This window comes from Lontra canadensis, unplaced genomic scaffold (assembly GCF_010015895.1).
Source record: "Lontra canadensis isolate GAN:19392208 unplaced genomic scaffold, GSC_riverotter_1.0 scaffold10, whole genome shotgun sequence".
Classification (NCBI taxonomy): Eukaryota; Metazoa; Chordata; class Mammalia; order Carnivora; family Mustelidae; genus Lontra; species Lontra canadensis.
In genome coordinates this window covers 17,885,779-17,946,830 of record NW_022631004.1, presented here as the reverse complement: position 1 = coordinate 17,946,830, position 61,052 = coordinate 17,885,779, and the positions used below count along the sequence as shown (strand labels likewise).

At 46.8% G+C, this 61,052-nt stretch overlaps 1 protein-coding gene across 2 annotated transcripts; it reads right to left on the bottom strand.

The window, feature by feature from the left end:
• Positions 1 to 340: 340 nt before the first annotated feature.
• Positions 341 to 49,876, bottom strand: GATA4 (GATA binding protein 4). 2 transcript variants are annotated; one of them, XM_032855746.1, is made up of 6 exons: positions 49,171 to 49,876; positions 10,059 to 10,228; positions 8,732 to 8,857; positions 4,868 to 4,955; positions 2,989 to 3,137; positions 341 to 1,560 (listed from the first exon to the last, which is right to left on the bottom strand). In XM_032855746.1, exons 1-6 carry the CDS (start codon positions 49,784 to 49,786, stop codon positions 1,378 to 1,380), a joined length of 1,332 nt encoding a protein of 443 aa, XP_032711637.1. In that variant the 5' UTR covers positions 49,787 to 49,876; the 3' UTR covers positions 341 to 1,377. The 2 variants fall into 2 exon arrangements, with proteins under 2 accessions (XP_032711637.1, XP_032711638.1); XM_032855747.1 differs by having other exon boundaries at positions 10,059 to 10,225.
• Between the last annotated feature and the right edge of the window lie 11,176 nt (positions 49,877 to 61,052).

Below are 61,052 nucleotides of genomic sequence, written 5' to 3'. Positions count from 1 at the left end.
CAGGAACATCAACATGAACAGAAGAAGGCCAATTCCAGAAGAGCACAGGGCCGGAGGCTCCCTCAGGGCCCACCCTCGGTGTCTTCTCTGTCATCGTCTTTCCATCTGAGTTCGGTTTTGTTGTGCTTGCTTTGATGTTGCAACATCCCAAGCTGTTTGATTCCCGGACAAGAGACTCAGACTTCCTGCTGAGGAAAGGAAGCGGGTGCGGGAGCTCCACACCCCTTGGATGAACTTGGCCTGCTGTCTGACCAAGAGGCACATCTCCACAGAACAAGAGCGGCATTGGCGAAATCCAAGTACAAGAAAGCCAGAATCCACGGAAAGCCCTCGCCCGGCCCCAGCCCCAGGGAGACAGTGTCTACCAGACATGCTCTCCGGAAGGACCTCAAGTCTTAGATGAGTGTTTGTCATACTTGCTTTAGCAGCAGAACCTTTTTGTACTTCCTCGGACCCTGACTGTGGGTGACAGGGTGGAAGAAGGATTTGGGGCACAGCCGAGGGGGAGGCTGCTGTGGCTAGACTGCTGAGCTCCTGCTCCGCAGAGCGAGACACCTGTTCAAGCTGAAGGCAGAGCTGAATCACTCAGCAGTGGAGGGATTTTTATTTTCAGAGGCCTTGGGGGGTGAGGAGAAGGGACTGGAGGTTTGAGCCGAGAGCCAGGGAAAGGAACTTGGGAGAGGCGAAGTTGCCAAGGTGTGATTTGACCAAGGCACACCTTGCAGTGGGTGAAGCGGCCCTCTCCTCCGTGTCCCCATGAAGCATTCAGTGGCATCGAGGCCACAACTGACACCTCCAGGGTCAAGATTCGGTACTGAGGAATGCAGGGGTGTGCCAAGCCTGAAAGGGGAGTGCTGGACAGAGGCAGCAGCTGTCTGGAGGGGCTTGTTGCATCCACACACATGTCAAACAGGTGCCCTGGTTCAGGCTGGACCAGAGGCCCCAGCGCCTAGCCCCCTCCACCCACCCTCAGAACCCCAGTGCTGGGAACACCATGGAAAAACCACCATCTCAGGCCACGGTGGTGGAAGGGTAGGGCAAAAGGATATTGAGTCTCTTACGGGGGAGGGGTGGGATGGAAAACAAGAGAGAAGTCTCTTAGTCCACAGAATGGGCTTAAATGTGCTCATAGTAAAGGGTGGGTTCTTCCAGGTCAGAGTCTGGGCTCTTTCCAGGAGCCCACCCTTGAAAAGGCATCTGATAAAATCCAAGACCCACTTCCCCTAACCAAACTGTCAATTTCAAGTTTCTTCCCAGTTGTTCTTCTGGAGTCATTCCCCAACAGAATGAGCTGGCTCCTGGGGCCCCAGAGCCTCATCTCTGCCGTCCTCCAAGTCCCAAGTCTGTGCAGGAATCTGAGGAGGGAAGGAGGTGACATTATGCAGTGATTATGTCCCCATGACTGTCAGCCAAGGCCAGACTGTTCCAAGGGTCCTGCTTGGAGCTGGGCTGCGGTGACTGGCTGACAGAAGATGCGTAGCCTTGTGGGGAGAGCTTCAGGGCCGAGAGGACCGGGTGGATGGAGGGCCCATGGCTGGACATCGCACTGACTGAGAACGTCTGTAAGCAAAAAGTATAAGATGAGCCCAATGGGATCATTCCTCAGGACTCAGGATGGGGAGGGTCTGGGCTGGGGCGGGGAGCCCCATGACATAGATGTCCCCAGGCTGGCTCCCCCGCCAGGAAAGGGATGAGGGGAGAGGGCCCAAGGACAAAGGCAGGATAAGAAACCAAGCAGCACATGTCTCGTTTTTCCAAACCCCTGTGCCATGGAATGTGAAGGGTCTGTGTGATTCATTTGCTGCTTCTGAGCACTGGGACCCAGTAGGGGTGTGGATATTGTGGTTTCTCAGAAGGCTCTGGTAGTTATATGAGACATTTTCCATGGTTTTGTCACCGTTGGATCTCCATGCCCAGAAGGGGCTCCTGGCTCTCCTGGTTCTATGAGACCAGCTTCTTTACCTTGACAATAAAAAGCTTTTTAGGATATAGCCTCCCTCAAGTGCACATAGAGAACAGATCAGGACTAACAGGAAACAGTAACCAAATGTGGGACTATCCTCATCCCAAACAGGGGAACCAAAGAGGGAAGGGGTTGGGGAGTAGGAATGCCATCATATTCGAAAGAGGGAAATGACAGTATTGCTGACCCATCTTCAGGACACACATTTGAGGCTGGAGCTGTAGCTGACCCTCATTAAATGGCACCCTGCCCATGACCTCCACACCAACCCTCCGTGCCCACCCACCCTGCCCCTTGTAGTTTCCACACCATTGCCCATGCCAGGAGGGTCATCTTCCTTCCCCTCCCCCTGTTAAAATCTATCCATCCTGAGGCCCCTGGGTGGCTTGGTCATTAAGCATCTGCCTTCCACTCAGGTCATGATCCCAGAGTCCTGGGATCGAGTCCCGCCATTGGCATTGGGATTCCTGCTCAGTGGGGAGTCTGCTTCTCCCTCTGCCCCTCCCCCAGACTTGTGCTCTCTCTTGAACTTGTTCTCTCTCTCTCAAATAAATAAATAAAATCTTAAAAAGACATCTATCCATCCTTCAAGGTGAAGGCCAAACCCCCTCTCACTTAGGAGACAGGCTTGCCCAGAAAGCCCATATGCCACCTTGTACAGCCCGCTACAGTCATACGGCCATCCCTCAAGGTACACAGCCTGACTCAGGTTGTGGGCTGTATCCCAATGTGTCCCTTCGCATTCCCTGTGTCCAAAGGTCCCAGCATGGAGGAGCTACTCAACATTTGTGTGTCACAGCTGTGTGCCCAAATCATCCTAACTTGACCAGATGTGTTAAAATAGACCCTCATGCAGACAACCCCTAGCCTCAGTGGGGCCCCAAGGCCACCAAGCAGCTCCTGCTGCCACCTGCTGGGGCCCAGCTACAGCTCCGGTGTTCCAGTGCTGACCCAGCCACCTGGTCCTTGGCGATGTACCACTGTCCCACCAGCGGTCCTATCCCCCCACCTGGGGAAGGGGATACCTGAGTCATGGAGCTGCTGTGCCCGTAGTGGGATGACAGCCCGGGCTCTGTCTTGATGGGACGCATCTCTTCGCTGCTGCTGGTGGCTGCGTTGCTGGAGTTGCTGGAGGCGCTGCTGGCGGGAGGAAGGCTCTCAGCACCTGAGGGACCTAGAATAAGGCAGTCAGGACACCCAGATCAGGGGCAGGGGCAAATGGATGGCAGTCCTTGGAGACAGCCAGGGTAGGTCCATGCTAATGGCGTTATTTATAGTTGCCGGGGAGGGAGGCAGGGACCTTCATGAGTGCTGGGCAGCAGTTCTCAAAATGGGACCCATGAAAATACCGGAATTTCAAGGGAACTTTCTCAAGGGACGGGCTCCCCACCCTGGATTCCAAACCCTTAAGACCACATGTGTCTCAGGATTCGAAAGTGTCTGGGGGCGCCTGGGTGGCTCAGTGGGTTAAGCCGCTGCCTTTGGCTCAGGTCATGATCTCAGGGTCCTGGGATCGAGCCCCACATCGGGCTCTCTGCTCAGCAGGGAGCCTGCTTCCTCCTCTCTCTCTCTGCCTGCCTCTCTGCCTGCTTTGTGATCTCTCTCTGTCAAATAAATAAATAAAATCTTTAAAAAAAAATAATTTAAAAAAAAAAAAAAAAAGAAAGTGTCTGGATTTTAATACTGTATGTTATAGAATACTTCCAGTGGTGCCGGAGGCAACACCCCTTAATAAAATACAATCATGGTTCTGCAGCAAAAGATGTGAATCTCCACACATGAGATAAATAAAGGCTATAAACAGTGGAATCTGTTTACATGAGGTGATGGGGAGATGGGGCTGTTCCCCTGAACTAAATGCTTGCTCTCCCTGTCCCTGCGGCATATAAGGTGATGATGTTCCCCAAGGCATGGTGCTGTACTTCTACAACAGTGTGGACACAGACAGAGAAGCAGAGGGCCACTGGGGTGAGACATGGAAAATTCTAGCAAGACTTACTGCTCGAAGGGGTAAGCACTGTGGAATTTGGGAAAGGAGAACTTTGGCTATGGTCTCAGCAGTGGAAAGGGGAAATCTATCTGTTTGTCATGCCTTAGATTAAAAGATAAATTTCCCATCGGATCAGCTGATTTATTTTCTGTGCAATGGCAGTATTTCCCATGAAATTTTTAATTGGCTAGCAGTGTTGAGGAGGGAGCACTCTTGATAGGAACATGAGTCGTCCTCACTCTTCACCTAGAAACTGAGACGGTAAAGTGGCACCTGCGATGGAATACAGACCCGGAAGTGTAAAAACTTGGGGTTTAATTCCAGGTCTACCCACTCACAGCTGTGTGACTCTAGCTAAGTTACTAACCTCTCTGTGCCTCAGTTTGCTCAGGAGTAAAATGGGGATAATGAGTCATATGGGGAGCTTTAAGGACCAATGAACTACTAACAGTAAAACAGTTTTCTAAAATGCTAGGTACTACATGATGTTAACTGTGCATTGGCTTACAAATCAAGGCTTACTAATGGGGTCCTGTCTTCCTAGATCCTAGTTATCTCAAGGAGAACATAAAGGAACTGAGCTCTTAAATGGCCAGCTGCAGCACAGAAGATGGAGGGGAAAGTAGTGTTCTTTTCTGTTTCTGGCCCCCAACCGGTCCAGCTGGACCACTAGTGCCTTTGCAACTGGCAGTCATCACGCGTCTTGAATTGAGCCTGCTTTAAAAGCTCCCCAGATATTGCATGGTGATGCTACTTCTCCCTGGGTTATCATTCTGTCCTGAATAGTGGGGGCTGCACAATGCTCTCATGACTCACTAGCCTGGGCTGGCCCACCCAGCCAAGAAAACCTGGTATTCACATATTCCGAGGGCCACGGAGTGAGTCATACAATTATACACAATTCTTTTCCTCACCTGCCGGTGTCTTAGATTTATTAAGGTTCTTGGGCTTCCGTTTTCTGGTCTGAATCCCCTCTTTCCGCATTGCAAGAGGCCTTGGGACCTAGAGGGTTACAAGTCAATATATATGGTTTTCCACTTATACATGATCTGCTACAGTATTTAAACATGCACACACACTATGAGAAGGCAACATCTAAGCAATTCCTCTACAAACCCTGGGGCTGGGACTAGGTGAGTCAGCCCCCGGCACACCTGGAGAAAGAAATCAAATATGTATTGAGCTCCTATACTACATGCTGTGTTACACTCACCCTAGAGAAATAGAGGCATAAAGACACCATTCCTTCCCTCCAGAGTTTCAGTTGACTGGGAAAGACAGACAAGCAGGAAACAACCAAACTCATAGGTGGTGTGGGAGAATGGAGAAGAAACACTAAACTGTGTTCCCAGCTGGGGAGGAGGGGAAGTGGTACATGACCATATTAATGAAGGCTTCACTCAGGAGGTGATGCCTAAGTTGTGGGAGGTCAGCAAGTAGACAAGGGGCAGGCATTTCAGGCAGCAGGAACAGTTTTTGCAAAAAACCTTTAGTTTATCAGCAAAATCAAGACACGATGAAAAGGACAAGGGGGTGCTATTAATAATTATGCCAAGAAAATAGGCAGACACTGGGCCAGCCCCCGTGAATTGAGAGCTCAAGTCACTCTACTTAGAGTAGTTCAGCACTGCATTAAGTCTGGTTGGAGCCAAATGTGGTCTTTCTGTGGGGGGTGGGGAGCAACAAGAGATCATGTTGGGGAGACTGCCCTGTGGCCAGGTCCTGAGATAAACTGTCCATGGACAACACTTTTATTGCACTGACTTCTCATAAACAAGCTGTGACTGTCAAGTGTCATGCTCTTGAACCACGCACAGGTGCCTAGACAACGGTCTGGAGAAGAGGCTTGTTAGATCAATCTTTCAAGTATTTTTAAGTAGCATGCCTTCCCCACATTTGGTTTCTTAGGCCAGTTCAACCAAATCTTTTAACTCCTGGTCTGTGCTTGTCTCCTGGATGGGACTCATAAAGGCTATGCCTGAAATACTGAAAGAAAAGTAATTACCCACTTCAGAGATTAAACATGGAATGGTTAAGGGGTGCCTGTGTGGCTCAGTGGGTTAAAGCCTCTGCCTTTGGCTCAGGTCATGATCCCAGGGTCCTGGGATGGAGCCTCACATCAGGCTCTCTGCTCAGTGGGGAGTCTGATTCCTCCTCTCTCTCTCTGCCTGCCTCTCTGCCTACTTGTGATCTCTGTCAAATAAATAAATAAAATCTTAAAACACACACACACACACACACACACACACACACACACACACAAACATGGAATGGTTAAGAGAAATGCAGCCAGTTAGGTGAACCTGAACCTGCCTTCTGGTCACCTGAGAGCTGGATCCAACAGTATTCCCACCTTTGGAGGAAAGTGTCCTCTCCTCTCTCTAGCCCCCCACCCTGACTTTGGCCCACTTGAAGCCCATCCTGACCTCAGAAGAATATAGCCCTCATGTTTATCCCCACCAACCTCAATACTTAAAAAAAAATTGTGTAAAATACACATAACATAAAATCTATCATCTCAACCCTTTGTAGTAGTGTTAAGGATATTCACAATGTCATGCAACCATCACCACCGTCTGTCTCCAGATCACTTCTCATCTTAAAAACTGAAAGTCTGTCCTCATTAAACACAAACTTGCTATTTCCCCGTCTGCCATCCCTTGGCAGCCCCTATTCTACTTTCTGTCTCGATGAGTTTGATTATTCTGAGTACCTTGTGTAAGTAGAATCACATGAAACTTGTCCATTTGTGACTGACTTTTTTTACTTAGCATGATAACTTCAAGGTTCATCCACCTGGTACTGTGTGTCCGGACATATGTCCTTTTAAAGGCTGACTGGTAAATCCATTGCATGGACAGACCACATTGTGCTTACCCAACCGTGGACACTTGGGTTGCTTTCACCTTTGGCTATTGTGAATAATGCTACTGTGGACATGAGGACACACATAGCTGTTCAAGGCTCTGCTTTCCATTCTTTTTGGATCTATACCCAGAAGTGGGACTGCAGGATCATATGCTAATTCTATTTTTTAATTTTTTAAGGACAAAATCTTTTTAATACCTGCATAATATTCCTTTCCCCATTTCTTCTACCATTCCCCTATTGAAGAACATGAGTTTCTTCAACCATTTCCCTACTGAGGGTTTTTTTTCCTCCATTCTCTCTATCACAGTGACTCAACAAACATCCTTGAAAAACTTTTCTGCAGAAAGAAGTATATTTTCTTATGACTGGTCTTAACTATATTTTGGCTATTTTTTTTTCTTTCTCACTAACAAGAAAACATGGTACACATCTCATGATGAGCACTATATTGAATAACATACAGAATTGTTGGATCACTGGGGCGTCTGGGTGGCAGACACTGGTTAAGTGTCTGACTCTTGGTTTTGGCTCAAGTCATGACCTCAGGGTTGTGAGATGGAGCCCTGTGTTGGCACAGGCTCCCTGCAAAGCACAGGGTCTGCTTAATACTCTCTCTCCCTTTCCCTCTACCCCTCCCCTCCCTCAAATAAACTAAAAACAAAACAAAACAAAACAAAACAAAAAACCTGTTGAATCACTATATTGCACACCTGAAACTAAAATAATACCATATGTTAACTACACTGGAATTAAAACTAAAAAACTAATTTAAAAAAAGAAAGAAAACATGAAAAGATTCATGAAGGCTAAGGTAGTAATGCCCCCTCCATCCCTCCGTTATCAATCCTGTCCTATGGGGCAACTGGAGGACCGGCCTCTTACATTTCTTACACTTGAAAACATCTGCCAACATGTACGCACACATACAAATCTACACATGTATGTACATGTGTGCTCATCCATCCATCCATCTGTATCTGTCTGTGTTTAACACACCCACACCCCCATAGTATGGGGGCATAGTATGTATATTACTTCGCAATGTGCTTTTTTGTTACTCCAAGTCAAGATACATGGCCCTAATTTGGTATTTCTTTAAATTTCTCCACAATATTCCCCATCATAGTATTGCCACAATTTAATCAAGCATTCCTTTATGAGGCTTTAGGATGGTTTCTAGTTTTTGCCAGTACAAATACTGCAGCAATAAACAGTTCAAACATCATTACATACTGATTCTTTTATTGTTTTACAGGCCAGTTTCCCAAAAGCAGAGCTGCTGGTCAAAAGATACGTGTGTTTTTTATCCTTAATAAGTACTGCCAGGGACACCTGCGTGGCTCAGTTCATGGGCATCAGAGTCCTGATTTCTGCTCAGGTCATGATCTCAGGGTCCCAGGATCAAGTGCCACATTGGGCTCCTTGCTCAGCAGGGGAGTCTGCTTCTCCCTCTCCCTCTGTCTGCCACTCCCCCTGCTTGAGTGTTCTGTGTGTGTGTGTGTGTGTGTGTGTGTGTCAAATAAACAAAATCTTTTAAAAAAAAAAAAAAAGGTACTGCGAGGGAAATTTCCCCAGGAATACTTGCAGTAAAAGTCACATGCCAATCAATACCATAAGAGAGCATTCCCCCAAATCTACACCAGCCTTTGACCACGCCGGCTCCAGAGCTCGGACTCCCAGCTTCTAGGAATGTGGGAATAAATGTCTGTTGTATACAAGCCACTGGGTCTGCAGTGCTTTATGGCAGCCCACACAGTCCAAGACAGCCTGTAAGTTTCCTTCCAAATCTCAGTGTCTTGGCAGAGAGGGCAACGATGACGTCAAGTCTGAAAGTGGGAGGACCAGTGAGAGCTAGGGGATGGGAACACCGGTGAGGCTGGGGGGCAGGGGTGGGGTGGGCTACTTACGCCATGGAGCTTCATGTAGAGGCCGCAGGCATTGCACACCGGCTCACCCTCGGCGTTGCGGCGCCACAGCGTGGTGGTGGTGGTCTGGCAGTTGGCACAGGACAGGCCCACCCGGCGGGAAGCTGACTGCAACAGAAAAGCAGACCCTTCATGTCCAAGCGGAAGGCCCACTGCCGCTTTTAGGTCAGGGGGAGTCCCGAGGGGCTGTCCTGCCCTGAGTGGGTGGCGAGGTCATCTGGGAGAGCCCTGAAGGAGAACCTCTGAGCAGCTGAAGGGCCAGATTCTCCCCTCATGGCTGGGAAGGGGGGAGAACAGAGACTTCAGCGGCAGGAGGACAGTGAATTCTAACCCTCACTGGCATTGGTGGCATATAAGTCATTCCTCAGACAGAGCCCTGGGGGCAGAAAAGCTTTCCTCAAAAGTAGAATAAATGTGAGGAAGAATTACTGCATTCAAGTGTCATCAGGGTCTGGACGGGCCTTGGGACCCCAAGAAAGTTAACTGTCAGGGCTTAACCCCTCTGTTCCTCCCTCCCTAATACACAGGAAGCCTAGCTTGTGTTGGCCCAAATCAAATTATACTAGAAAAGACCATAGAGCCAAGAACCAAAAACCCCATTACAAACGTTCCCAGCCATAGGGCCCAGCATAGCCTGCTTAATCTCCCCCTGGGCTTTGGGTTTTATTAACTCATCAGCTGAAAACAAGGTAAGGAAGAGCTCCCCTTCCTTGTGGGGTTGATGTGAAAACAGGAGATGTCCAAGGCAAGGCTGGACTGGGAACCGGGAAGCCCGGACTCTGGCTCCAGATGGGAGACTAGGTATCCCTGTGACCGTGGGCGAGGCTGTTGGCTGTGCTGAGCCTCATTTTTCACTTCTGCATAACGAAGGGCTTAAACTAGACGGTCTGGAACATCCTTGCTGCTGGAGCTAACTCTAAAGGTATCAGAAATTACTGCGTTGCCACCCACCCACACCTACTTTTTTAAAGATGACTTGAGGGGCGCCTGGGGGGCTCAGTCTGTTAAGTTTCTGCCTATGGCTCAGGTCATGATCCCGGAGTCCCAAGATGGAGCCCCGCCTTGTGGGGCTCCCTGATCAGCGGGGTGTCTGCTCCTCCCTCTCCCTCTGCCCCTCCCCCTGCTTGTGTTCAATCTCTCTCAAATAAATAAATAAAATCTTTTGTAAAAACATAAAAAAAAAAATTTTTTTAATGAACTGTAGTCCAAAATTCAGACCCTGGGAATTTCCCACCAAGCGTGAGCCCCAACGCCAGGTGCCGAGAGAGGGAATGACGGGCGGACTTGAGCAGTCGGGGTCCGTGCTTACCAGCCGGCGCTGGGGCTTGATCAGGGGCCGGTTGATGCCGTTCATCTTGTGGTAGAGGCCGCAGGCATTGCAGAGGTAATGCCCGGTCCCGTCGCGCCTCCAGAGCGGGGTGGACATGGCCCCACAGTTGACACACTCCCTGCCTTCCGAGAAGTCATCAAACATATCTACTGGGTGGAAAAGAAGATGGAGGATTAATTCTTCCTGTTTGTGCTCAGAAACCTTAATATCGGAGAATCCAGAGGCCGAGGACATGATGCCCTCTCCTTGCAAGGAGTACAAGGTAGATCAGCTCGGGGGGCCTCCCTTATCCAGGCTCGGACCTCAAGCACTGGAGGCTCAGCTCACAGGACTGTCAGGGGAAGTAGACAGTCGTACTCCTGGGCATCACAGGCAGTCGCAGCAAGGCTCTCCCTGGTCACGAGGAAAGGAAGACTCGGCCAGTGACCACCAGCAGCCTGCATTTTTGTCCCTCTCTCTCCCTCAGAGCCCCTGGCCCTGAGGTTCTCTGAATTCCACCCAGACCTTTCTCCTCTCTTTTTTCCCTTCAAAATTGAGATTCCTTTTTGCTTTCAATAAAAATATGAAAACAAACAAAAGATTTGCTCCAGAAAATTTAGAAAATAAAATGTGTAAAGAAAATACAAATGGGGGCGCCTGGGTGGCTCAAGCATTAAGCATCTGCCTTGGGCTCAGGTCATGATCCCAGGGTCCTGGGATCGAGCCCCACATCAGGCTCTCTGCTCAGCGGGAAGGCTGCTTCTCCCTCTCCCACTCCCCCTGCTTGTGTTCCCTCTCTTGCTGTGTTTCTCTCTGTCAGATAAAAAAAAAAAAGAAAATATAAATGATATGTAATCCTCTGATTCCAAGATCACCAGTGTTATTAACCTTTTGTTCTACTCTAACCTTTGCAATACTTCATGTCTTGACACATACTTTGCCTAGTTGAGGTCAAGCTACATAATTTTGAACCTATTTTTTTTTCACATGATACCAAGGCATTTTTCCCAAATTAGAAATTTTTCATCAACTCATTTTAGCATAGTACGGAATCCCATCATATCAATGTGCCATCCTTCATTATCATTAAACTTTTATTTAATCTCTACCCAGTTTCTGCTCATTTTGTGCACAATTCTTAGCATTTCTGCCTATTCCTTAGGATACTCCCCTAGGAGTAGAATTACTCCTAGGGGAGTATCCTAAGGAATTAACCAAAGGGACTACATTTTTGGAAAGTTTTCAAAATTTTCAAACTGCCCTGCAAAAAGGGCTGTGATTCATTTTCGCTCATTTCTGTCATTTCAGTGTATCTGTATGATATGCTGTATCAGAGTTTGACCGTTTTTCCTGCTTATTGGTCCATAAAATACAGGTCCATATTGCAAGCAACAGTGACTTATGGTCACTCACTTTCCTGGGCACACTGCCACCACTCTGTCTCCTACACTCACTCACCCCCCCCACCTCTATTGTCCAGGTCTATAGAATTTTACAATTGACAAATTTCACTCATTCCCATTGCAGTTGCCCTGCTGAGATAGGCTGGGCCAGGTTTCTTATTCCGTACGATCTGTATAAAGCCTGGCTCAGAGCTTCCAGAAATCTCCCTGACTCCATATACACCACTTCCTATTTTGAAGAATATTTTATATTCCACCCATATTTTCTGTCCCTAAATGTAGCTACCCTGGAATTTGGACCATTCTTGTCCTACCACCAGAGGCAAGAGTGGATTCCTCTCTCATAACAGGGCGGGGGATACTTGGAGAGGAGGGGTTTTAAAAGCTCTCCCTCCACCAGGACCTAGCACTGGATTTTAAGGTCACGCATTCTGCTAGTACTGTGACCCAGTTACTTGCTGTAAGGGAACGTGGGCTGAAGAAGAGGATGGTGGGGGGCCCTCCCTCAACTCTGGGTACACAAACAGTCATTTGCACCTGCAAACAAGTAGCTGTGTGTCCACAGCGAGTCAACAATGTGCAGGTGTGAGGGGCTATTTGCTCAGGCCAGGGAGCTAAGCACACACTGGTCACAAGAGAGGCTATTTTTGCAGCTGGGTCACACTGAGAACCCTCCAGCAAGGTCACCTGCTTTCAGAGCCACATACAAAACGACAACTCCTGTCCTAGTTTGCTTCTCTGAGCCAGGGTGAGGCAAGGAATGAGCCCGCACACCACCCTGGCCACCATCATAGCCACCTCCACCTCCAAACCCTCAAGTGCTGCCCTTGCCCGGAGCCAGTCAACCCTATTCACCGGGAGTTCACAGAAGGACCTTGAAGCAAGGAGAGGTGCTTTCAATGTCGTCCTTTGGGCGGGTGTTTGCAATGAACACTAGATGGCACTCCAGCCTCAAAATTGAACCAATACATGGTCTTCTGGCCTAAATTGTGCTTGGGGATGGAGGACTGTTTCAGATCATTTTCCCAGGCCAAAGCTAGTGCAACCCTCCTGTTCCGTTGGGTTTTTTGTTTGTTTGTTTTTGTTTCTGTTTTTTTAATTATGGAAAGGTTTAAACACACTCAAAAGTGGACAAGATGAACTCTTATTTAATCATCATCCAGTCTCCAACAATTTGTGGCCAGTCTTTTCCCATGGATCTCTCCACCCTCTTTCCTCCGTCCTGAATAACTGAAGGAAATCCCAGACACTCTACCACTTCATTCATAAATATTCCAGTATGTAGGTCTCACAGATAAAGAATCACACTCTCCTCCTTTTAAAGATAGCAAACCAGGGGTCGCTGGGTGGCTCAGCCAGTCACACATCTGCCTCTCCAGTTCCTGGAATCAAGTCCCGCATCAGGCTCCCTGCTCAGTGGGGAGTCTGCTTCTCCCTCTGCCCCTCCTCCCTGCTCATGCTCTCTCTTAAGACTCAAATAAATTAATAAAACCTTTTAGAAAATACCTTTAAAACAAAATAGACAAACCGGCTTCTTTCCCATGTTCTGGTTTATCTCAAGAAGACCCTAGAGACAAAAACCTCATAAACTGGTCCTCTTTTGGAGGGGAGATCTCCCCTTCTCTTCACACTTCTGGTTTTATATGCAGGGGCAGAATCTATTCGAAGAAGCCATCCTGGCAATTACAGGTTTCTCTGCTACTTACTGGCCTTATTGAAACCGCGACACAAAGGTTTGCCTTAGAAACTCCTTCACACTTGCCTCACAGAATAGGTTACATTCAAGGCAATTATTTTACTGGCCAGGAAAAGGCCCTGGAGGTTGGCAAATATGTATTTGTCGCTAACAAATATTTACTGAGCATCTGCTATTTAAGCACTCTGATAGATGTCCCAAAAGCTAAGAGGGAAACTTATTCTCAGAAGGCTAATAACCGAGTTGGGCAAATTGGGCCAAAATACCAATAATGAGTTAATATAATGCTCAACTCATTTTCAGAACCCACCTTAACCAAACTGGGATTTGTATAGCAGATATTTCTTGTCTAGGGTGGGAAGTGCAGAAGTCAGACCCATATTAAAGGATCTGGTGTTAATGACAGTAGCCAAAGGAAAAAACGGGATAGGAGGTCAAGGCCATGGTTCCTCAAGGCACCCTGTCAGATGTACCCAGTCTCTCTACAGTCAAGTACCCCTCCAAATCTACAGAAGTTTCCATGTTTTCTATCAGGAGGGCTTGCCATCCAACCTACTCAACAACATGTTACACAAGTTTAAATGATTATTACAAAGACACGGTAACAATCGAGGTAACAATCGAGGAAAATGTTTAGCCCTCACCTTAAATGAAAAGGGCAACACATGAACTGCTAGGCCCACCCTGATGGCAGCTAAGGCCCCCAGGGAGGAGGGAGTTTTTGGTAGACTAGCTATTATAAAGTGGACTTTTCTTTCTTAAAAATGTCATTCTGGAATGCCATAGTTGCCTCTTTAGAAAAAAAAAAAATCTGATAAAAAAATTAAAACAAAAACATAAAGACTTTTGATCACCTTAAGCAGCTCCCAGTCTGCTATGGGGGGACTATTTTCCTCTTTTGCATCACACACATACACCCCTACCCTGGACAGAAGAAAGGGGAGAGCGAAGTACAAACCCTGCTGCTTAGCAGCCAGGCTGCCAGAAATGGGAGGTGATAGGCAGTGAGCCCCAGCTGCAGGAACATCCCCCGGTGTGAACCCTGGTAACCATCATCTTTACGCCTTCATTAGAAACATGCTGGGTGGAACTTCCCAAAGGGCAAGTGGGCAGGGGCCCCAAAACCAGTTTCTCTGCCTGATTTCTAAGGGTGCAGCTGTGACCTTCACTTATGAAAGCCCTACCTCTCCAGTGCTGGGCATCATAGGAATGGGTCCAACCACTTAGAAGGCAGTGGGAATCCAACTCTCTCGGAAATGGGTCAGCATTACCCCACCTCCGAGGAAAGACTTGTAATAATAGTTGTAAAGTACTTTGCAAATAAGAGGAAAAACTCGCAACAATGGCTGTAAAGTGCTTTGTAAACACCAAATGAGATAACAGTGATGGATTATTGTTAGGTTTGGAGGGGTGGAGAGGGAGTTGGAAGACCCGGCACAAATCTTGATGCTGGGTTTTTGCAGGGGGAGGGGATAGATAAAAGAGCTAGGAGATTTGGGAATCTGACCTTTCCGCAAAGCAAAGCACAGGGGTGGGGGCCATGCGGGCTCAGAATTGTAAATTGTGTACCACTCTCAGACCTGGCCAACTTGGAGACTTGCCGGCAGAGAAGGAATGGCAGCACATGGCTGATGATGTATCCCTGTGAGGCCACAAGGCTGCTGCTCATGGGAAATTGTAATGTATGACATTTAGCGATCAGACACACAAAGTGAACTGGGCCCTAACCCCGAGAATGGGGATCAAATGCCTCACCTCCATCCATGACCCACTTAGGAAAACACTGTTTTTAAAGAGGGAAACAAACACAGCCTGATTTCTGAGGCATCCGATTTCGTAGGGACGTTCCTAAGAATTATGGCAGATTACTTCTACCCAAGTGTCTGAAAAGAAAAATGTGGGCCAGGAGGTGGAAGGATCCCACCCCTGACTTCCCCACAGAGAAGTGACGCAATCAAAGGCAAGACTCCGACCTCTCCCCTGACCTGCTCCATCCATCTTGGGGAACCCACCCATAGGCAGGGCTAACAAGCAAGTCAAGGCAGGGGAAGGAGGAGTTCAGCTGCCTCCATTTTGACCTCAAACTTTTCAGGTAGGTTCTTCTCTCCAGCCTGTCTCTGGGCTCAGACGGAAGACCTGAAGGGCAAAGCATCTCACGCTGGGAATCAAAACTATCCCCTTTCTTAAGGTGGACTACCCCGGGCCAGCAAGATCCTGCCCCTGACGGACGCTGGGACAGTGATGGCTTTGACTCTCACTGCCCACTTGCACGCACCCACCCATGCTTGCCCCCCTCCCCATTTTCCTTACCTAAACCTGGGAGTATTTTCTGAGCCTTTGAGACAGTCTTTGAGACGCTAGTCCACTGTTTCCTGCTGTCAGCCTCACCGAAATAAATGCCCTTCTGTTTCACCACCACACCATCTCTCTGCCTTTGGATTCTGTCTGTGGGGCGTGGCCGGACCTGGTCTGTGTGGGGGCCCCAGAGCAGGGGTACAAGAGCACCCCTGCACTCCGGCTACACTGGGAGAAGGAAAGGAGGAAGAGGGAGAAGAGAAAAGGAGGAGAAAGAAGGGAAAGGAGTCAGAGGCCAGGGTCATGCTTAGCAACATCTGCTGGGCACTGCCTGAAAGCTGGATTTGTCTCTCAACCGCTGGATCTTGCCAACGTGAGTGCCAATCCACCAGGTGGATGCCACAGAGCCCAGTTCTGCTTAGTCGTGGAGGCGCCCCTCGGGCCTTCTGTCTTCTGAGGGGCTTGCTCTCACTAGGGAAAGCTGGGTGTTGAGCTGGAGCCCATGTCGAGCCCTCTCCTCCACCTTCACCCTTCACCCTCCTGACACTACCTGACCTCAGGCCCTTCACTATTTCTGTGGGGGCACTGAAGCCCCAACATCTGTCATGTGTCTGCTCTCCTCGCCCCTACAGCAAGGGCTGGGCATAGAGATATAACAGACAAAACTGGAGCAAACATCCCTGCTCCAAGTTGTTTTGGTCTAGCTGGGGATACACAACTCAAAACAAAGAATTACATGAAATGTGACAGCAGCAATGGCTCCTGGGGTCTACCACGCACCCCCACTCCTCCACCCTTGGCTGCACATCTTCCGCTGTCCGAGACCATGCTAAGATCTGGGGAGAGAAGACACATAAACACAATGGAAACTGCCCATGCTCTGGGCAGCTATTCAAGGCTATGAAACAGAGGCCAAAGGGGATGCAAGGCCTGGGCAGTGAAAGGGGAGGTACCTGCCCAGAGACCTCCCCAGAGCCAAAGGGGCTTCAGGATCAAAGTCCCGAGCCCCACCCATATGTCCCTTGCTGAACCCCAGCCCCATGTCCCATCCAAAGTTCACCAGAGATTGTGCGTGGATTTCCTGACAATCCTGGCTCTGTCCTCGGGCCGGCGCCTGGGGCTGGGGCACAAGGAGCAAACAAATCCTGAGGTTTTTCTGGCAGCCTGAGCCTTTGGTCTTCTGGGCTTTGTCAGGCCTGGCCTGTGACAGGGGCTGCCAAGGGGAAGGCGGACACAGCTCAGGCAGCGTCTGGGCTGGCAAGGATCAGTGCACCTAATCTGAAAGCTCTTGCAGCCACTGAACATCAGCGGCTCCTGCCAGGCCTGGCCAGAGTGGCCCAGCCTGGAGCCCCGGGCCTCTGCTTCCGGGTGCTAAGGGACAAAATGGCAGTGCCTCATGGAGATTATCCATTCCATTCTGACCACGGTGCCATGAGATGCAGAACATTTTTAGCATCTTACAATCAAGAAACAGAGAATGATCTATATGAAACATGTAGCATGCTACATTTCTTAATAGTCACTGAATAATATGAGAGACCTTTAAACTTTTCTCCAGGTGAATATTGTCATTGTAATGGAAAAAAACTTTCACCTTTACACACACATTTGCACACACACACACACGCATGCACACAAACAAAAAATACTGGCATTCATCTAGGAGTCTGGCTTCAAGCTTGGAAGGAAAGTTAAAGCATGAGACTCAGGATAAAAAAAGAAAAGAAAAGAAAAGAAAAGAAAAGAAAAAAGAAAAGAAAAGAAAAGAAAAGAAAAACACCCACAAAGAAGCAAGAACAATCTGAGAGGAAGGAAAAAGCACCAAAACCAAGAAGAGAGGAAGAGAGAAAGAAAAAGAAAGCAAAAGGAGGAAGTAAAAGAACAAATGAGACTGGAGAGAAACATTTACAGCCCCTTGCCAAGAACTGATAGCCCCTAACACGCTAAAAGAACTGACAAATTACAAGGGAAAGATGAGATGAAGGCTCCAATCTGTGACTAGAGCCCCATCCCCGAAGGGACTATGGAAAGAGTCAACCATTTGTCTTTCGTTTCTGTGACCAACTGCCCCTCCCTTGCAGATCTACTAAGCCCCCGAATATCTGTCCCCAGTCCTACGTGGTCTACGCTCCTGGCAGGGGTAGAGTGGGAGGCTGGGCCAGAGAGCAGGCAATGAAGACCGTTAATGTGGTTAACGTGGCACAGAGAAGATCCTGCTGAATCAACAGCACAGCTGGGATTGCAAACCCACACTCACTGACCGGTCTCTTAACCGTGGGCCCAGAATCCCACAAGCTCCAGGTCCCATCCTATCGGGGACCCAATCCTTTTCCCCAGCAGCAGTGTCAACATGAACAGTCCAAAAATCAGAATGTGGAAGATAGTTAAAGGTCACAATATCACATGCTAGCAGCAGGGGCTCAAAAAGTCCAGGACCAGGTGCTCTGTTTTCCCAACTTATCTGATCACAGAAGCATCTGAAGGCACATCTGTTTCAATGCTCTTCAGCACACCAAATTAAGAAATGCTCCCTAGCCTTCATTTTTGTGATTAGATTTTGAGACCTTCAAGAATCCCTACATGTGAGACTAGAATTATAGCATAAAGATTTCCCCACAAAGTGCAGGGTCACTCTCTAGCCCCAGGAGAAATTTCTTGGTGTTGTACTATTTGAAGTTGATCCTCAGTGATGACTGGGTCCTGGGCCTTTGGCATTGTACAAAATTAAATCCATTCATGACAGAGACTGCCACATTGCTATTAAAAGTCCTATGGTGGGGGTGCCTGGGTGGCTTAGTGGGTTAAAGCCTCTGCCTTCAGCTCCGGCCCTGATCCCAGGGTCCTGGGATGGAGCCCTGCACTGGGCTCTCTGCTCAGCGGGAAGCCTGCTTCCTTCTCTCTCTCTCTGCCTGCCTCTCTGCCTGCTTGTGATCTCTGTCTGTCAAATAAATAAATAAAATATTTTTTTTTAAAAAGTTCTATGGTGTTAGGGACTGACATATGACTTTATTTGCCAGATCTGGAAATTAAGCCCTCATACACTCCCAGGAGAGGGTCTCCATGGCCCCTTCCCACGGTGATCCATGAGGTGGGATACCATCTTTAAAGGAGCCCAATGAACAAAGCAAAGAAGGGAATACTCAAAGATTGTGTTGTAATTCCTATTTGTAAAACTTTCCCTAATGTTGTTACTTTGTCCTTCTAACACTGTTTTGCCCAGTTGTCTCCTCTGGGCTTCTCTCTCTGGGCTTCACTCTCCCTGCTTCCTGCCCATTGCCATCCAGTGGATGCGAAGTCTAGAGTCCTCCCTGTGGGACCTTGGGAAGAGGCCCATGGAGTGTGAGCTAAGACCAGTTAGCGTGCAAGAGCCTGAGTCTCCACAGGCTGCTGTGTCCAGTGGGTACCCAGTCCTGATGCCCACCCCCACACACCAACCCTCTTAAATCTGGAACCACTGGCTTGCCTCTTTTCTGCCAGGTCTGACTAGGATGCCACATCATTCGTCCTCCAGAATGGGACACTTCTGAGGGAGAGGAGCTGATAAGTAATTACTCTGGGACAACAAATTTAAAATCAGGATGTGTGGCCCTCTCAGCAGATTGCTGGCTGTGAGACCATCTCACTTTTTCCCTCTGTAGTCCCTGCACTCATTTCTCCCCAGTGTCACCAAGTGACTTATCACTGGGCTGATTTACTGCCTCCCACACTGGATGCATGCAGAATGCAAGGAAAGAGATGTGTAAAATTACTCAAAATGCTGGGCTCCCTGGTTGGCTGCTGATATCTCACAGCTCTGAGGGTTCTGGTTTGCTTCAGCTCCCTGGGTCTGGTCTTAGGCTCAGCTCCAGCCAAGAGTGGGCTGAGTGGGCATCAGCAATTGAAAGCGTCTGTCACTTTTTGGAATCTGGGTACTGAGCCCAAACTGTACCCTCCCTTCCCTTCTTCATTGGCTAGGGCCATCGGTTAGCTCTGAACATCCCCTAATCATTGGTCCCCTTGGGCTGACTCATCTCCATTAAACTCTAAGTCTCCTGTAGGGCAGGTGGCCCAGGGTCTTAAAAACCGAAAGTGATGTTTGGGTGATTCCATGAACATTCAAGGGAAGAAACCAAGGTCCAGAGAAGGTGAGTGACTCACGTGAGATTGAGATTCCAGAACATTCTGTGACCTGATCCTTGCCCTCCCCAGCACCATACCACTCTTATGCTGATTCACTCTATCTGCAGCACTGGGCATACAGGAGAAACCAGTGCACATTGACCGATCAGATTTCAAGAAAATCCAGCATCCTGAAGTCTCTAACAAGGCAGCAATAATGCTGTGAATCTGAGGCTCTGCTTGACAGTCTGACCGTACTCCTGGACACACGTAATAACTCAAATGAGGTAAATACACAGGGTCAGAGGTTCTCATATGTATATAATGTGTGTCTATATAATTATATAACAGATGGATGGGTAGATACAGAAAAGAACTCCATGACACAGTGATGAAAGTTCTAATACTACCCTGGATCACATCAAAGGCACTGCCCCCAAAAAACAGAGGGAAATGTTTATTTTTAAGATGTTCATGGCACAATACTGGTAACAACCCCAAGGTCCATGGATAGGGAAATGAGTAAGAAAACTGAGATGCAGTAAAAAGAAAAAAGAAATAGGAAAATTTGAGTTGATTTTTAAAATGACAATTACATAAGATTTTCTCTTCCCATAACACAGTTTAAATTCATTAATGAAGCAATTAATAAGTAAGCATCTGTGTATCTAGGGAGGAGCACAGGAGGCACTGGGAACAGCAGGGCAAAGGTCCAGAGCCTGGGGGGAAATGGACAGTTAACAATAACACCAAGAGACCACTGAGTGTGTGGTTCCATTTCTACGAAATATCCAGAATGGGCAAATCCACACACAGGACATAGATAGTGGTTGCCAGGGGCAGTGGGGAGAGGGAATGGCAGTCACTGTTACTAGGTACGAGGTTCTCTTTGGACTGTTGAAAATGGTCTACAATTGCTTGGGAGATAAATGCACAACTCTTGAATATACTAAAATCCCCTGCATGGTACACTTTTCATTTTGTTTTTTTAAGTACGCTTCACGCCCAATAGGGGGCTTGAACCCATGACCCCACAATCGAGAGTCACATGTTCCGGGGCACCTAGGTGGCTCAGCCATTAAGTGTCTGCCTTTGGCTCAGGGCATGATCCTGGGGTCCTGAGATTGAGCCCCACATAGGGCTCCCTGCTCAGCGGGAAGCCTGCTTCTCTCTACCCCCTCCCCTGCTTGTGTTCCCTCTTTCTCTGTCAAATAAATAAATAAAATCTTTTTAAAAAGACAGAGAGAGAGACACAGAGTCGCAGGCTCTACCTACTGAGCCAGGCAGGCCCCCACCCCCCGGAAGAATACACTTTAAATGAGTGAACTTTACAGAACATAAAGTGCCTACAAAATGAATAACAAAAATTTAAATTAAATTTTTAAAAAGCATCTCTGCCTAGGAATAGGAGGATTGGAGATGTCTACTTAATGTCTTCAATTTCCTGGGATCCTCTCATTCCAAAGACAAAACGCCTTCTCTACCTTGGGCCCAAGTGCCTCCCCTGCACAGGGTCAGCCCCCTCTAGGCTCAAGTATTCAGTCCAGCACCAGCTATTCTTCCCACCCCACAGAAGGAACGAGAAAGGCTCCTTCCAAGGTACAGGACTAGGAAGTGGGGGGATGTATATGAAGAGCTAATGAAAAGCTACCTGGCCAACACTGGTCCTGCGTCCTCCAGGTCACTGGGGTGCGTCACTGTCCCCCTCTAGGCCTCCTGCCAACCTGCATCAGTCAGTCATTGAAATGTGCCCTGGGAGTGGGGTTGTAGGGACACAAGCAGTCCCCGCACTGAACGTGAGTGTGACATAGTACAGCCTGGTTTTGGGGGGCAGAGGAAGTAGCAACTGGATAATATCTTAGCAAAAGCATGGACCATGTGATCTAGAAACTCCATTTTCAGATGGATATTCATTCCGAATTTATCCTACAGATGCACTTGCACTTGTGCAAAATGGCTCATATATGAGAATATCTATTGTGGGGTTTTTTTGTTTTGTTTTGTTTTTGTAATAGCAGAGAATTGGGAAACAACTTATATGTTAATCAATATGGAACTGTTTTACTCAAAGTACACTATGTAGCCATAAAGAATAAAGATCTGTCATGTATTAATATGGAATCTTTTCCAAAATATGCTTTGAAATATGAGAGGCAAGGTACAGAACAGTACATATGATACTCCTCTTACAAAAGAGGAGTCTATACACACACTGTTTGCATATATAATAATACCTGTAGAAGGACAGACCAAAAAACTAATAATGTTGATAATACTTCCCTGATAATACTTTCAGGGGAACCTCCAGGTGGCTTAGGGATGCTTTTGTTCTTACATTCTTGTGACTCTTTTGAATACTGAACTATGTTCATTTATTTTCTATTTGCAATAAATAATTCTTTTGTATGTAAAATTGATAAGTAAATAAATATGCCGTGATATCACCACTGTTTCATGAAGCATTATTTTGAATGTAGAGCAGGTTCTATTTAGGCCAGTTTCCATTTTCTGATTTCCCATAAAAGCATCTTACTGCCTCTCATTTTCCAAGTGGGTTCTCAGTCTCACCACCCACTGTCTTCCCACACCGTGCCCTGGTTCCTGTCTCAGGGGTTCCCCAGACAGGCTTCCACAGGCAGGCTCAGGTTCCAGGCCCCACTGGATCTGGCTTGGCTTCTGAAGCTCAATTATACACATGTACACTGCCCATTTAGACCTCGTGCCTTTTATTATAATTAGGAAGACTGAGCAGGGGCTTTGGCCAGACCCTCTCTCAGGGCCATTTGAGTAGACTTAAACCAGGCCGGTCTGGGCCTGGTGGACTCTGAAACCCCTCTCTGGCTTGTTATACGCTGGCAGGATAAAAAGGAAACACTGAACAAATTGCCAGACGAGCTCCCTCAGGGACCAAGACAATGGGTCTGGAGGGAAAAGGCTTTTCCTTCCAGCCCAGCGGCTGTCAAGAGGAAACAACTTCCCTTTTGCCTCCTGGAATGGCAGCAGCCAGCCAGCCAGCCAGCCAGGGAGATTTATGGAGTTATAATGTGACCTCTTTATTGCTCTGAATGCTAGGGAGGCATTTCAGGGGAGATTTACGCCTTTTAAAAGGGGAGGGGAGCCAAGGTGTAGAAACATATACAGAGGGCTATTTTCCCCTCTGGGGGTTTCTTGAGGATTACTTGATCAAACCAAAGTTCAATTTAGTCACCACCACTTTACATCTTCTGCTAATCCACCTAGTTTTCCTACAAGCTTTTTGCATGAAGTGTGGAGTCTAAGGAGAATCAGGAGGGATCTGCTTTGAATTCAGTTAAGACAAACAACAGAAAACCAGGATGAAGACCGCGTACAGCCGTGCTAGGAAACTGTGCCTCCCTAGCAACGGACCTGGGCTATCTTCATTTTACCTGTCTATGCCTAGGATCGGCTTTGTAAATGAGGGTGTGAGACCAGATAATCTAGGTCCTTCCTAGTTTGAAAATTACCCAGATTAATGTCAGATCAAATGTATGAATTACTCTGCTCCAGTGATTTTTCTGTCAGTTGCTTTTTTGAACTGTGGAACCCTTTCTTCAAAGAAAATTTTATTTGAGGAAGCCTGACATAAAACAAGGGAAGAATATAGCAAACGAGGTGAAAGGAAGTCCCAGACTCTTCTCAAATTCCCCTCTACATACTGTTACTCACACACCTAATGGCCCTGAGGAAAGTCCTCCAACCACTAGAGGGCGCAGGAGCATAGCTGCTGGGGCGTCACTCAGGACTTACCAGTGATGTGACTGGGGTCCATCCATTTCTTCAATATCACATTTACCAAATATAAAGGCTGGGAACAGTGAGAACCAATTCCACAAGCGTGCAGGGGTTGAAATGTTTACCAACAGTAATTCTACCTCTCTTGCTCTGGTCTCCACAACTCAAAAGAGGAGTATTTGGAAAAGATGATTTCTAGCTCCCTACTTTTGAAATCATCCAATTTGGCACTACACTGTAACCCTTCTCATTTACGTATTTAAAAAAATTTCCCCCTTAATTTAAGTTTAACTGCTATGAAAATTGAAGCAGTACAGAAGGATGTCACATGAAAAATAGTCTCCCCATTACTAATATCACACTCCCATTTTTTTTTTTTAAGATTTTATTTATTTATTTGACAGAGATCACAAGTAGGCAGAGAGGCAGGTGGGGGGGGGAGCAGGCTCCCTGCTGAGCAGAGAGCCCGATGTGGGGCTCGATCCTAAGACCTTGGGATCATGACCTGAGCCAAAGGCAGAGGCTTTAACCCACTGAGCCACCTAGGCACCCCAATATCACACTCCCTTATAGGCAATGGTGGATAATAATTTTTCTATCTTTTCAGACATTTTGTATCTTATTACTTATAATTTGTATTTTAGAAATTTAGAAATTACATAAAAGTACCAAGAATAAAATAATTATCCCTTGCATTCCCTGTCACCATCTCTTATCCAGTCACTATTTTGAACTTAGACTATATCCTTCCAATTCATTTTGTATTTTTACACACATGTATCTGCACCTCTGAACATCATGTCTGATTTTGTTTTTTAAGTTTACTTGAATGCCTTCACACTTGTCCATCACATTTACAAATTCACTTTTTAAAAAAATATGAAGTGTGTCAGTAATTGAGAAAAAAATAATAAAACACTCTTAAACTCACCACCTAGCTTTGTCAATCTTAATATTTTACTACACTTGCTTCAGATATTTTTAAAGAAAAAAATAAAAACATTGCAAATACAGTTCATTCCTCTGTGCATCCCATCATCCCAGCCTCTTCCTTCCTTCAGTGGAAATAACCTCTATTTTGAATGTCATGTTTATGATTCATGTGAATGTTTTTACTCTTGCAATATATGTATTTTTCAAATAATATGTAATATTTTTGTGTGTTTTAAACTTCATAGAAATAACATGCAAGTTTTATTTTTGCCTATTATTATGTTTCTGAGTTCTAATTATGGTGATAAACATGGGAGGTACTTTGAGTTGCTTTTATAGTTTTCCACTATATTAACACATCATTTAATTTTTCATTTCCTTATTGATGTATATTCAGGTTGATTTCAATTTTTGCTGTAGTAAATGCTACAGTAGGCATCCCTGTTCATATCTGTTTATATACTTAAGAAAAGTTTCTCTAGGATATATTAGATGTGCTATAGGCATGCTCAAAAATACATTTACAGGGGCGCCTGGGTGGCTCAGTGGGTTAAGCCGCTGCCTTCGGCTCGGGTCATGATCTCGGGGTCCTGGGATCGAGTCCCGCATCGGGCTCTCTGCTCAGCAGGGAGCCTGCTTCCCTCTCTCTCTCTCTCTGCCTGCCTCTGTGTCTACTTGTGATCTCTCTCTGTCAAATAAATAAATAAAATCTTTAAAAAAAAAAATACATTTACAAAACACTTATGTTTGGTTTTGGTTCTGTTTAACAACATATCTGTCAGCTTTTGGTAAGTTAGGCTAAAACAAATTACCCCGCAAATCTCACTGGCTTACTATATATTTTTTTAAAGATTTTATTTATTTATTTGACAGACAGAGATCACAAGCAGGCAGAGAGGCAGGCAGAGAGAGAGGAGGAAGCAGGCTCCTTGCTGAGCAGAGAGCCCGATGCGGGGCTCGATCCCAGGACCCTGAGATCATGACCTGAGCCAAAGGCAGCGGCTCAACCCACTGAGCCACCCAGGCACCCCTCACTGGCTTACTATATTAAAGATTTACATTTTGCTGTTCCACAGGACAGGTCAGCTGCAAATTGGCTGAAGTTCTATCAATGTGTGTGCTTCACCCTGAGATCCAGGCTAAAGGTCCAGCCTCTACCTGGGTCTTGCCAGCCTCATGGCAGGGGGCAAAAAAGTTATGTCATGATGGCTTTTGAAACCTCTGCTTGGATGCTGTACAAGTGACTTCTAGTCCCATGTCATTAATCAAAGCAGGTACCATAGGCAAGTTTGTGTGATCAGGGTGGAGGATATAACCCTCCCCCAGGAAGGGGCTTCCGGGAAGAACAGTGCTATTTGCCTAAACACAAATGGGATCATACCATAAGAACTCTTCTGCAGCTCAGTTTCTTCATGGAAGCACATTTAGACATCCTCCCATATCAAACAGATCTACCTCACTCTTTTAAGAAGATTTATTAGTTACATTTTAAAGTGCATGATGCTTACAGGGCTGGCTCAGTCAGTGATGCATGCAACTCTTAATCTTGCGATTGTGAGTTACAACTCCACGCTGGGTGTAGACTTCACTTAAAAAATACAACAAAACAAGGTACATGCCACTTACATTCTATTCCCTACTTCCCACAGTTGTTTCACTGTACTTTTGGTATCTGAAAGGATCCAGTGATCAATGGCCATCTTTTTATGCCACAGCTTCCCCATTTCTTACACCTTGGCCTATTTCAGCAGGCAGTTCACTACTGCACACAGAGGGCTGTAATGAACATCCCTGCAACAATTTCTGCTCCAGGATATATTCATCTGTTGATTTCTGATAAGGCAACTTCTCCCTTCTTGTCTTTTTTATAAAAATTATCTTGGCTAGGGGCACCTGGGTGGCTCAGTGGATTGGGGCCTCTGCCTTCAGCTCCGGTCATGGTCCAGGGGTCCTGGGATCGAGCCCCACATTGGGCTCTCTGCTCGGCAGTGAGCCTGCTTTCTCCTCTCTCTCTGCCTGTCTCTCTGCCTACTTGTGATCTCTGTCAAATAAATAAATAATCTTTTAAAAAAAATTATCTTGCCTATTCTTGTACAATAACTTTTCCATATAAATTTGACAATCAGCTTGACAGGCTGCATTTAAGAAATCCTGCTGGGGAGTACCTGGGTGGCTCAGTTGGTTAAGCGGCTGCATTAGGCTCAGGTTATGATCTCAGGTAGTGATCTTGGGGTCCTGGGATCAAGCTCTGGTAGGGTGTCCTGCTACACAAGGAGTCTGCTTCTCCCTCTGCCCCTCCCTCCTACTCCTGCTTGCTCTCTTGCTCTCTCTCAAATAAATACATAAAATTAAAAAAAGAAAGAAGGAAGGAAGGAAGGAAAGGAAGGAAGGAAGGAAGGAAGGAAGGAAGGAAGGAAGGAAAATCAAATCCTGTTGGGATGTTTGCTGAGACTGCATTAAATTCTTAGATATGCTTGCGGTGTTTGGAAAAAAGAAAACTGCTATATTTTCCATCCAAGAACATAGTGTCTTTTGCCATTCTGTCATGTCTTCTTTGACATCCTTTAGCAAAGTTTTGATAGCTTTCTCCATAGCAATCTTGCAGATCTGTTTACCAAAGCTGACCATTCTCTCATTTGCAGATAATGAAAACTTTGGCTCTTTCTTTCCAATCCCACTTATTTTCTTACCTGGGAAATTTACAACCTGCTGGAGAGCTGAGAGGTATGGATCCTCAGTGGGGTCTGAATTTCCATTGTATTTGACAGTATTTCTGTAGATGGGGTAGTTGTTGTTTCCTACTCTCACTGGGGATGAAATTTTTACTTTTGGGGGTTCAGTTTGTTTTTTTTTTTAACCTGATTTGTTGGTGTTCAGGGAGGCCTGGGAAACCTTTCCTCAGCTTCTTTCACATGAAGTGTCCACCCCTTTTTTCACAATACATCCTTCTCAAATCCTATCACTGGCTCTCTTCCGCTCACTAGACTTCCTAGACTAACCCAGGGCTTCCGTGGGTTTACGTGACCATTAATCACATTGATACTGAATTACCTATTTTATCCTTGTCATGGAGTATCGTCTAGATCATTCAGCATTATTTTATTCTTTCTACCAAACTACATTTTGATCCTAAGCCAAATTATAAGCACATAGAGATCAGGATATATTTCACACCTTGTTTATTGGGTAGGTTTTATCTTCTCTCTCCTTTTGCACTCTAGTCTAGAAGTGGAGATTCCTTGCATGGAGGCTGTGGAGACCTCAACTCTGGGCCTTTTTTTCCTCCCATCCAAAACACCACAGCTGAGTCCCAGTGCTCCTGAAGCATATTTGATGACAAAGATCTAGTCGTTCAATGCATCCTTTTACAACTTTCGCTTACCTGGCAGACATCTAGGGAAAAGTGTGCAGCTACTACAGAAAAGCAGTATGATACAGCAAACTCAGGAAGGACTACCAACTAAGACATTCATACTGCTCACGCCTTTGGAGAAGGATACAGAATGTGGTCTTGAGAAGAGAGAAGTTCTACAGTTTATTCTCTATTCGCTAAGCTTTCACATTGCCTCTTTATTTTTTATTTTCAATTACAGTAAAAGATACGTAGAAGTACCACTTAACCATTTTTAAGTGTACAGTTCAATAGTGTTAAGTATATTCATGCTGCTGTGCAACCCACCTCCAGAACTCTTTAATCTTGCTAAACTGAAACTGTACCCGTTAGAGAACTCCCTTCCCTCTAGTAGCCCCAGTAACCCCCATTCTGCATCTTGTCTCTACGGATTTGACTACTCTAGGCACTTCATATAAGTGGAATCATATGGAATTTGTCTTTTTTTTTTTCTTATTTTAGAGAGATAGAGTGTGTGTGAGCTGGGGTGCGGAGGGGCAGAGGGAGACGATCTCACGCCGACTTCGGTGCTGAGTGTGGAGTCCGACATGAGGCTCAATCTCATGACCCTGGGATCATGACCTGAGCCGAAATCAAGAATCAGACACTTAACCAACTGAGACACCCAGGTGCCCCAGAACTTGTCTTTCTGTGGCTGGCTTATTTCACTTGGCATAATGTCCTCAAGGTTCACCTATGTTGTAGACTATGTCAGAATCCTCTTCCTTTCTGAACAAATATTCCACTATATGTCTATACCATGTTCTGTTCACGCATTCACCCGTCTAGGGACACCTGAGTTGCTCCCACCTTTTGGCCACTGTGTCTCTCTCTTTTTAGTCAGTAATGTATTCATCTTTACAAAAAAGAGGAACCCGCTGGGGAGAGACAGTCCTCATGGCAGGGTCTCCCTAAGGCTCTTCCAGGAAGAAACTCAGAGGCAGCAGTAGCCACAGAAAAGTCAGGATGAGAGGAAGATCCTGTGGCAGTGAGATCCTGAGGAACGGAAGACCACCCAAGTGGCCCAGCCCTGCTAGAGGGGCTCGGGAGCACTTGTGGTGGCCTCAGCATGGACAGTTGCTTGAAATGGGAGGGCGTGCGCCATCAGTGCGGCCAACGCCACCAGGAATGGATGGGCAGTGGCCCCGGAAGTCAGGCTGACCCAAGGGCCGCCAGCCTCAGCCCCTTTGTGGCCTTGGGCATCCTGCAGCCTCAGTCTCCTCCCCTGCTAACGGACACTGCAACTTCCTGCCCGCAGGACAGGCATTGGGAATAATGAAACAATGACAGAAGAGAGCAGTGACACCGTATGCTTTCAGAGTGCCTGCCGGGCCTCAACGCTGCCACCCAATCTCTCCAAAGTGCCTGGCGGCTAGCCAGGCTGGGCATGGTTGTGAGTGCAGACTCAGGCTCCATGCTCCTCTTCGTGGCCTGTGCTTCAAACCAGTTGCTGTCCTCAGTCCGAAACGGAGGGCCAGACAAAAGGCCCTGCTCCTGATTACTGTAGCACAAGTAATTCACCTGTTCCTATTTTTCACCTTCTACTGTTTTCAGCAGAGTCATTAAAACACTCCCACAAGTCTTCACCCTCCTGTTTCCATTCATTCATTTTTGCCAAAGAACTGGAAGCCCAGAAAGCCCATTTGGACAGTGTGCAGCTTCCACCAACACTCCTGGGAAGACAGGCAGGGTGGGACACCAAGTCCACATCACTCCTCTAGGAGAGGCAAAGGCACAAAGAGACCGAGGGCCCGACTCCAGCCCATACTATCAGTCAGAGACGAATGCCCAGGCAGGCGTATACACTGGGTTATTAGAGCAACTGCAAAATGAAAGAATAAGCAACTCCTCCTTTTCTTCATATCTTTCTCCAAACCCTCACAGTCTGGCAGCCCCCATGGGTTCGATGCATTTCCTGGCAGAAATCCACAATCCAAGCGACTGGCCCCCCTGCTTCTCAGCAAACACACGGTAGCGCCATGATCACGTTAACCATAATACTATCTGATTCAGACCCTAGAAGAGACTCCAGGAGGCAGTTCACGGTGGAAGTGGGGGGGGTCTCACTTATTCTTGGAGATTCCCAGAGACAGACCCCATGACGGCTTTCCCAGAGGACACACACTCCCCTCCGTGGCTAATAGCCACACAACCTTTTATTTCTGAGCACAACTCAACGTTGTTTTTTTGTTTGGGGTTTTTTTGTTTGTTTGTTTGTTTTTTTTTCATTTTGTTTGGATCTCATTGGAGGTAGACAACTGCTTCCAACCCCCTTAGGAGGATTTTTAAAATATTCTAAACTTATGACAAAAGTCACTCTTCGGGTATCTACAACCCCAATTAGCCTCTGTTTATGTAAAACGCCCACCTACATGGAAGGAATTATAGACACACCTAAGTTGGATGTGGGGTCTCTGTCCTTAAATGTAGATTGATACTGGAATGAGGGCAAATTCTAAAACCCTCATTCAATTCAACTTGGTAGCAACCTAACCCTGTGCAAGCTAGCCCTTTATTAGTGGGACCAAACAGATCCTATTTGATCCCTTTAATGGTAATAGCAAACACTTATCAACAGGGGACTAATGGCTAATAACTCCCAGCATGTCAAATACAATGGCTGATGAACATTATTTCCTATTACTCACACTAACGCTATGAAGTAGGCTCTGGTCAACCATGTGCACTTGGTATAAGAGCTAGAAGTATAAATCAGGTGCTGACTCCAGATCTCAACCACGAAATTCTTCCGCGCCTCCAACTATCAGCTGCCCGATAGTAAAAAGTTGGAGGTCCCAACAAGGAACAGAAGCAAAAGTTTTGAAAATGATGGAAGAAAGTCTGGCTAATGCGCTCTGCCTTCACCATGAACAGCTGGTGAGATGGTCAGCTCTCCCCTCCCCAGCAGATCCGTCTTCTTCGTCCTTCTCCCCCTGACGGCCCCTTTTGCCTAGCCCTGGGGAAAGGGTCCCCTTTATTAATGCCATTCCTGGAGCTGTGTTTACACAGGGCAGGAAACTTAATATCAACATTCCCTGAAGGAGAGTGTCTTGTCACCTCTGTGAAGCACTTCAAGCAGGGGGAGACCAGGCTCCTACCCAAATCAAAAGGCACTTACACCCTTTAAACAGAGTCTGACGGGAGAGTTTGTTTCTACAGAGACTCTTGGAGTTCCTGAGCCTGTCTGTTATGATGAGGTTGAGAGGCAGTAACTCGTATACACAAAACTCCCTGGTGCCTCAAGAGGCTCTCTAAGACGGATCTTGGGAATCTGTTCAAAGTGTGGAGGAAGGAAAACAGTGGATTCGGACACTCCATAGGTAGAAAAGGACAAACTCGATGAGCAAAATTCCACAAATTTCTGTAAACTAGTAGGGAAAGATTATAATCGATCTGGCTCTGAGGCCAGAACATTAATAGGATGTGAAAACTTTGCGGGTGGTGCTTAGGAAGCCCAAGGGGGCACCATCAGGGCCCAGCAGAGCACCATAGGATCATGGAATGAGCCCAGGTGATTTTCACAAGGTAGAACTTGGAGGGCACCTAACCATTTTTTTTTTAGCTTCCTCTCCTGGCCCTTCTTACCCAGCTTCTATTACCTGGACTGCCCCACACCCAGCCCTCCACCTTCAGCAGAGGCCAGCTATGCAGAGTTCCTCTGCCCCTATCACTCTCCCCCATACACCAGGGGCTCTCTCCTGTTCCCAAGGCTTCTATCAGGGTGATGAGCCTACAGACTCAAGCCCATGCCACCTGTGCCCTGGAAACTTCACCTGCATGTCCCTCACCCTTAGCTGCCTCTTTCCTTGTCGTCACCGTTGAGAAGACCCCTGGGGTCTTCCATGCTCTTCTCTCCTCCTGCCTTCTAGGTTTGGGCTGCCTTTTCGAGATTCTTACAACCCCTCAATCTCCTCATTTCTCCCCCCAACCCACGCTGGGTCCCTCTCCCTGTACAACCAGTCATGGATGGGGACACAGTCATCCCTCAACTTCTGTCTCTTGGTTTGTCCTCTTACAAGGATGCATCCTCTCCTCTCCCTCAATGTCTCAGTAGGGCCAGACCGCAGGTATGAGTACAGGAGCCCAAGGACCCATACATATACTTTAGGATGAATCCCAGGCCTTATCTTTTCAGATAATGAACATCTATTTAGTATTTACCATGTAAGCGTATCTCAAACCCCAAAATGAATGAGGTATGCCCTGAAAACACTTTCAGTCTACTGGAACTATAAGAAAAAGATAGCACCTTAAGATATAGTGAGAACATTGGCCCTGTTTGATTCTCAGGAGTTCTGCCTGGAGTTATGTCAAAGGCTGCCTGCAGAGATAAGCCCAATGCAGAGATTCCAATGAAAGATCCCATTCCAACTTTCCTGCTTTCACAAGATCCACCTTCTGCTCCCTCTTTGATACCAAGAGGCAGTGTGATCGTGTATTCTTTGATTCTTCCTTGTCTGTTTCCAATTCTTCCACAGTCAAGTGAGCGAGAACAAGAGAAAAAAAGCTATCTGCATAAAAAGGCCATTATGGAATTATTAAGGTAGAAAGAAAAAAACTGAGACCATCAGATATTAGATAGTTTGCCAAGGTGCTGGGTAATAATTGCTGGGTAATAATCAGGAGGTACTCAGTGTGCAGGGTTCCAGGGTCCACGCTCCTCACCACCATAACAGACAGCAGCAACTCTCCCCTCTGGAGTCAAGAGCTAGATTCGGAAGCTCCAATTACCCTGGCCTTCCTGTCAAAGACCAAGACCCACTGAGCCTAAACAGTAAAACCCAAGGGACTTTCCAGAAATACAGAATGTGCTCTTCCCTCCATAGGAAAGCAGCCAAATAAGAGACTCCCAGTTCCTGCCTGGTGCCCTTCCTAGAAGTGCCATTTATTTTCCAGGCTGATCCAGCAGTCAGAGGCTACCAGGCAGAAAGGGAAAGTGATTAATCAGATTCCCTAGTCCCTAGGCCATGGAGGGAATGTGGGGTGAGAAAATGTACTTACCAATTTACTCAATTCCATATTCAAAAGTTACTCCAGATTCTTTCAATCCAGGAAATTAAGGTAGTGGACCAAAAGGAAAAAGCGGGGGGGGGGGGGGGGGGGGGCGGTTATGAGCTCCTGATAGGAAGTGGAATCCCACAGAATGAAGAAATGACTTGGTTTGGTCCACATGAGTGGACAGTGATGTGAGGCCTCCAACCCTGGGTTCCTGCCTTGATCTTGTGTCCCATTTGCTACTGTGTATCCCCTCCTTCCCACCTCCACTGCCACCAGGAGATTATCAGCTAAGCAGGAAAGCTATACAACAGGACTCACTCTCCATGACAACATAGAAGAACAGCTGAAAATCCAAAAGAAATGAAGCAAATTGAATGCAATTTCCAGGTGGGCAGCTTCAGAATGACCGCCCCTGGGCCTGTGTAAACTGGGGGGATGAGAGGTGTATGAAAGTAGTCATCCACATACCTCCCACACCACTTTGTCCTCAAATGAAGGCTATAGAGACTCAAAAGAAAGGTAATGACCATGGTTTTCACCCATGCCCTTCTTTGGCCAATCTGTCCTGGTGATTTTCTCTTGCCTTTCCTTCCATGCCTTTTACTTTATTTACTCATTCTCCAGACTAGAAAATACTTCTGACAGCCTAACACTGAGCCTCTGCTGTCTGTCTCCATGCCAGCCAGCCAAAACACACACACACACACACACACACACACACACACACACCTCTCTGGGTGTACATATTTCCAATTTACTGATTCAATATGTTTGCCCTTTTTCATAAAGCCCCAAACTCCTCTGCCCGATTTCAAGGCCCTGCATATCTGTCCCCAGCCATGTCAATTTTGTCAATCCCTGAAATGGAACCAGGCTGCTGGTGTGCTGGGAAAAGTTTTGAGAAATGGGTGATAACATCCAAAATGCCCAACGTGGCCATCTGAGGGGGAGCACCGCATCAAGAGGCAAGAGGCAGGGGCTGTCCACCAGAAGTAGCCCAGCTTATGGCGTAGAAGAGGAGTACAAAACCAAAAGCCGAAAACACTGGCAGTAACCCCAAAATCAAAAGGCAAGGAATGACCAAAACAAACACACAAAACTGGTTTCAGTAACAGACTGTTCGTCAAAGTGTTGATGTTTCTTGGAGACTCTATAGATGTTATGGCATATAGCAAATGTGAAATTATGATGGGGTTGTTGAGAATGTAATTTTGGGTGTGGATGAAAGATTTATAGCTGCAAAGATGCATGAAAGATGTAAAAAGGTGCAGCTTCCACGGAAAACAGTAAAGTGGTTCCTCAAAACCACACAGAATTACCATATGATCCAGTTCCACTTCCACTTCCAGCTATATGCCCCAAAGAACAAAAAGCAGGGGCTCAAACTGATTTTGAGGAGACCCCTGTTCACAGTAGCCTTGTTTACAATTGCCAAAAGGCAGAAGCAACCCAAGGGTCCATCACAGATGAATGGATCAACAAAATGTGGTCTACACATACAATGGGATATTATTCAGCCTTGACAGCAAGAACATTCTGGCACACTCCACAACACGGATGAACCTGGAGAACACTACGTTAAATGAAATAATCCAGACACAAAAGGACAGATACTGTAATGACTTCACTTACGTGAAGTAAATAGTATCAAATTCATGGAGACAGAGAGGAGAAGGGTGGCTGACAGGGGCTAGGGAGAGGGGGAATGTATACCCAGTTTCAGATGGGGAAGAAGTTCTGGAGAGGGATGGTAGGTGATGGTTGTACAATAATACGGATACACTCAATGCCATTGAGCTGTACAAAATATTGACCAAAATAGTTATTTGGTCAATCTTCTGTTGTGTGTATCATAGCACAGTTAAAAAGAAAAAGATACATAAAGGAAAGTAAAAGCATCTGAGTCCTAAATTTCAATGGGAAGTGTGGTATTGTCACATGAAGTCTTTTATCTTATCTTTGGGTGGGATGGGGAAGTTTTCCCTCACTCTACATGGAATGACTAACCCAAGAGCAAAAAGCACAGCTAGCAGAGTTAGCTTCTGGGAGGAAAAGATGCTAACAATAGGGAATAGGGGCACTTGGGTGGCTCAGGGGGTTAAAGCCTCTGCCTTCAGCTCAGGTCACCATCCTAGGGTCCTGGGATCGAGCCCCGCATCGGGCTCTCTGCTCAGCAAGGAGCCTGCCTCCCCCTCTCTCTCTGCCTGCCTCTCTACCTACTTGTGACCTCTCTCTCTCTCTGCGTCAAAAAAATAAAAAAAATCTTAAAAAAAAAAAAGAGCTTGGAATATTTTGTCACATGGAAAGCAGGAAAGGATCAGACTTAGATTTTTGTCAAAAGAACGCAGGAGCCAACTTGGACAGGTTCCTACTGGCAAAGACAGAACAATCTGAGCTTCAAACAGGATAATAGCTACATGGATTATAACACATCATATATGTTTAAATCTCTGAGTCTTAACAATACTAAAAAAATGTCATTGGTAATGTTTGAAGGATGTCAGGGAACGAATTCATTATTTTGTAAAGTAAGATGAAGGCAGCAAGCATTCACCTTGCCTTTCTTTTACAAACTGTATCTCAGGGTAACCAAATATTTGGTAACTGAAATATTTTTTATTGTTATGGATATATTTCAGCTAATAAATGAGATCATTAGAATGTCACCATTTGCAACCCCTAATGGAATAATGGATCTGGGCAACGTCCATCAATGACTGCTCACTGTGCTTAATTCTATTTTTCCAATTACAGATTTACATTAAAAAAAAAAAACAGGACAGAAGAACATGTTAAATGTCATGCAGGAAATGCAATCAACAGAATCTAGGCTGTAGGGTAGGAAAAGTCTACAGGAGAAGCCTAGTTTCTTTAGCAAATATATTGCAACAAAAAAGAAGGGTAAAAAGGGAACATATAGATAAAAAAAAAAATTGAGAGGCACATCAACAGAGGAAAATATGACTCCAGAGGCAAAATATGGACCTGGTTTGGACAAACAATCTAAGAAAATTAGATAAGTAGAAAATCTGAACACTGAGGACATGTAATGATATTAAGGAGTGATAATTCTTATCAGAGTGACATTGGCATTGAAGCTATATATATCTTTAAGTGTCCTTGTATCTTTTCATACAGAAATATTTATAGATGAAATGATAAGTTCTCTGGAATTTCCTTCAAAATAACATAGTATGGCGGAAGGGGGGCATATAGATGAAAACAGCTTGTCATGAGTTGCTATTTGTCGAAGCTAGGGAGTGAAGAGAATTGAACTTAAAATCTTTATTTTCACCTCTAAACTTCCTGGGAGGTAGATGCTCTGGCTAATCCATCTTCCGGGTCTAGGGATGCACACCTGCATAAACAGTATTTTCCCCCCATAATTCCCCCCATAATTATCTGTATTCCTCATCGATGCCACTCCTGGCACCCACCTCACCTTGAGAGGCAGTGCCTGAAGCAGGTGGGATTACAAAACAAGATAGGACCCCACCTCCTGGATCTTCTTCCTAGGGCAGAGATCTGGTGTGGGAACTAGGGTTGGCCTAGAATTTTGCCTCTTCTTTCCACCTCAGCCTAGATGCAAACCACACAGCCATGTGGTGCCTTACTGCTAACACACATACGCTAACTCCTCCCAAACATCCTTCTAGCATGCGGCCTCCTTTCCATCTGAGTTCTTTCTCTGACTGGGGAAAATGGGTGTGAAAATACAGCGGGGAGGCAGGCATCGCCTTGTGGACACAACATAGGAATTTCCTCCACCAGGAAGCCTGGTCTGGAGTGGCAGGCCAGTTAAGTATGCTAAGGGCTCCCGTGGAACCCAGATTTACCCTGCCAGTGCCCTCCCTGCACCAAGAGGGCACATTCACTTTTCATCTCCCCTCCCACGCTGTAAGCTGCTGGGATAGAGAGGCCATCTTGTTCATTTTTGATCTCCAAAGCCTAACAAGTACACAGCTCACAGGAGGCAGGCAAAAATACCTGTTGGCTGGTTAACTGGCAAAACAAATGGTGTCTCTGGGTCTGGCCTTTGGAATGGAGCTCCACAGGCTCCTAGAAACTCAGACACGGAATGGATTTGGTAATAACAGAAAAGCAAAACCAAAGGAACAATAAACTGAGACCAGCTCTGAGGTAACACAACCCATGGTTTCCAAAAGTTGTTCTTACATATTAGGAGCTAAGTAATTTATTATGTCTAATAAAAAATAAAACTGCCCATCAAACCCCAAATCTCACAGACACCATTGCTTCAAATGAGGCAGGTGGCCATGGAAACCAACGTTACAGAGACTGCACGAATTTGAGTCTGATGCTCAGGCAAGCCCAGAAAGGTTATAAGTTACTATGACAGCTTTGGTATGAGGGAAGACAAAGCCAACATGAACTATTATCCTGGAAGATGTATAATACCCTGGATTTTAAATACCCCAAAGGTCCCTATAGGGAGCAGCCCTCCCCCTTCTTACCATTTCTGCTCCTGGATGGGCATCTGAACCTTACAAATACTTGCCCTGGACCCAAGAGAGGCATGCTAAGGTGTCCAAAGTCATGCAGCAGGAAAAGGAGAGCACAGGGTCCTTCACCTCAGTGACTTCCCTTTCTGAAAAGTGGGCTGAAAGCTACTGCTCAGGGCTCACAAACCAACATACCCTGCAACTGGCTGCCTCCCTTTGAGGGGGAACCACGTCAAACGCACATATCTTCTAGCTTTAAATTGGCTATATACACAATAAACTGAAAGGCAGGAAAACTGAGTTTTTACACACAACTCTCCCATCTGATTGGTTATTTATTATGGGCAGTTCCTCCTGCCAATTCCCCATCATTGCTCTACTTAAGGGATCTTAACTTCAGGAGCCAGCCTGGGTCACTGATCTTTAAAAACTTTCTTCGGTGTTGAAATAACTAAACAATAACTTTTACGACTGTTTAAATATATACATATACGCATGCCTCTATATGTATGGTAACCAAGAAGTCAAGGATTAATGCCTAACCGTGGTTATCTTTGGTGGTAAGATTATCAACTATTTGTGTACTGGTGTATGTGAGTTTTATTTTTTCCATATTAAACATATGTGGAGTTTAATAAAAGAAGGATAATTAAGTGTTATTGATACTATTTGGAAAAAAAAATACTATTTGCTTTTCTGAAGCCATCTTTGACCTGGAAAACATTTTCTTTTTTCAAATAAGCAGTATTTTCCTATTAAGTGTGTACTCTGTGAGAACCACATTCTTTATTTAGGGTCAAGTTAAGTTCTTTCTATGTGCTAGGGAAAGGTTTTATTTGTTGTTTGTTTTCCCCCCACCTAGTCAATTTCGAGGGGTAACTTGTATTATTGCCTCTCTTTACCTGGTTTGATTTATGATCTTGGAAGTCAGGTCATTCTTTGCTAGGTTGAAGAGAGAATGAAAAAAAAAAGTCTCCCCACCTAATACCTGATAAAATATCTGAAAAGGCCATTGCAGACCTTGACAGAAACATACAATTTCAACCCAATCTGATAAAAAAACAACTTGAAAACTTTTATCAGAAGAACACGTAACTTGCCATTTCCCAGCTCAATTGACTGAACTTTTTTTATCTGAAATGACAGACATCATAAGATAGGAAAAGCTGCAGATAAGAAACCAAAGTGAGTTGTCTTGAACCAGATCCGATTGTCTGCCCCTGGTTCAAACTCCCACACCTGCTTTGAATGGGTCAATGAGAGTCTCTTGGCACGGTCCCCGAGGGGTTTGGAAACACTGCAGAAGTGGTGAACTTTGAGACTTTGGCGTTTATTCTGCGATTATAATTAACCTGCTCACCAGTTGCTATTGATCAATTCTGAATAGAGGTGATAAAGTTTGACTGGATTTCTAGAAGTAAAAATGGAGCTTTAAACCGGAAGGGAAGAAGGAAGGCTACAAAAGTAATTTAAGAATCAAATTCCATTTGAAGATCTGCAATGAGGGAATCCCAAAGCCTCTGGTTTAAATAATCCACCAAACTGTGGTGGTATCTCCTTCATTTCTCATCCTCTGAAACAAAGCCGATCTGTGACTACTCGATGAAGAGTGAAAGACAGCCTCACGTTCCACGCACAGAGGCTTTTCCATGATTTTAAAGGTATGGAATGGCTTACCTGTCTGGATTATATTCCTCCTTTGGTGGAAAAAAAGATACTTAGAGCCATGAAGTCAATCTGGAGACTTCTGCAAAATGCTGAAGGCCAGAAAACCAAATTCCCTTCATTCAGATAAGAGGCTTGAATATCCTGGCTCAATTCTGATTACAGAGCAGTAATAGATAAAACCATAGGCCCCCTGCCAGAAACAAGAAAGCTTCCATCCATGGGTTCTGTGTTCAGCTCAGCTCAACTCCATAGGGCTCAGTCACTATCCTCATCCACACATCCCCACCCCTATTCTCATCTTCATTAAAACCATAATTACTACAATGCTTTTCTCCCCCCCCTTTCTCGGCTCCTACCTCAGATACATATGAATTTTCAGAGGAAAGGAATACAGAAAAGCTGATTCTAGGTTTCTTTTAGGAAAAGGATTTTTTGATAGAGCCATATGGTTATGCCCTTCTTTTGCAGCCAGCAATCCCCCCAGAATGAAAGAATCCTCTAGCTTGGAGGGTCTGAATTCTGGGAAGCCTCTCTTTAATTCTCTGCACAGCAGAATCGGGAGGCTGAAAAGGAAGCTGAAACAAGGCAGGGATTCCTAATGTCCTACTCACGGAGTGCAGGGAGGGCAAAATCAGAATGAGATGGAAGACCACTAGAGAGAATAGGGCACCTGAAGAAGCATTGGTGGGAAGTAGGAACACAGAGGGAAAACTACACTGGGGAGAAGGAGCAGGTGGAGACCAAGTAATAGAAAATCCTAAAGCTTAAGGGGCACCTGGGTGGCTCAGTCCTTAAGCATCTGCCCTAGGCTCAGGTCATGATCTCAGGGTCCTGGGATGGAGTCAGCAGCAGGCCCCCTGCTCACCAGGCTGTGCGCTTCTCCCTCTCCTTCTGCCTCTCCCCCATGCTCTCTCTCGAGTAAATAAAATCTTAAAAAAAAAAAAAAAAATCCTAGGGGCACCTGGGTGGCTTAGTGGGTTAAGCCTCTGCCGTGGGCTCAGGTCATGATCTCGAGGTCCTAGGATGGAGCCCCACATCAGAATCTCTGCTCAGCGGGGAGCCTTCTTCCCTCTCTCTCTGCCTGCCTCTCTGCCTACTTGTGATCTCTGTCTGTCAAATAAATAAATAAAATCTTTTAAAAAAAATCCTAAAGTTTGAGTCTTTCAAACACCCTGCACCTTATGGTCCTGAAGGGATAAATATCCTCATCTTAAACTTGGCAAAAGCAAAAGGAGGTAAATGAAAGAAAAGCATGGAAGTCCTGGAAATTGACCTTAACCTGGGTTCTAAGCCAGAGCTGTTGCTTACTGGGAACTTGGGCAGACTACTTAATCTTTCGTCTCCTGCAAAATGGAGATCATATCTGCCTCTCCAGAAGGACTTAAAAAGTCCCTATCACCTGACAACTTCCCCATTGACCCTTGATAAAGGATCTAACTTGCTATATATAAATTGCATTACAGAGAGCAAGATACAGGCACATATATAGCACAAGATAGAAGCTCCTGTCCCTAAAAAGTTGTTAGCTAGTTTCCCAACACGAATGTATCCAAACTTGTAAATATATTTTGCGCAAACTAAAACAGATCAGAAGTTACTCCCATTATAATCCCACCCATATTATTGTCCTTATGTGTTTTAGAAGGAGACAAAGAAATAGCTCTACAGATAGCCAATAAAATGTTTAAATTATCCTTCAGGGACTGTGCTACATGAGACCATGTCATGGACCATAGAAAGTCAGTAGAACAGAGTGATACCTATTCCCAAACCATGAGAGGGCTTTATCATCTGCACCTTATTCAGGATGTGCAGATCAAAAAAGTCACCAGCGGACAAATACTTTCAGAGGGCAAAAAGGCTCCTTCAAGTTCTTAAAGCAGCAGCATCCAGGGGCCTCCAAGAATTGCCTCTAGAGCAAGGCAATGGAAAAACCCGCAGTCCTTCCTCTTTCGTATGCAAACAAAAGCAGCAACATTTGCAACAGGCTTCAGCTCTAAATTCGGTACAACTCAATTGCCTTAAAAGGACAGGCTGAGGGGCTCCTGGGGGGCTCAGTCAATTTAGCGGCAGCCTTTGGCTCAGGTCCTGAACTCATCCTCCCAGGATTCAGCCCCACATTAAGCCCCACATGGGGCTCCTTGCTCAGATGAGAGAGCCTGCTTCTCCCTCTCCCCTGCTCCTATTCACACTCTCTCTTCTCAAATAAATAAATAAAATCTTAAAAAACAAAACAACAAAAAAAAGGACAGGCTGAAAAAAATTGGTTAAAAGACTTACTTTGCCTTGGTGGAAGATAATTTGTTTTTCTAACATCATCCTTTCACTGCCTTTTTTTCTGGTTCTAGCCCCAGTATAACCTGAGGGACAACAGCCACACCAGGAAAGGGCACCTGTGTCTGTGCCCCCAACGCCAGCAATTTGACAATTGCTGAGATGTGCTACCCACAGACATTACTGAGCACAGGATAAAGGTTTTTTGTCCCCTTGGTAAGGCAATCTCCTGTTAAATAAGCAAAAACCAAAAGCTAAATTCAATAAACAACAATTTATACTACAAAGTACTTTTCCTGTGCATCCGTAACTCTAAATATAGAACCCTGTTCTAAACAAAAAGAGGGAGGGAGAAGTTACTTCATGAGTCAGGAAGTTACTTCATGAGTGCTGTATGTCTCTTTAATAACTTAATTGGTTCAATATGTTTTTTTAATTGGTAATATATTCATACAGTTCAAAATTCAAAAGGTTCCCTTTGCACACCAATTTTCCCAGCAGCATTATTCACAAGAGGTGGAAACAACTCAACTATTCACGATGGATGCATGGATTTAAAAAATACGATATATACATACAATGGACTATTACTCAGTGTTAGAAAGGAAGGAAGTCATATGACATATTACCTCAAGGTTCATATGGATGAACCTTGAGAACATTACACTAAGTGAAATAAGCCGGTCACGAAAAGATAACTACTATATGATTTCACCTACATGAGGTACCTAAGGAGTCAAATTCACACAGACAGAAATTAAAATGGCAGTTACCACGGGTTGGGGAGGAGGAAATAGCTGTTGTTTGATTAGCATAGAGTTTCAGTTTTGCAAAATGAAAAGTTCTGGAAACCTGTTTCACAAGGATATGAAAATATATATTGTTTATTTTATTTATTTATTATACTATATATTATTATTTATTATTATATTTTATTTATATATATTATATACATAAAATCTTTAAAATATATATTTATTTATTTATTATTTATTTGACAGAGATCACAAGTAGGCAGAAAGGCAGGCAGAGAGAGAGGAAGGGAAGCAGGCTCCCTGCTGAGCAGGACTCTGGGATCATGATCTGAGCCAAAGGCAGAGGCTTTAACCCACTGAGCCACCCAGGTGCCCCTGATATGAATATATTTAACACTATTGAACTATACACTTAAAAATGGCAAAGATGGTAATGAGTAAAATTGAATAAAACTTAACCTTAACCTCATTATATTTTAAAAGTATTTTATGATTTAATGAGCTAATAAAGAAGCATAGAAGTGACTATTTAAAAAATGGTTAAGGGGGAAAAAAATGGTTAAGGGGTGCCTCGGTGGCTCAGTCCGTTAAGCAGCTGCCTTCAGCTTGGGTCATGATCCCAGTGTCCTGGGATAGAGTCCCGCATCCGGCTCCCTACTGGATGGGCAGCCTGCTTCTCCCTCTCCACTGCTTGTGCTCTCGTGTGCTTGCACTCTCTCTCAAATAAATAAATACATAAATAATCTATTTAAAAAATAAAAATTAAAAATGCTGAGTTGCTTAAAAATTCAAAAGGTTCTACAGGGTCACCTGGGTGGCATAGGCAGTTGAGCGTCTGACTCTTGGTTTTGGCTCAGGTCATGATCTCAGGGTCATGGGATTAAGCCCCACATCAGGCTCCCAGCTCTGCATGAAGTTTGCTTGAAATTCTCTATCCCAGGACACCTGGGTGGCTCAGTCGGTTAAGCCGCTGCCTTCAGCTCAGGTCGTGATCCCGGAGTCCTAGGATCAAGTCCCGAATCAGGCTCCTTGCTTGGCAGAGAGCCTGCTTCTCTCTCTCTGCCTCTGCCAGCCATTCTGCCTGCTTGTGTGCTCTCTGTCTCTCTGACAAATAAATAAATAAATAAATAAATAAATAAAATCTTAAAAAAAAAAGAAATTCTCTCTCCCTCTGCCCCTCCCCTTTGAGATTCTCTCTCAGCCTCTGCCCCTCCCACTGTTTGCTCTCCCTCTAAATGAAAATACACAAATCTTTAAAAAAAAAAAAAAATCAAAAGGTTCCAGGGCATATGTAGTAAAAGTGTTTTCCCCATCCTTATCCTCACCTACCCAGTTATCCTCTCCTGGGTAACTGACAATACAAATTCCTTGTATTTCCAGAGATAAATTAAATATTTTCAAATACATATACTCTTCTGTCTCTCTTCTTCTTTTTTTTTAAGTAGGCTCCAGCATATATCCCACCTCAGAACTTGAATTCAGGACCCTGAGATCAAGAGTCACACCCTAACCAAATGAGCCACCCAGGCACCCTGCTCGCTCGCTTATTTATTTATTTATTTATTTATTTCAGCACAAGTAACTTGCAATATACATATCCTGTACTTATAAGTATCTTTGGAGAGGACTCTATACCATCATATAATGAATTTCCTAAGAATTTTATTTTTTTATTTGACAGAGAGAGAACACAAGCAGGGGGAGTGGGAGAGGGAGAAGCAGACTCCCCACTTAATAAGGAGCCTGATGAGGGACTTGTTCCCAGGACCCTGTGATCATGACCTAAGCTGAAGGCAGATGCTTAATGACTGAGCCACTCAGGAGCCCCTGAATTTCCCAATTTTTTAAGCCTACGTGATATCCTATTGTATGTCCGATGTGTATACAAACAGTCCCCTGATACTAAACATTTAGATTATTCCCAATTTTTGTTATTACAAACTGGACCACAACTGGGCCAGAATTAATTTCTAGAATTTAAATTTCTGGATCAAGGGTAGCCACTTTATAATTTGTTGAATATTTGGATATCACTGAGGGCGTCTGTAAAGTTTGTTAACAATTTACACTCCCCCCAACAGGTATCAAAGTTCCTGTTTCCCCACATCTCAGAGTATGTTTGTTTTCTTAGCTCATTTAAGTTAGAAAAAAAAAAAAAATGGAAAGGGATACAGAAGAAAGTGTTATCTAAAACTGTCTCCTGTGCATCATTCTACCTGAGTGCTTAGAAAGTGCCCAGCAAATGTGGCCTGACCTTTTGATGGGACACAATTGGGCTGGTGACAGATTTCACTGGAAGCAGCGACACACCCCTGGCCACCCGGCACACGCCTGCCCCACTTCATTGGTTCTCAGTCTAGCACCACAGACCAGCCCCAGCTCTGACTGACCTGCTCAGGGTGGTAACCGGAAAGTCAAACAACTTTGGTTTTCTCGGAGACTGACAAATCATCTCTAGCCAAACAAGCTACTTCAGAGCTGATCTCGCAAAGTTCCCTACATAAATGAACCGGCTCTGAAAGAAAACGGCTTCATTGATAAGCAGTTCCCCAAAGATCCAGAAAACACTTGAGAGAGTTTTCCACTGACCTGTACCATAAACAAACTCTCATGACCCCACGAATGAAGCAAAGCTTTTAAAGAGATCACCCCGCTGACACTGGATAATATACATGTATTTGACTGCGTTATTTTTTTTTAAGATTTTATTTATTTATTTGACAGAGAGAGATCACAAGTAGGCAGAGAGGCAGGCAGAGAGAGAGGAAGGGAAGCAGGCTCCCTGCTGAGCAGAGAGCCCGATGCAGGACTCGATCCCAGGACCCTGAGATCATGACCTGAGCCGAAGGCAGCGGCTTAACCCACTGAGCCACCCAGGCGCCCCTGACTGCGTTATTTTTTTAATCAACCCTTAAAATTATTTTAAAAATTTGAGATCCTTTGACAGCATTATAATTGCTTGTTTCTCTGTTACCCAAAAAGAATTGTTATTGCATTAGAAAGCATATTTTCTTTGCTTTTCCAGTCACATCTGTTACAATACTATTTCCTTCGTGGCATATGTATACATCATTTCCATGGCCTCCTTTTCTGCTTTAAGTATTTGCAGGCACTAATTAAAACAAAAATCAACTTTATTGTGCTATAACGTACATACAGTCAAAGACTCCTGTTTTAAAAGTACATTTCCATGAGTTTTGACAAACTGATATACCTTTGTAACCACTCTGATTGGTTCCTTCACAAGGAGACACGGCTCTCCTATCCCCCTCTAGCTATCTCCTGCGCATAAAAACATGGGCTCTAGCCCTTGAAATGGAAGAATTCCCTGCCCAGCTCCTTGGGCAGAGGGTAACCCACATCCCCTTAAGCACTCTCAGTGCCCAGGGGGTTATTATTAAGAGAAGCCATATTCCATATTCCAACTCAACAACTACAATCATGTATGAGAAAGCATTCTTGCCAAACCTAATGTTCGCTCACCTGGAGCAACACAACGTTGAAAGGCTTTTGCTTTCAGATTTTTTTTTTTTAAAGATTGATTGATCGATCGATTTGAGAGAGAAGGGCAGAAGGAGAGGAAGAGGGAGTTTCCATCAGACGCCCCACTGAGCTCAGAGCTGGACATGGGGCTCAATCTCATGACCCTGATACCATGATCTGAGCCAAAACCAAGAGTTGGATGCTTAACCTACTGAGCCACCCAGGCGCCCCATCAGTTATTTTTTACACATTCTCTCTCTCCCTCTTAACTGACCTAAAACAACTTCGGTGGTTTCTCAAGGGTTCCAGAACCCTCTCCCAGCCTGCTCCCTCTGTCTCCAGGCTCCCCAGTGGGCCTCTGAAGCAGCCACTCTGTGTGTTTTGACCTGGGCAGAGTTCTGTGGCAATTACCTCCTAGATCTCTACTCAAATATTTGCCAAGTGCCCAGCATGTGCCTGGCACTTAAATATGACTAAGACTCTACCTGCCCTCAGTAAGGTCACGTAATTCCATTAATGCAGCCTAATTAATGATGTCAATGGTTGTTTCAGGGTCAGGCTCATATTGAACTTGGAATGAACTTAAGTTCATATACATTGTGGTCAAGGTGGAATAACTCCTTCCAACCTAAGTGTACGGCCTTACAGAGGCCCTTGTTAGCTTCTCGTACTTTGATTTTTGTCTTTTCCAATAATCAACATAAGAACTCTGGCAAGATATTAACTATTGTTAAAAACAAGGCAGTTAATACTTCATAAAAAATAAAGCTGTTCTCTTCTTTCTTCTCACTAAAATTGAAACTAGTTTCTGTGATGAAGAGTGTGTTAGTCTGTGTGGTTTTACCTATGGATGTAAATATATTATTTACACGAAAGCCAAGCTGTGTTTTACCATTTCACCACAAAATATGATAGCAAATGAGAGTTTAACTTTTCCTGTCCTTTTCTTTCTTTCTTTCTTTTTTTTAATTGTAGGTGCTATGCTTTTCCTGGCCAACTCCTGCTACTTACCCTTCCAGACCAAATGCAGATGACACCACTTAGGTGAAGACTTCCAGATTCCTAGACAGAAGAAAGAACCACTTCTGTTTTCTCTCTTTCCCTCTTAGCTCATTACTGCAGCATGCTACTGGGTCATTTACCCATTTTCATGTCTGTTTAGGGTCACCAACCATCCCTGTGTATTGGGGACTGCCCTAGGTTTAGCACTAAAAATCCCAAGTCTTGGGAAACCCCTCAGTCCTGAGAAAATCAGAAAAAAATAGGTCACTCTACATGATCATGAGTAGCTGCTTAACAAAATAGCCATCTTTTATGGGCCAAAACCAACTACTTTGCAAACACTGCCTTATTTTTCTAATATAAAACAATACTGAAAGTAGTTAGGATTATCCCATTTCACAGAGAAAGAGGGGAGACTGAGAGGTAAGTAATTTTCCCAAGATCACAGGGTTATCGGGATTGAATGAACATTTGCCTGTCATACTACCATGCTGTCTTGCCATCTGGGGGCCCAGTGGCAACTCCAAACAACAGGCTCTCAATAAATATCATGAAATCAGTAATCACTTGTCATCATGTTTCTTCTATCCCTCAGCATCAGCTAATATGTGGAAGCTGGTCCTTGATAAAGTTAGCAGGCATTTACAGGAGGGGTCAAGGGATAGGATGAAAAGATTAAAAAATAGATATTTATTTACATGCACTGTTTTTGTAATTAACTTGCTTTTAGGTAAGTGCCACCTACAGAACATGCTGAGGATGGGAATGCCAACAGGTTCCACATGTCTCACGTTCTCTCACAAAGATAACATGGAAGCTTTCATGAAGACCATTTAACACACTTGGCTCTGTATAGAGGAGATAATCCAGCTGCTACGCCAGGTGGGACTTCCTGAACTAGTGGAACAGAGCAGAGTACTGGGAAGACAGGCCACACTTCTCAGCAAGGAGGTGCCCCTTGGAGGTTAGCTTGTCATCTGCTGACCCTAAAATTTGGGAAACATTACTTACTCCATCATCCTCCTAAATAGTATGGGTTACATGTTAGAATTTAAATACTGTGTGCACTCACCCAGCACTTTTTTTTTTTTTTAAACATTGTTGTGGTTGTAATTCTGATGACCAGAAAAGCATATGCTCCATTTTTGGACTTTGAACTTTTTTTTCCCTAACCAAACACCAAATTCTCATTCCAGGTTACAGGGGTTAGGAAGCAACCTTTCCACTCCCACCACAAGTTAAAAGAAGTGGAACTCTGGGGCCATTTCTCCCTATTTTAAAACATAATGTCCAGAGAGAGAGTTCTAGAGGCAACGGAGAGTTCTGAGAAAATAGAGCCAAAACTCACACCACCCCCCCCCCCCCCCCCCCTACACACACACACCCAACTACCCACTCCCAGCTGCCATTGTATGGAGATGCTTCAACCAAGCTATCTGGCTCAGGCCCTAGGAGAGGCTCCGGAGCCAATTGCCCCTCCTCCCCTGGGGGGTGCCGTCTGGCTCCCCTGAGAAGGGGAGGGGGAAACTAGGAGCCACAGACCCAGCCCCGGCGCCACTTCCATGGTTAATCAGTTTACCTGGGATGTGTATTTGGCTGGACCCCCCTGGGGACCTTCCCTGGCCACCCAGGGTCAGAGGATAATTTAAAAGTTCTTCAAAGCCAGGGCCCTTCTCAGAGCCAGCCTAAGACTGGAAACCTGGGAGGGACAAGCTTTACTCTTCAAAGTGAGAACAAATGTGAAAGGATTTAGCACTTAGTAGGTAGTCAATAAATGTTAACTTTGTTTCTCAGGTCTGGGCTTCCCCTCCCCCGCAAAAACCATCTCCAACCAAACCCAATCCTGGCCCTTCCTGAAATTCCACAGGCCATAGGTCGTCTGCATTTTGAACTAGTTGTTCCCACTTCCTTTACTTTGCCTTTCCAAAGCAAGCAGACCCTTTCTCAGACTTCATTTTGTTCAGTCTGTAAATCGGGGCCAGAGTGCGCAGGTTTGCAGTAAGTTCCCAGTTCTGCCATTTCACAGGAAATATTCAATGGTGCCCATTAGGATTGTTATTTCTAACCTCAGCCCTCAGGACAAGAGGACGCTCAACTTAGGGAAACTGCTGCAAAATCTCCATTTAAGTCAGGTATTATAGAGAAGCCCTTCTGGGCTTCCCGTGGCTCCCCTGGACGCTGATCAGGTATGCGCTTTCCATACACCCCGCACACGTGCAACCGCAGACCCGCGCAGGGCGCAGTGCGCTCTGGTCCCCGGGCACCCACAAGGTGCCAGCCCCAGTTCAACCCATCTCCATTGCTCCAGTCCCTCCTTTGTACCAGGTGTGAAATCCCGACAGGAGAATCATCTGCCACTCGGAAGGATCCTCCAACTGGGCCGCCAAATGGCCCAAAAGATCTTGGGCCCTCGCCAATGTAATCAGTTCCCTGCTGAGGACACCAAGGGAGGGCCGAGAGGAAATGGGCGCAGAAACCCCGCGATCACTAACGCTGTCCACCAAGGGCTCCCGGAGCTGCCCCTCCCAGCTCTCCAGTGAGCCTGTCACCCTCCCGCAGTCACCTATAGATGGGCATGGCGAGGTCACACAAACCCGACGTCTGGGGCTTAACGGGGACACACTCAGACCCTGCCACCCTACAGTCCTCTCTCTTTCAGAAGAGCACTAGAGAGTAGGCTCGCTCCCGCTTAACAGAATCTGGGCTCTCAGGGGCTGTGACTTTCACAGCCGCCAGCGTTCGGAGCCTCCAGCTTCTGTCTTCCTTGAAACTCACGCGTTCTGTCCCTTCCCTACTGCCCGCCACCCTACACGCACACTGGTGAAAAATTAAATGTCCCCAGCAGTGCTCACGACAGCCTGTTCCAGTACCCAGCCCGGGTGCTTGCGCTCAGTACTCACCGAGATTGGGGTGTCGGGCAGCGGGGTTGGCCCTACCGGGCAAGCTGTGCAGGACCGGGCTGTCGAAGGGACCGGCGGAGGCGGCGGCGGCCGCGGCCCAAGACGCGCCCACGTCGGCCATGTAGGCGGGGTAGGGGCTTGAGTAGGAGCCTGCGAAGCCCGCACGCCCGTACTGCTCGCGGCCCGTCAGGCCCGCACCCGCAGCTCCGCTACCACTGCTGTAGGCCGCGGCTTCCCGGGCCGCGGCGGCGGCGGCGGCGGCCGCCAGGGACCCAGTGGTTCCCGGGAAGGAGAAGCGCGGCGACACCGGCGGGGGGGTGTAGGCGGCTCCCTCGGCTCCCGCCTGGCTCCAGCCCGGGCTGCCCTGCTGGGTTCCGGGCCCGGCACCCGACGGGGCCCCACCGGAGCTGCCGCCAGACGTGGCTCCGGACGCGGCGCCCCCGCCTCCGCCCTGGAGATAAGACAGGCCCAGCACGGATGAGGGCACCCGCGGCGTGGGCACGTAGACTGGCGAGGACGCAGCGCCCGCGCTGTGCATGAAGGCGCCCGGGCCGCCCGCCTCGTAGGCCCCGGGAGGGGGGCCGTGGTTGGCCGCCATGGCCAAGCTCTGGTACATCGCCCCCGCGAGCTCTCCGCTTCGGAGTCCCGTCACTCGCGAGTCAAGGCGCGATGCAGGGAGAGACAATAATAATAATGATAGAAAAAATAATAATAATAAGGTACAGGTGAAGTCTGTCACATAAACGCAGATCAAAAATCAAAAGTAAAGAAAAATCTCTCAAAAATATACACGTATTAAATCCAGCATCGAGCAAAAACGACTCTAGGCTCTTGTTTATAGGAAAATCCCAAAGTGAAATTTTGGTTCTTCCTGGAGGTGCTGGAGAAGGGGCTGAATCTACCCCTGGGCCTAGAGGTCCCGAGTGGCAGAAGACGCGGGGTGGTGCCTGGGCGCCTGCGTGGGGCACGGGCCTTCGGGTCACGCCTGCGGCCGTGGCCGCGCACAGTCCTCGGGACACCCGCAGACTCCGGCGTTGGGTGCAATAGGCTGGTTCCAATGCAGAGGGACCGGCTGCGTCCTTCTACAGGTCCTAAAAGGGGAACAACAAAAAGAGGAAGTTCATCAGGAGCCTCGCTATGCTCAAGGTTGCTTCTCTCGAACTGCTAACCCAGGAAAACGTCACTCTCTCTCAAAGAAGCCTGCGGCTCCCAAGGAAGCTGCGGTATTTGTCATGCGGAGGCCCGGGAGTCTGTCTGGCTGCTTCGTGGAAGCCTAGGGAGGGCAGTTTTAGGGACATGGGACTTCACGGTTATTGGACATGTAATTATGGGTAGTGACCCAGGTCATTTTTTTTTTTTTTTTGTATTGCTTGTCAGGAACGACTTGAATTTTGCCTTATTTTTCAAGCATATTCTTGTCACAGTATTTTCTAAGTTCAAGGGTTTCGGGTTTCCAGGGCAGTGCCTGGGACCCAAGAAATATCGCTAGTCTCTGTCCCACCTAACCCCAAGTGTCCCAGGCTGTGAAAAAACTTTAGATTGCCCGTGAAAGACAAAGACAAACTCTATAAAAACCAGCAACCGAGGAAAATTTTCTTTGTAATCTTTTTTTTTTTTAAGTAGAGGTAGAGTCTAAATGTTTATATATGAGCACAGTGTCTGCTGAATTTCTGTGAAAAGGATTGTGAAAATTCTTATCCATCCACACACTTTACCATGTGGAAGTCAAATCAGACGAGATATTTTTCCTGCAAATAATTATATTTTAGCAATGTTTCAGACTGGGTTTCAAAACCAGAAATGTGAAAGGAATGTCCAAGTTCACTTTACAGAACTACTCCCCGGGCCATTTGGATTTACTGAATGGGTTTTTCCATATAAAATCCCTGGTTCACCCATGTAGGGAATCAGAACACCAATGACACTGCTTGAGGGGGAAGAAGCATTCATGGGACTTGGTTATATCCTTGTATCCTGTGTTTTTATTTTCCCAAGCCATTTTTTTCTGATAAAATAAGGGCTTTACATTTTGAAGCACCTGCTTTGTTCCAGGTCCTTATTGTCACAGCTCCACTAAGGAAAAGTGTGTCGCCTCCATTTACGAAAGAGAACTGAAGCATCATTAGAAAGTTTTGAAACTTGTCAAAGATCAAAATACAATTAAGGGGAGTGAGGGACAGAATCTGTGGGCCTCCAGGGTTTGAGCCTGACCGCGACACTCCCACTTTTCTCCTTAAGATGAGGTAGTCACTTTTAACAGTAGTTTCTTTTTCATTGCAATAGTAGAATTAAAGATATTAATTGACCTTTATTACACGAAATCCAGGCTCCATCACTTACTGAATGGATGACTTTAGACACATTAGTTAACCTCTGTGCCTCAGTTTCCTCATCTGAAAAAATGCAAATGTTAAAGGCATCTATCTTGTAGAGTCACTTGAGGATTGTGAGGATTATAAGTTACTATATATAAAGCACTTATAACAGGGTTTTTATAAAAGTTATAACAGGCACAAAGTTCTGTACAATTGTCAGCCATTATTAGTACAGATTTCTAGTGTGCCATAAGACAGTGCCTCAGATATAATCATACTATAATAAATGGGCATTTTAATTATTGTAAAAAATTCTGAAAATGGAATTTCTAATACACATTATATAATGTTTTTAACCATTTTTGCAACATCACTAATGATAATGGAGTTAACACCACTGTATCCTATATGTCACATGTTAACTCTGAGATGGTTTGTTATTTGCTTTCAAAACTACACAACAAATTATTGTTTTGTTGGACATTTCTTTCCAGTAAGAAGTCTGGCTAGACAGTGGATACAAAAAAATCTGATCTGAGGAGTACCTGTCTTAGTCCGTGGATGTGACTCTTGAACTCCTGGTTGTGAGTTCAAGCCCCACGGTTGGGTGTAGTGATTACTTAAAAATAAAATGTTAAAAAAATTTGATCTGAGATCACTAACTTCACTCTTTGAAAATGAAGATAAAAAAATAGTACCTCATAGGAATCTCTGGGCTTCAATAAGTAAATACATAAGTTTATTTTGATAAAATATTCAGTATTTATTTTTTACATCAAATAGTTTTTCTATTTCATTGTATTTTCTCTAATATTCAACTTCTGCAGTTCTAAAACATAACATCATACTTTTTTCTCACATAACTGCAGGAAAGGAAGATTTATAATTTTGTAAGACAACTTCCAATATACATACAGACACTAATTTACAAGCTTTAAAATGTAAATGCTAAAAATGCCATAAATCTAGCATTTGTCTTTATTACATGCTCTGCCTTTTTAAATGGCTGGTACATTAGCTGGGCGTTGGATTACTGAACAACAGAAGGTGGAGAAAATACCCCTCAATACCTTTCTGGAAAGACAAGAAATCATTCTGCCGGTTTCTATTATTAAGCCTCGGTTCAGGCATCCGCGGAGGTAGCAGCGCGAGCTACTGAGAATGGCAGGTCGGGCCTCGCCATGGGGGCTCAGGCCTGCTCCCCGGTTTTTCTTCCCTTCCTGGCCACGCATTCCAGTTCACCTCAAATTCACAGACCAAACAGGAAATGCTTTCTTAGCGATTTAGCTCACAGCCCTTTTCCGATTTATTTCTGATTGCGGGAGGATTGAAAGACTGCCCTAATGTCCCCGTCTATATACAAGTCACTCTAGCTCTTTCAGCTCAGCTCGCGTCTCGGTTCTCGGCCTGCTGCGCAGAAACTGTCACACACGAACGCACCACACTCGCCAGCAATAATAAAATTGGCCGCTGCTGGGGAAGGTGGAGACTCAGAAGTTGGGGGGGGGGGGCTATCCCAATGGAACCTTTCTTTAAAAGCCTGAAACCTGTTCCTGGCTGTCTATTCCTTTTCTGAGGAACCCAGGAAATACTCTCCTGCGGCGCTTCCCCAACCTTCCCCGCAGGGTCACCGCGCTGCCCCAAATCCTACCAGCCCTGGGTCCCTCTCCACCGTTTCCAAACCGAAAAGCCTCTTCTTTGCCTCAGCCTGGTGGCAATTTACCACCCAGGCATCCTGCTCTCCCTGAAGGACCCTCTGACCCCCAGCTCAAAGCCAAGCGACGCGGCAGCTAGCCGTGGCTGGAGGAGGGACGTCAAAGCTTTCCTCCCGGGTTCCGGCCCTCGGCTACTTTCGCCCAGAAGTAATGTGAGTGGGTGGGGTTGTTAGCTTCGTAGGTGGTGTTTGACTCCCTGGACCCCAGTGAGGAGGGCTAGGAGGCTGACCAGAAGGGCATAAAAGGTCCAGGCGCTCAGTAGCCGTTCCCGACTTGGAAGCGCCTCCCTGGGGCCCGAGGCCCAGTCGCGCTGCCTCCCACCACCACTCTGGAGTCCCGGGAGTCCCGACGGGCCATGCAGCTCCGTCTGAGCCCCTCCGTGAGGCCTGTCCCGGGTCAGTTGGTCAGTGTGATTTCGCACGGCCATCATCCCCATCCAGGATCTGCCTGAGAGGTGCAGAAACAAGGACTGGAGAATATACACGCGGGGGCGGGGATTAAAAACGTTCAAGTTCACACACACACGCACACACACACCTTAAAGCACTTCGAATATCCCTCTTCGCTTTCCCTCCAAATCTTACTTTGATATAAAGACGCTATTAAGCCAATGCCCGAAGTCGAGCAGTCTTTGACCAATTGGGGGGCGGAGGGGGTGACCAATGTCTCCTTTCCATCCACCAGTTACCTCTCTACTCCCAGGCAAACAGCGCAGAGGAGCCCTGGATTCGCGGACTGAGGGAGAGAGCAAGGCGACGGAAGAAAAAGCCGTACCTGCCGGGACTTGAGCTTCCTGGAGGGCGGGCGCGCGCTCCCCTGGGCGCCCCGGGAGCTACGGCAGCGGCGGTGCTTCTCGCAGCCACTGTGCCCGCCGCCTCCGCTTCCCCCAGCTCCCAGAGCGGGTCCCCTCGCCCCTGCGCTCGCGTTCCCGGGCGCTGACTGGCCTGTGGGAGTCACGTGCAAGGGCGGGGGGCGGGGGTGCGCCGCAGAGGCTGCACCTCCGCTCGGCGCCGGGCTGCGGGGCTGTACAAAAAACTCCCCCAGCAGGCAAAGTCCAGGCGCACGGATCTCGGAAAATGCTAAAGTGCCACTGCCGGGGCGCGGGGCTTCACCCACCGCCGTGCCTGAGGTCGATTCGGTTTGCAATTTTGCCCAGGGTCAGCTTTATTCAGGAGCTCCCTTCTCCTACCTCCTCCCTCCACCCCATCCCCCACCCGCGCCTCCGGGTGGTCCGGGTCTTGCCGCAGCCCTGGACTCACAGGACAAGGGGCGGGGCTGATAGAAGGAAAGGTGACCTCTTGAGAGAGACCCCTAATCGGCTGTGGAGCACCGGGTCACCAGGAGAGCCCGGCTGGCTACGAGTCTCCGGGAGGTAGTGGACAGCGGGGATCCTGCTAGCCTCGGACTGCTAGGGGAAAAGACACAAAACCTGGGACTGGCCCACTGAAGTCAGAACGCAGTGACGGAAGCTTCCCTTTCGCCTTCTCAGCAGCCTGGGGAGTCCTCGAGGCGGCCTCTGCAGCCCTCAATTTTATGTATCTATGCAAAGGGTGCAAAACGTGCACCCTTTCCTGTCGACGCCTCCCATCTCCTATGGCCTCTCAGTTTCAGACCTTTCCGTTCTCCCTACAGCCTGCCGCACGGCTGCACCAATCCAAAGGACGTGGCAGGGGCTTGGGGAGCTTGGCAGTCCCCCAGGAAACCAGGAGTCTTCCAGGCAGCTCTGCAGCCCCCCCCCCCCGCCCCAACACACCCAGAGTTGGGGGCGGGAAGGGTGGTAGGCCTGAGTCTGGAGTCAGCGTCAGTGCCTAGAGGCCCCCGCGCAGCGGGGCTGCGAGCTGGAGAGTCCCTCAGACAGGTCTAAAGGTTAATAGAGCAATCACAGGGCCCTATTACCGCGTAAAAATAACCCATCGATTACCGCAGCCTTCAGCCCCAGATAACAGCCGGCCGATGGCTCTCACGCTTTCGGTTAAACTTTTTTTCCCCTCCCCTAAAGCCGAATTTTCTCTCAAGAGCAGGTTTTTCATACCGGATTAGAGGGGTCGGGAGGGGGCCGGGATACCACCCTACACGAAACCCATGCCGCTGCGAAGGAAGGGTAAGGGGTTACGCCAGCTTCCGCTGTTGGTAATCAGCAGTGGATTCCTGGCCTGCTCGAGGGCAACCCGGGCGCAGAGGACAAGACTAGTACGCGGGGCTGATTGGAAGGAAAACCCCAAAGGGATCGTGGCCAACTCGTGGGGATTCTCAGGAAAATCCCGGAGGAAGGACTGATCGCGGCTGCGCGGGGAGTTCTTTTTCCTGAGCGAAATGTGCGGAGGATCAGAGGGGCCCGAGGGCAGGAGAGAAAACTGAGGCGCGCCCCGCGGAGCTGCCGAAGGTCTGCGTCCGGGCTGGACGCACCCTCGCCGCTCCCACCCGGCCCCCAGGCACCTGCTCGCCTAGGCTCCTTCGCGCCCCGGAAACTTGGGACGGTCTGTTTAGGAACCCTGCTCCAGCTTTCTTCAACTCCTCACCAGCGCCTCTGCAGATTTTAGCGCTGGCAGATCCCAGAAGTCTGGGAACTTAAGAGGGAGGGGTTCCTGGGGACCCGGGAGGCTGGAGAGGTTTGTGGAGGACACTCAGCTGGCGCACTTTCAGAGGAATGGCGGCTAAGGGTACGCGACCCCTGCTTGTTCTAAAAGGACATCCCCACTGGCCTATGAGGCCTTTCTGGAGAATTAAACGTGTGGGGTTGGACAAGCGGCAAGATGTTCTAGCCTCTGTTTTCGGTGGGGATTTGTGGCTCCAGCGAAGCCCTAGGTCTCAGATCCGCCTTCCACCCGAGACCCTCAGAGCTGAGCCTGTGCCCTGAAGATTTTCTTAGCAACACGCCAAGGGCTTGGGGCTTAGCATCTGATGGAGCGGCCATCCAAGCGTCCTCACCAAAGCCAAGGACACAGACCACTCCCAGGCGGGCTTCTACTAGCAGTGCCCGATGGCCCGCGGCGCGAGAGCGTGTGTGCTGACGTTCGCTTTAGCTGGGTGCCCTGGGACGAGCCTCCCCCATCTACTGCTCCCACACAAGGCCTCCCGGAACTTTAGTCTCCTCCTCCCTGGAGGGGGGTTGGGAAGGGGGGCGCAGAACAGGCCCTGCCTGCTCTAAGTGGCTGTTGTGAGACCCCAAATGGAAGAGCCTGGTTTTTCTATGCGCTCGCTTGCTAGGAACCCCGGATTTACCGGGAGTCCTCTTCTGGCAAGGGACCCGACAGAGCCCTTTTATCCACGCCCCACTCTGGAGCAGTTCAGGTGGGCTGAGGCATGGGAGCCTTGAGAGATTCGCTTCTTCTAGGAATGCGCCTGGGATAGAGAAATTTGTGTCTCTTTCTTGTGGCTCTTTTCTCTGGCCCAGCGCCCCAACTTTCTTCCCAAAGCGTTTAGCTCAAAGACTGTCCAGAAGGTGATTGGCGAGCGGTCTGTTCTTTTCGGGTGTTTGATTTTCCCTCGCTCCCTCTCTCCATCTTTCGGTGGGCCCCCTCCCTCGCTAGGGCAAGACATAGCCCCCGCGTCTGCCGCGCTGTTGCCAGGAGCACGGAGCATTTCAAGGCCTCCCTGGCCCGCCGGCTGGAGGAGGTTTATCGGCTGCCGCTAAGTTCCCAGGCTTCTCTCTCGCTCAGGAGGCCGCTGGGAAGCGGCGGGGGGGTGGGGGGTGGCGGTTGCTTTGAGGTTCGGATTCTTGGCTATTTTTAAGGACATGTCCCTGGGCTGGCCTGGGATGGTGGCCCAACCCCACTCACGTCCTCTTTCCTCTTTTCTTTCCCATAATCAACAGGGAAAATTTAATACTGTAAAAATCTTTTATCTCTTTTTACTAAGGGCCTGGTCTAATGAAGAGTCACGGCATGAAATTTTAGACAAATAAGAATTACTTAGATGCATTGCACACTTTTTTAAAAAAACCTCCCCAGGATACAAGAATAAATTGCATTTTCTTGCTCCCTTAAGGCCTTGGGGACTTGAGCTGGTCCATACCCTAGTAAAATCGCAACTGTAGACTGGACTTGGTGTACAGAGTAATCTGAACTCTAGTTCCCTGAACAAAAGAGTTAATAAACTGTGAACGATGGAAGCCAGGGAGACACCAGCCAGGGTCTCCCCTCGCGGGGTAACCGGATTTCCTGGCGGGACCCGAGCCAGCTTATTGTAAACGCAGCGCAACCTTAGGTGTCAGAATCTCAGATTTGGGTTGGTAAAGCCACTGAGCACCATGCGGAAATCGGCCTCCGTGGCCGCCTTACAAAAGCCAACAACGCCTGGAAAAACACGGAGCTCGCTAAGTCTTATAATCGGAACAAGAGATCCCCAGAGAAAGAAAGAACCAGAAAGGGGACTAGGAAGTCCCTCCTAGGGACTAGGAAGTCTTTCGTAACGAATTCTCCGAGATGTAGACGCTTCTCTGTGGACTTGGGCGCAAGGGCTCATGACAGACACACAGAGTGACCCGCGCTGAACGTAGGCTGGGTCTGGTCCCCACACGGCCCTCGAATTCCCCCACCGGGCCCGGGCTTTCCTTCTCTGCCACTCCTAATCCTCACTCGCGTGACCCACCCTTCCCCCTGTGCCACCCCCGCCTTGGGCGGAGCAGGGAGAACCAAATTGCTGAGCCGGCTAGTCCCCCGCTAGTCCCCGGGCTAGTCTCCCAACTCCCGCAAAGTTGGAGAATGAATTAAGCTGCTAGACTACGTAGACCTTTCCCCCCTCCTTGTGCCTGGCGTTTCAACACCCAGAATTCTTTGTGGCGTGGGGTTGGGGGTATCGAGGACATAGAGACACCCTCCCCCTACCACCCAAATGAGCTCAGCACCCCAGGAAGTGATTATCAGCCTCCCGCTGGCAGATGTGAGGAGAGAAGGCAGTAACGCTTTTTTATGCTGTCTTGTTTTTAAAAATACTATTCCATAGGGCGCCTGGGTGGCTCAGTTGGTTAAGCCTGGGACTCGTGATTTCGGCTCAGGTCTTGATCACAGGGTTTTGAGATCGAGTCCCTCTTCCGCTTCGGGCTGGTCGTGGAGCCTACTAAATATTCTCTCGCTCTCCGTCCCTCTGCCCCTCCCCCTCTCTAAAAATAAAATAAAATAATTAAAAAATACTATTCGGTGTTGCAAAGTGAAGCCAAAGTCTTGCTCACAGACCTCCTTTAAAGCCTCCTCGGTGCTTCTGGCCCTAAGGATCCGAGTTTTTGGCACACCCCTTAATATTTCATAGTCATTTCCAAATTACCAAACACTCTGAAACTCCTTTTTTTTTTTCTTTTGGAGGAAAAAACAACATTGGGGAGCTAGAAGAAGGAAGAGACGGTGTTACCATCTCATAGGAACAAGAACTCAGAGACCCAGAGAGGTTAAGACAGTTTTCTGAGGTGGCAAAGCCAGTACATTGGACAGTAGGTCTCAGATTTAGATTCCTGAGTCTTAGTTCTTTTTTCCATTCTTATTTAATATTGAGTTTCTATAATGAAATGCTTTTCTATTTTTTAAATTTTATTTTGTTTTAAAGATTTTATTTATTTATTTGACAGAGAAAGAGATGGTGAGAGCAGGAACACAAGCAGGAAGAGTGGGAGAGGAAGAAGCAGGCTCCCTGAGCATGGAGCCTGATTTGGGGCTGGATCCCAGGACCCTGAGATCATGACCTGAGCCAAAGGCAGAAGCTTAACGGCTGACCCACACAGGCTCCTCTCTAATTTTTTTAAAAGTAGGTTCCGAGGCACCTAGGTGGCTCAGTGGGTTAAAGCCTCTGCCTTCAGCTCAGGTCATGATCCCGGGTCCTGGGATCGAGCCCCTGCATCGGGCTCTCTGCTCAGCAGGGAGCCTGCTTCCCCTTCTCTCTCTGCCTGCCTCTCTGCCTACTTGTGATCTCTGTCTGTCAAATAAATAAATAAAATCTTAAAAAAAAAAAAAAGTAGGTTCCATGCTTCGCATAGAGCCCAATGAGAGGCTTGAACTCAGGGCCTTGACAGCAAGACCTAGCTGAGATCAAGAGCTTAACCAACTGAGCCACCCAGGTGCCCCTGAAACACTTTTTTAAACCTGCCTTTTGTTTTTCAAGTATCTCTAAATTTCCTTTAATGAGGATGCCTAACAGAACTGCTAGTATTCCCTCTTTCCTTCTCTGTCTCTGTCAAATAAATAAATAAAGTCTTTTTTTTTTTTTAAGCCCATACATGGGGCGCGTGGGTGCTCAGTGGTTTAAGCCTCTGCCTTCGGCTCAGGTCATGATCTCAGGGTGCTGGGATGGAGTCCTGCATCGGGTTCTCTGCTAGGCAGGGAGCCTGCTCCCCCCACCCTCTGCCTGCCTCTCTGCCTACTTGGGATCTCTCTCTGTCAAAATAAATTAATAAAATATTTTTTTAAAAAACAATACATCCCAAAGCTATTCTGTTCCCTATTTTTTTAAAAAATTAAAATCCATTTAAAATAATGCAGGACGTGTCTCATAATCTAAGAGCCCAAGAGAAAGTAAAGAAAAGCAAAAAGGAGGCTCCACATTTTCATTAAATTTGGGAAGGATGCCAGAGGCTTTTTAAATGGGGAGCGCGCTCTTCAGTCCGGGGGCAGCAGAGGACAGAACTGAAACCTGGCCTCGGCACCTGCAAGTCCGGACACTTGGGCCAGCAGGTGCAGAGCAGGGAAACTTCAGCTTGCTGTGGCCATACTGACACTCTCGTACATGCCCCATTCCCCCTTCCCAGCCTAGCTCCCTCTCTCCCTCTTCACCCAAGAACCTTAAGAAAACTGCAGCAAACGGGAGCTTCCTGCCGCTGCTCTCCAAGCTGTGGGGAGACCGACTCCTGGCCTGCAGACTCTCAGAAGTGTCACGAGGACACCTACTCTTTGTGGACGAAAACTGTCACCTCCGGGATATCTCTTGGTGACCCGGGCCGGAGTCTGTTCACTTGTGGGTCCTCCCTCCTCCTTCCCTGTCAGGGACTTTTAGAAGTTGCAGCTCTGGCCATGCTGGGTCTAGAGCAAGAACTCCATAAATGTTCTGGGCATCCATAAAATATTAATTTGCTTTATCCATAGTCCTTATGTTCCCTGGAATTATAAATTCGTTTATCTGTGGTTGGTTATATACTTCACTCCCCACAAGCACCTCAGAAGGTAAGCTCCAGAAGGGCAGCAGCTGTGGTTGGCACTTAGTAGATACTCAATAAATGTTTGTTGAAGGATTAAAATTACAAAAGGGACTGCTAACGGCATCTCTCAGGGGTAAGGGGAGTTGGAGAATGGAACACTCCCCTCCAAGGGGAATATGTCTCCTGGCACACAGTAGGTGTCCAGGGTCACCACCAGGACACCGAGGCCCAGGCTAGACACCAAGATTTGAGCCACTCAAGAGCATTTATCTGCGCGGCTCAGCCCCACCGTGGCGGACTGCAAATCTCCTGCCCAAATCTAGGTTGCGTCTAAGAAGACCCCGGAGTCCCCGGGCTCTGGAGTGTGAAGAAGGGATTTCTGGGCGCGGTCATGCAGTCAGGATTTTGGAAGCTAAATTGGCCTAGACAACCCAGATTAGGAGCTGAGACCGCAGGCAGCTGGCAAGGGAGACACGGGGCTCCCCAGAACAGAGACCAAGGACTGACAAAGGACGCCAGGTGCGGCGTCTCCCCAGGCACGGAAAGCCCAGACCCATAAATTCTGAAAAGATGGAGGAGCCAACCAAACACTAGGACTGAGAAAAAACGAAGGAGAGGGTTTATGGAGAGAGACGGAAACAAGAGGAAAGAGGGGAAGAAGGGAGAGACAGAGGAAGACAGGCAGAAACGAGGACAGAAAAAAACCTAGGGAGCAAGTAGAGAGCGAGACAG

Excerpts from the sequence above, each read along its gene's own strand:
- GATA4 (XM_032855746.1), bottom strand. The coding sequence starts at position 49,786 with ATGTACCAGAGCTTGGCCATGGCGGCCAACCACGGCCCCCCTCCCGGG. Across the intron at positions 4,956-8,731 it reads TCTACATGAAGCTCCATGGC|GTCCCAAGGCCTCTTGCAAT; the intron begins GTAAGTAGCCCA and ends GTAACCCTCTAG. Across the intron at positions 3,138-4,867 it reads TAAATCTAAGACACCGGCAG|GTCCCTCAGGTGCTGAGAGC; the intron begins GTGAGGAAAAGA and ends GCCTTATTCTAG.